Raw genomic sequence first — 72089 nt, 5'->3', positions numbered from 1 at the left:
CCATCTATTACAATTATCTAATAGATATAGTCGATCTAAGGTAACATCTAATACACTATCTTAAAAAATAGTTATACATTGTATCTTGTAAAATGTAATACAATTATCAATAGAGAAATGACCGGTTTAGGGGTACTTGTAATAAAGAAATCTGGAAAAAATGACCGATTTAATGTAACATCTAATACAGGTACCAAAAAAGTGGTAAAATTTAGTAAAATTTTCAATAAATCAGTGGCAGGTTTAATGTTTCATCTAATGCATTTATTTGTAAAATATGGTCGATTTAAGGTTACATCTACTACAATTTTAAAAAAAGTGGTAAGATTTACTGAAAAAAATTGTAAATTTCCCAATAAAGCTGTGGTTGGTTCAAAGTTACATCTTCTACAACTATCTATAAAAATATGTTGAATTCCTTGTAAAATATAGTAAAATAATCAAAAGAGAAAGTGACCGATTAAAGGTTACAATTATCTATGAAAGAAATTGGTTGAATCTTGTAAAGTAAAATAAAATAATCAATTAAGAGAGTGGCCGATTGAATCTGAAACAACTATCTATAAAAAAAAAGGTGGATTTAAGTTAACATCTAATACATAATCTTAAAAAACGGTTGAAAAATGTAATGCATTTATCAATAGAGAAAATGGCCGATTTAAGCTAAAAAAAAACATTTACTGACAAATGTTGTAAAATTCTCAAAAAACGCAATGGTTGGTTCAAGATTACATCTAATACAACTATCAATACAAATGTGTTGAATTCATTTTGAAATATAGTAAACAAATTAATACAGAAAGTGACCGATTTAAGGTTACATCAAATACACTTATCTATAAAAAGGGTAAAGTGTAATATAATTATCAAAAAAGAAATTGACAGATTGAATATTTCATCTAATATAATTATCTGAAAGAAAAATGGCCAATTTAAGGTAATATCTAATACATTATCTTAAAAAGTGGTTGAATCTTGTATAATGTGATATAATAATGAATAAAGAAAGTTTACGATTAAAGGTTACATGCTATAAACTCATCTAGAAAAAAATGACCTATTTAAGGTTACATCTAATACAATTATAAAACAGTGGTTAAATTTATAATTGTATAAAGGCAACAGTAGTTTACCGCTGTTCGAAACTCATAAATCGATAGAGATAAAAACAAATTCGGGTTACAAACTAAAACTGAGGGAAACGCATCAAATATAAGAGCAGAACAACGACACAACAAAAACACAACATGAAAATGTAACACACACAGAAACGAACTATAATATAACAATGGCCATTTTCCTGACTTGGTATAGGACATTTTAACAAAAAAATGGTGGGTTGAACCTGGTTTTGTGGCATGCCAAACCTCCCGCTTTAATGGCAACGTCAAACACAACACCAAAACGACAACATCACATGACAGGACCACAATACAAATAAATGACAGAACCTATAGGACAAAGAAACACACAAATAATAGCTAACAAAAGGTACTAGGCTTAAAATTTTTCACAAATATTTTGAACTGTATTTGCCATACAATTTACATTACCTTGCACAATGGGAATGTTCGGGATGTAATCTTCTGTGGACTCAGAGTTATCATCTGGAATAAAGTTAATGGGATTTAATAATGCAAGTTCACTTGAAACTATGGTAGAGTGAAAAAAAAAATTATCAAAAAATAACTTATGTAAATTTCAATACATGTATATTGTATAAATTCAGTATGAATGAGAACCTATTGTATAGTATTTTATATTATATTATTTTAAAATTATATTATTTCAGAACATTCTGGTGGCTTTACAAAGTGATACAGATGCATGTCAAACACATGTAATTATTAATGTTTTATGGTGTGTATAACTATAAAATAGTATTAATTATTTATAATTCTTGTCTTTTCAACTTACCTAAAATTTACATTTAAAAATCAATGTACATTTATATAATTAATAGTAAGGAAATGCATCTTTACCGAACAGTCGTAAAAAAACAGGCCCCTTATTTTGTTACATAATTTTTTTTCGTTAGAAGTTCCTTAATTATATACCAACGCTCAATATGAGTTTACCTTGATTTGTCTCTTTCTGTGCTGTTTCCTCAAGATTATTATTTGTTTCATCCTCACTGATGGTATTTGTAGGACTGGACACATGTTTCATGACTGTAAAAAACATGAATTCAAATATATTTCCAAAAAAAAAAAATCATCAATAAACATTTAAAAACACAAGCATGTATTAAATGAATGTTTTATATATTGGTTTCATTTTCTTGATCTATTGTATTCTAAGAAATCTATTTGCCTCCATTTTCAAAATGTTGTGTTTGTTTATGTGTCTTACACTGAAATTTATAGGGGTTTTAACTTCTTGTATGGCAGTTTGTATAATAAATTTCGGGATCCTCTGGTTTTGTTAAAATTAAATACAACTGGAAAGGCTGATTTTCATTGACATTGGCTGATGTAGTAATAATTATAAACAGAACAGAAAGTGGAACTTTTTCACATAATTGTAACCAATGTGTTCAATCAGGATCTGTATTTAAGTCAGATTGACATGTATCATTCATTTCATTCAAATTGCAACATATATATATTGTATAACGTACCTGACTTGAGATTTGTTCTTTTGTAGATCAATTTTCCATCTTCCTTTGTTTTGACATGCAATAATGGAAGGACAAGTTCAGATGATGCAGCCTTGTCCAAACTGGTTTGCTATATGTCGTCAATGATAGCTCGTTCTTTTTTCAAAGATGTTGATCTGAAGTTTGCAGTATCAGGACCTTGCATGCGGAATTCAGGCTCATCCACAGAGTCGTGAAAAACTATTTCAGTGCCATTGTAGTGCAACCAAATATTATATCCTGGAAGCAAAAAGTCAGCAATGCGCTCAAGGTGTGACTCGAAAAGTGATGACTTGATACCAAAAATCTCTTTAGGAAAGATGATGTTTTCCCGCTTAGAAAGTAATTTTGATTCTTGACATATAACCGAGTTCTGTTTTGAGAAGGAGCATATGCGGTTTTCAGTTTGCTGGCAGTTAAATCTTAAAATGGTGTTGTCTACGATCCAACCAGGTTTTCGGTTTGTTGTACCTTCCGCGAGACGTCTTAGTGATCCAAAAGTTCGTTCTTCCTGCTCTGCAAGGATAGATTTTGTATTTATAATCCTATAAATCTCAGGCAGATGCACAACCAAGCTATGGAAATGACTGCCGTAAAATTTTCTTGGTGTCATCTTGACTGGAATTCCTATGATTGACTTGGACAAAACAGCGAAAAGGAAAGTTTGATTATACAACCTTAAAATTTGTCTGGGAGTTCTTCTTTCAACAGAGCTGTAAGCTATATTATTAATTTCTACTAGAGAATTAATAAGTTGTGAAATATCTGACGAAATTTTTCCATCCAATTGTAAATTTTCTATGAACTTTGAAAGTTTTATGGCATAAAGTCGCGCGTCAGATCCTTTAATTTGATTTTTGTCTCCGATGGTGTTGTTACAAAATTTTTCCAATTCCAATTTTGTAGACTTTTGTTTAACATGATGTGGCAATTCTTGTATTATGTTTTGGACTACATTTGAAATGTCGTGTAGTGGCTCACACGGGAGTACCTCATAACAGCTGATGTTACTCTCTGTCAAGGATTTTTCCGGATAATGTAGGAGAAGGGCAGGTGGGCGAGATATTCCATGCAGCAAATCTGACATTTCTTCCTGAAGTCTTGCTTTTGTTTTAAGCCTAAAAGTATCAAAACCTCTACATTCAAGTTCTTCAAATAATTCATCTTTAGTTAGATTTTGGAATGGGTTGATATTTCCCTGCTTTATTTTTACCAGACTTTCCCCTTTCAAAAATACTGCACTGCGGTCTTCCAAATCAGAGGGTGTTCGCTTAAAACAGCATTCCAAATTCATGTGCTCTTTACTGTGAACACCGCATAAGCAAGAAAAATTTCCCCCTCTCTGCTGACCTGCCTCAAACTGTCGTGCTGGTCCATCTCCGCTGAAAAATCTCAGTTGAAAAGTATACGGTATTCCATCAAAAATTATTCCTTTCCTCAGTTCCTCTAGATCTTCAGTTCTGGCAGGTGTGTACGATACGTGTTCCGTGTCTTTTGAGCCTGCAAAAAAAAATTAAAAACATTCGCTAGTCGCAAGTTATAAAGAAAATTCAAGAATTACAATTTTCAAAATTACTAAGTTTACATAAAACTTGCAGAACTTTAACATGTCTAACCAAAATTGTATAGACTTTTACAGTGCTTGTTCAAAATATTTATGATATAGTTGGAGTAGGTACAAATACATATATACATGATGTAGGGAAACTGGAAATTAAAGTTCATTTTGTAGGCCTTTATATTTTATTTTTATGAAAATACTAAGTCACTTCACCAAGGATTTTAAGTATGTGCGAAAAATTGTCCAAAAAAAAAAATCATAGTTATTCATGTTATTGCCAGCACATCAATTTGAGTCTGGTCAGCAAATTGGGGGATATTTATGGTTGTGTAGGATATTTAGAAGTCCTTGGTTGTTATAAGTAATTGTTTAGATTTAATAATATGGTTGGGTCCTCTTGACCTCATTTCCATGCTTCACTGGTCATGTTGATTTATTGTGATTGTTTAAATCTCTAATGCCGTAAGTAAAAAGTCTTAATTTATTTGGTATATGGAATGATTTAAAGATGTACATGTATATCAGATTGAGTTCATTGATTTGACCTCGACATCCTTTATAGTTCATCTGGCCGAAAGGGTTACTTTTTACAAAAAAAAAAGTAAACCCTTCATTTATTTCTGCTTTTTTATACGACCGCAAAAAAATTTTGCGGTCGTATATTGGTATGACGTTGGCATTGTCGTCGTCCGAAGACACATTGGTTTTCGCACTCTAACTTTAGTTTAAGTGAATGGATCTCTATGAAATTTTACCATAAGGTTCAATACCACAAAAGGAAGGTTGGGGTTATGGTACCAACAGTTAAGGAATTAGGGGCCAAAAAAAAGCATTTTTGTAACTTCCAGACATAACTTGTGTGTTAGTGTATGGATCTCTCTGACATTGTACCACAAGGTTCCATATCACAAAGGGAATGCTGGGATTGATTTTGGGGGTAATTGCCTCAAATTTTAGGAATTAGGGGCCCTAAAAGGGGCACAAAACAAGCATTTTTCTAGTTTCATGACAATGACTTGTGTGTAAGTGTATGGATCTTTCTGAAATTGTACTACAAGGTTTCATATCACAAAGGGAAAGCTGGAATTGAGTTTGGGGGTAATTGCCCAAAACGTTTAGGAATAAGGGGCCAAAAATAAGCATTTTTCAAGTTTCCAGACAATAACTTGTGTTCAAGTGTATGGATCTCTCTGAAATTGTACTGCAAGGTACCATACCACAAAGGGAAGGCTGGGATTGATTTTGGGGGTAATTGCCCTAAACGTTTAGGAATTTGGGGCCGAAAAGGGGCCAAAAAACAAGCATTTTTCTAGTTTCCAGACAATAACTTGTGTTCAAGTGTATGGATCTCTGAAATTGTACTGCAAGGTACCATACCACTAAGGGAAGGCTTGGATTGAGTTTGGGGGTGATGAATCATAAGGGGGTTCAAAAAATTTGGGGGGAGGGATTTTTTTTTCTTTAAAATTTTCCATTTTAAATTGGTTATTTCTGATTTATATATAAAAGCAAATAATGATGATATGGTTTGAATAGGTAAATTAAATTTTTTTAATTTCTTGGACCACATGAATTCTGTGTCAGAAACCTATGCTGTGTCAAATATTTAATCACAATCCAAATTCAGTGCTGTATCAAGCTTAAATGTTGTGTCCATACTTGTCCCAACTGTTCAGGGTTCGACCTCTGCGGTCGTATCAAGCTGCGCCCAGCGGAGCATTTTATATATCATTAATTATATATACCAAAATTTTACAACACTTTTTGAAAGCTTGGTTATTTTGAAACAGTAGCGAAAATCAAAAATATCAGAATGTTTACTTTCACTGTTTCAGAAATCGTTGTTGATATTACTAAAGTTTATGTGATACATGTACCTGTAGTAGAAGCTTTAAAACATCGTCAGATATTTCAGTTTGTGAACTTTTGTTATAATGTTGCATACAGCTTTTGTTATAATTATTGTTAATATCTTCATACATGTGCAATAACCACTTTTAAGTTTTAGTATGTGCTTATCCTAGGTACTACATGCATGTATATAAATAAAATCACATCAAATTATATTGTGTGTATAATTTACAGGTGAACTTTTGTACAATATTTTATTCATGCATTTAATTTTTAATCATGTTGATGTACATGTATATATGATATAGTTTTGTCCAGCCTGCAACATTTATGTTGCGAAAATGAGACAAAACAATTCTATATTCAAGTGGCGGATTTTTTTTTTTTGAAATGTTTATATCAAGTGACGAAAGCTCCCTGTAATGTTAATTTTTTTCTTATTATGAGTAATAGGATAACTATATTTAGTATGTGTGTACCTTGCAAGGTCGACGTCGTTGACCTTATGCCCACCAGACAGTTTTTAATATTTGACCTCGACCTCATTTCATGGATCAGTGAACAAGGTTCAGTTTTGGTGGTCAAGATACTATAAGCAATAGGCCTTCTATATCTGGTGTATGGAATGATTGTAAGGTGTACATGTCCAACTGGCAGGTGGCATCTGACCTTGACCTCATTTTCATGGTTCAGTGGTCAAATTTAAGTTTTTGAGTTATGGTCTTTTTTCTAAAACTATATGCAATAGGTCAATTATTTTTGGTGTATGGAAATATTTTATGATGTACATGTCAGACTTGCAGGTTTTATTTGACCTTGACCTCATTTTCATGGTTCATTGCTCAGTGTGAAAATTTTGTGATTTGATCTGTTGTTCTTAAACTATAAGCAATAGGTCAACTATATCTGGTGTATGGAATGATTGTAAGGTGTATATGTCTGTCTGGCAGGTATCACCTGGCCTTCACCTAGTTTTAATGGTTCATTGGTAAATGTTAAGTTTTCATGGTTAAGTTTGTTTCTTAGATACTATAAGCAATAGGTCAACTATATTTAATGTATAGACTGATTGTAAGGTGTACATGTCTGTCTGGCATGGTTCATCTGACCTTGACCTCATTTTCATGGTTCATTAGTCAATGTTTAGTTTTCTTTGTTAAGTCTATTTCATAGAAACTATAGGCAATAATCACAATAGGTCAACTATATTTGGTGTATTGAATGATTGTAAGGTGCAAATGTATTTTTGTTTGGTTTATCTGACCTTTACCTCATTTTCTTGGATCATGTTAAGTTTATGTGATACTTGTAGTAAAGCTTTTAAATTTACATTAAGGACTATCAACATAAATCAATGGTTAATAACTTTTTTTGTTAACATGTGCATTAGTTGCCATTACCTGATTGTCCAAAAATGTACAGGTTTGGTCTCTCTACTACAGCTTGAACATCTACAGGCTTCTTCTTCGGATAGGTTTCCCTAAATTCTTCATTGGTCAGGAAGTTTGCATGGTCATAGATGAAGCTGACCATAAAGCTTATATATGTATGGTTAAGGATATATGAATGGTCATGCCAGATTTTAAGGTTAATTTGTCTCTCCATGGTCATTAATCGGTTAATTTCTGATGCTAAAGTGCTGTCTGTTTCAGTGGACTTGGTTGAAGATGAAATTTGTTTTAACCTATTATAGACAGCCTCCTTTGATAGTGATTGGTAGTGCTCGTCACTCCTAGATATTAAGATGCCAGATTTTGTAAGCCTTTGAATTTCTTTCAGCATTATATCTTTGAGGGGAATTTTCCGGCCATATACTTGAATTGATGTTTCTTGAATATTACCTGAAGAATCAATGGTGTTCTTTCGAATTTCCTTTGGGGCAATTTTTAGGCCAATGTCGTAAATTTTTGATTCCAATTTGTGCTGAATGATCGATTTGAGTTTTTTAGCTGTTCTTTTATTTGGAATAGCAAGTTTTCCTCTGAAGACTCGCTTTTTTGACCTCCTAATTCTTTGAAGATGGTCCCTTCCACTTATCCTTAAATGTGGATTAAATCGGTTGACGTCAATATTGTTGTCCTTTGCAAATTGCTTAAGGATTTGCCCCCCCCCCCCCCATTGCCAGCAAGCTTTCCGTTTAACGTAACGTTGTATTTGATAGCCATTCTGGTCCAATTCATGATGGTTGATTTACAATTTTTTACTTCCTCGAGAAATTCCTGTTGATCAAAATTATAATTGGTGTATTTGCCTATGTGTGTCTTCGGCTTTTTACCTGAGGCAAGTTTGGTCTGTAGGTCGTCAACTTGTCTTTCAGCTTGGTCAGTAGTTACATAACAGGTCTGAAGTCGCTCCCTTTCATACTGTAGAAAAGATTTTCCACTGGCAAGCAAATTTTGAATGTCGTCATCATTTTCAGTCATTGATTCTGCTATTTGTTGGGTTGTCTCTCGAATTGATGTCATCATTTTGTTGTTTTTTCAACGACCGATTCTATAGGTGACATGTTCATTAACGTTTTCTTAAAATTAATGTTATATTGGGTTTCAATAATTGGTTCTAAAACTTTAATAACATTTTGAACTGTTTTTCCCCAATTGATGAAGACGGTGACACAATAATCTCATTGATGTTGCTTACAAGGTCTTTACATGGCTGTTCTTATGATGAAGCATGAGAATATGACTTGTGCAGAGATGATATGCTGCCATGGGTGGTCAAACAGGTGGAGCAATCTTGCAATTTGTGGCTTTGCTTTTCATTTTCTGGAAGTTTAAGCCAGCTGAATAGAGAGAAGTTATCAGTGAACCTCATTTTTTCACCAGCTTTGCCATTATGCACAAAATATTTGCTGTTTGTTACATAATTTTGAAGTTTAGGGAGCTGGTTTTTGAATATGTCATATGATGGTATCTGTAGATTTCTGTATTTTGTCATAAAAATGTTGTAGTTTTCATGTCTTTGCTGAATTGATACACTATTTATATAATTTGCTTTTACAAAATTTGAGGTAGTTTTGGAATTATCGTAATTATTAAAAAAAAATCAATCGCTGCACTGTCTTTTGTTGATCTGGCCAAAATAACCTTTGCAAAGTTGCAGTAGTTCATGTTTCTAAGTGTGTCATTGATGGAAATAAAATATAGAAGAGTGGAATATGCATTAACTGTTATTGTGGTAAGTTAGGACAGAATTTAACCAAATTTGACTCCTGTAATCAGTAATGGCTGCTGTGTTCTTGCATGATCCCTAATTGGTGCAAAGGTCCCTTCCTACACAGAAAAAAATATATACCCAAAAACGTCAAAAGATGCAGGGAAAACGGGTGGAAAAAATATACATAATCATTAAAAGATACAAGTGAGATTTACATCATTTTATTGCAATGATAAATGGGGGGATATATTTTCCTCAACTGTATATGGGACATTATACATGTACATGTATGCCAAATTGTTAATTCATACACATTAACACCCTTCAAAAGAAGAAAATAGCATTTCAACATTATTTCACTCAAAGGCACCCAATAAAAATGTTGTCTCTTGTGTGTGAGGGTTTATGCTAGTGTTTATCAGATAATAATAGGGACATCACATTGGCTTATTTTCAGTTAGTTCATAGTTTACTCTCTATTTATAGTAAAGTTATGTCATAAATTATTTATATATGCATACAAAATTTTATTCTTAACACATATGACACTTAAATATAGACGTTTTAGAAATCTTTCAAATAGATGGTCAACTTGTTTAGATTTCACATTCCTTGAAAATTGTTGTAAGAATGTTGACAATTCCAACTCCTCTCCAAGAATAAACTAGACCTAATTATTTCAATTATCACTAGCTCGTAGTCTGTACAAGGGAAGATAACGGGTATTCTCTTCAGGTTTGGTCTTTTCCTCAGTTGTCCGAGATAGTAAATTTAGATTGTAGATACTTTGCCACACTTGCCATGTGGCATTTAATAGTGAGTAATAGCTCATACCAAACAATTAAGCACCCAAGGCCTCATAACAAATGTTTTGGTTGATGCAGTTAAGTAATTTTGTTATACGAGTCAGTCTGAGGTATGAAAACTACTGATATTTGTTTAAGATTCAATATTTTGAATAAAAACAGGACATTTTGGCACTCTCAATTGATGCGAACCAAATATTTTAGTCATTGTGGTCCAATATTTCTGTGATTTGTATTATACAGTCCCTCCTGACCTAAAAGTATAACAGAATTACTGTGCAGCTATATAGATTGACTTGATAAAGTGCAAATATGGTCAGTTTTGGTTGATGCAGACAAATAATTTTGTAATACGAGTCAGTCTGAGGTATTAAAACTACTGATATTTGTTTACGATTAGATATTTTGAATAAAAAGAGGACATGCTGGCACTATAAATTGATGCGAACAAAATTTTTTAGTTATTGTTTTCCAATATTGCTTTCATTTGTATTATACAATCCATACTGATATAAAAATATTACTGATATAGTATGCAACTATAAGATTTACATAAAAAAGAGCAAATAAGGTCATTAATTTAATCATTGATTTTCATATGATGAAGTTATAATCTTTCAATCAGTTTAATTGAGGTCTGGAGCTGGCATGTCAGTAACTGCTAGTAGTCCTTTGTTCATTTATGTATCATTGTCATTTTGTTTAGTTTCTTTTGTTACCTATTCTGACATCGGACTCGCACTTCTTTTAAACTGAGTTTTACTGTGCGTATTGCTATGCGTTTCTTTATTCTATATTGGCTAGAGGTATAGGGTGAAGGTTGAGATCTCACAAAACATGTTTAACCCCGCCGCATTTTTGCGCCTATCCCAAGTCAGGAGCCTCTGGCCTTTGTTAGTCTTGTATGTTTTTAAATTTTAGTTAATTTATATGTTTTGGAGTTTAGGGTGACGTCCATTTTCACTGAACTAGTACACAATTTTATTTAGGGGCCAGCTGAGGACCATCTCCGGGTGCGGGATTTTCTCGCTGCGTTGAAGACCCATTGGTGGCCTTCGGCTGGTGTGTGCTCTTTAGTCGGGTTGTTGTCTCTTTGACATATTCCCCATTCTCAATTTTATCATGAACTTATGTGATTATTGTGATTGATGAATTATTCTGAATGCTGAATTAATAAACAATTATATAGAACTTTTAATCTATGTTACACAAGCCATGTAGGCACGCGGTTAAAGAAAGATACTAGCTAGTTCCCCTAACCTAGCAAGATGAATAACCAGGTCAGGAACGAACAAAGTACTGGCCTTGGTTATACTTGGTGGAGTGACCCATCTTTCCGGTACTTAGGAGGGATACATGTAGGATGCAAACCTGAATACCAAGACAAAAGTCAGCATATCTCCAGATAGGAAACATTGGATTTTCCTGAGTATGCAGAGGTGCGTCAACCTTTTATTTATGATCCTATATGACACCAAATTTTTAAACTTTTACTTAAATTTGTAATTAAAGTTGTCAAGATCTTTAAGTAGGATTTTCCCTCTAAAAAGACTCAACATCTCTAATTTAGTTCATCCTGGTCCCTCCTTAGCTCTAATAGTCCCCCTTTCGAAAAATATGATACAGTTGAAATTATGTATTAATAGATGTAAAGTTAGATATACATAATTTTATTACCAACAGTGCTTGAGAATTGACTTATCATGCTTATTGTATACTATTTTTGGATAGACTTTCTTAAAGCTAATAAAGCTCACATACATTTTGAAAATAATACCTTATAAATTAAAGAAATTTATTAAATGTACCCTTAAATAATATAGAGAGTAATTTAAATGGAAGGCTTTGTACAGATTTTTATATTCTGCTAGATTAAGTATAAAAATACTAAACGGATAAAGAGAATAGATTTTGGAGTAGATAAAAATGGTATTTTTTTACCTGAAATGAAAATGAGTCAATGCAAATTTGAAACAATGCTTATTCTTTTATATTATTGAAAAGTGGTTGTTTTGTTCTGAATTACTGGTTAAAGTACACCAATATCAGTAGTTATTCTGTGTCTGTCAGTTGATCCTGCTGGACAAATATATTCATTACATTAATAGTTATAACTATTAGATCCTTAAATATTGCAGGCTGACGACACAACTACTGATGCACTTTTTAAACCAATTTTACTTCAGATTATACAAATGTACTTTATCAATGATACAAATAGATATATATCATGTGTTCCCTAAATATATTGTATACAGACATCACTCTATTGGCTGTGTTTTTTTATTATGACTTAAACATTTTTAGTGGAGGAGTAACAAAATTAGGGAGTACAAAATTAGGAAGTACAAAATAAACTGGCGTACAGTTGTTAAATAAATGAATAAGAAAAGAAAAGCATAGGAAAGTTAACTTATAAAGAAGAGAAGAAAATTATTAATTCTTATAAGTCATATATATAACAACAAAATTATTTTCATTTACCTGTGTTTAAAGTTATTGCAAATGGCTGATATTTTTGTTGGAGCATATTGTTTTTCTTTAATTGTTTAACTTTTCATACCGATATAACATGTTACTTTTATTATTCTTCCCTTAGTTTATTTATTTTGTATTTACATTGTATCATAGGTCAAATTTATTTGTTCAGTGTATGTTCAATGGTGTTAATATGTCCTTTGATTGAGTTAAGCTATTTCAGTTGATATTTTATAGTGTGTCTTTCTATGTTGTGATGTTACAATATTGTTTCAGAAAAAGGGTGAAGGTTTGGTACCATTAAAACGTTTAAACCCGCTGCATTTGTTTGCATCTGTCCTAAGTCAGGAATCTGATGTTCAGTAGTTGTCGTTTGATGATGTGGTTCATAAGTGTTTCTCGTTTCTCGTTTTTTATATAGATTAGACCGTTGGTTTTCCCGTTTGAATGGTTTTACACTAGTAATTTTTGGGGCCCATTATAGCTTACTGTTCGGTGTGAGCCAAGGCTCCGTGTTGAAGACCGTACTGTGACCTATAATGGTTTACTTTTATAAATTTTGACTTGGATGGAGAGTTGTCTCATTGGCACTCATACCACATCTTCTTATATCTATATACATATTTTTGTAATATTTACAAATAGGTAATACTGGCCTGAAATTGTGTTATTCTTATGACTATTTGAAAGGTAAATAAAAATTCCCCAATTAAAATTAATTAAATATAATAAGGTATAAGGGTTATTTGGTGTCATGTATGATTATGATATTGGTTGCACTTACATTCATGAAGTAACCTACCAATGGTGGAACCATAGAAGTAATCTACCAATGGTGAACCCATAGAAGTAACTAACCTTTTTGCGCTCATGTGGCGTAAAGCAAACACCAATCAATCAATGAACATAACTACCAGAAAGGTTTAATACGGTGCTGTGTATTGTTTTATTGTTGTTGGTGCAAGGCTTCGAATGACACTCGGAATCTGAATGGTATCACCTGACGATTAGCGCACTGTTTTTCTCCTTCCATGCCTAATGGATGCATTGCAGTAGGCCTAATTTTTCTCAGAAGTTTACATTTTTCGTAAATGGGGACGTCTAATTATATGGGTATATGACTTGTTTTATCCATCTAGAGATTGCATTTCTTTTTTTCGTATTGCACTCAAGAATCAAAGTTGGATTTTTTTTGTGTTTTCTTGATATTCCTCAAAAGTATGTTAATCGTGTTTGGTAGATATATATTTGTAATATGCAGTTGAAATATCTACCCTTAAATTGAAAATGGTTTGACACAAGACATCATACATTGTTGTTGGCATGACACGGGTTATTTTCTTCTCATATATTTACTAAACCCCTAACAGGAGGGATTGTGCCTGATATTCATATGATGAAGACATAATCTTTCAATCAGTTTAATTGAGGTCTGGAGCTGACGTGTCAGTAACTGCTAGTAGTCTGTTGTTATTTATGTATTATTGTCATTTTGTTTAATTTCTTTTGTTTCCTATTCTGACATCGGACTCGGACTTCTCTGGAACTGAGTTTTACTGTGCGTACTGTTGTGCGTTTGTTTTTTCTACATTTGCTAGAGGTATAGGGGGAGGGTTGAGATCTCAAAAACATGTTTAACCCCGCCGCATTTTTGCGCCTGTCCCAAGTCATTGGTTAGTCTTGTATCATTTTTAATTTTAGTTTCTTGTGTATAATTTGGAGTTAAGTATGACGTCCATTATCACTGAACTAGTATACATATTTGTTTAGGGGCCAGCTGAAGGACGCCTCCGGGTGCGGGAGTTTCTCGCTGCATTGAAGACCCATTGGTGGCCTTCGGCTGTTGTCTACTCTATGGTCGGGTTGCTGTCTCTTTGACACATTCCCCATTTCCATTCTCAATTTTATAACCATTAAAAAGTAAATTGACCTGAAAGTCAACATACACTGTATAACCATTAAAAAGTAAATTGACCTGAAAGTCAACTAATAAGTCCAAAGTTTCAAGCAGTAAGAGTGGGATGACAAGATTGGTTGAATAATTCCTTCTCACAACGTCCAAGTACATTTCTGCCATTGGTAATAGTTATCAAAGGTACCAGGATTATAATTTAAAACGTCAGACGCACGTTTCGTCTACATAAGACTCATCAGTGACGTTAAGATCAAAATAGTTATAACGCCAAACTAGTACAAATTTGAAGAGCATTGAGGACCCAAAATTCCAAAAAGTTGTGCCAAATACGGCTAAGTAATCTATTCCTGGGATAAGAAAAAATTAAATTTCGAAAGTTTTGTAACAGTTAAGGAGTAGGGCCACAAAGGGTTAAAAACGGCCTTGTCTCAGAAATTGACGAAATTACTGCAGAAGGATCACTAACTAGTATAGTTCATAAAACGATAACCATAGACTTATAACTGTGTTTGTATAATCTTCCAGGGCGTCAGAAAAGACCAAGGTACAATGGTATTTTAGCCATTTGCGCATAACGTTAAAATTGTTTTCATTAACGTTCTAGTAACTTTACAATCATTTTACCACAAGATTTTTTTAACAAAATATTTTTTGAATCTCGTCCTTATCTGTTTTTTTAACTCTATTAACAGAAACTCGATAATATAAAGGTTTAAGCTGCACATAAGCGCTTCAATTAAATTTTGTATAAGTGGCCCGAATACTCGCTTTCTGTATTGATATTCACGAAATAGAAATTGCAGAGACTATGTAAACAAACATAATTCTGTAGCATAAATTAAATTAAAAGTCACAAAGGATTTTAAAACATAAGCAATGAATGTCTTCTATTGGGCAGAAAGACTTTAGATTGAAAGCTGTAAAATATCTTGGCGAGCAAAGTACAGTCGTAAAAAAGTATGAGGATAGTTGATCACACCACATCATCTTATTTGTTTATGGAAAGAAAACCGTGATTCACTTAAACACAGAAAAGTTTATTTTCTAGTAAAGAAGTAAAAGATGAAAACACAGATAAAGATAAACATTGTGTATAGACAGTACATAGCATTACATGTACTTCAATAATCATAGAACACATTATAATTGTACAAAAGTCATCAGACACCAGAACCACACGTGCACTCATAAACATCATTCTCATTCCGGAGGATTACATGCTTACTCTCAAAGCAACATTCAGAATTAAACACTTGAATGAACAATAGTTTCATATAATACTACCATTCATACGTCACTGACCACATTACATAGTACTGCTATCTCTAATTGTACCTAAAGCGCATGAAATATGTAGTCATCTGTAAAAATTGAAATATAATTCTTTCAAATGGTTTAATGAATCCTTTTTATATTTTCCCAGAATTTTTTTACCAGACAAATTTATAATTTAAAGGCAGTATGCTATTTTGCCAACACTAGGTAAGCGGAAGCCAGCATGCCAGTAAAAAGGTTTTTTGTTTACAGATATGCAATTCAAAACTGACTATTATTTCAAAACTAAATTGAATTTAAATATTTTTGATTTTGAAGCTATGTGATTGATTTTTATACGACCGCAAAAAATAAAAATTTTTTGGTCGTATATTGGTATGACGTTGGCGTCGTCGTCGTCTGGCGTCGTCCGGCGTCGTCCGAAGACACATTGGTTTTCGCACTCTAACTTTAGTTTAAGTGAATGGATCTCCATGAAATTTCACCATGAGGTTCAATACCACGAAAGGAAGGTTGGGATTGATTTTGGGGGTTATGGTACCAACAGTTAAGGAATTAGGGGCCAAAAATAAGCATTTTTGTAACTTCCAGACAATAACTTGTGTGTAAGTGTATGGATCTCTCTGACATTGTACCACAAGGTTCCATATCACATAGGGAAGGCTGTAATTGATTTTGGGGGTAATTGCCTCAAAATTTTAGGAATTAGGGGGCAAAAAACAAGCATTTTTCTAGTTTCATGACAATAACTTGTGTGTAAGTGTTTGGATATTTCTGAAATTGTACTACAAGGTTCCATATCACAAAGGGAAAGCTGGAATTGAGTTTGGGGGTAATTGCCCGAAACGTTTAGGAATTGGGGGCCAAAAAGGGGCCAAAAATAAGCATTTTTCTAGTTTCCAGACAATAACTTGTGTTCAAGTGTATGGATCTCTCTGAAATTGTACTGCAAGGTACCATACCACAAAGGGAAGGCTGGGATTGAGTTTGAGGGTGATGAATCATAAGGGGGTTCATAAATTGGGGGGGGGGGGGGGGGGGGGGTTTCTTTTTTTCCTTTTTTTTTCTTTTAAAATTTTCCATTTTAAGTTGGTTATTTCTGATTAATATTTAAAAGCAAATAATAATGATATGGTAGGAGATACACACCAAACAGGATGTGTAAATTATTATATAATAAGTATTGTGCAATAGCAAGAAATTTTCAATTGCACAGTATTGCACAATAGCAAAAAATCTTCAATTGCACAGTATTGCGCAATAGCAAGAAATCTTCAATTGCACAGTATTGCGCAATAGTAAGAAATATCTAATAGCACAATATTGCGCAATAGCAAGAAATTGTCAATTGTACAGTACTGCGCAATAGCAAGAAATATTCAATTGCACAGTATTGTGCAAAAGAAGATACTTCGTATAAATTGCTTATTTCTTGATCAATTTCAATGGGGTTTTATTCTTGAATTCTTGGGGTTCTTTAATATGCTGAATCTAATCGTGTATTAAGTTTTTGGATTTTGGGCCCCGTTTTTAAATTGGTCCACATTGAGGTCCAAAGGGTCCAAAATTTAACTTTGTTTGATTTCATCAAAAATTGAATTATTGGGGTTCTTTGATATGCCGAATCTAACCGTGTATTTAGATTCTTAATTTTTTGGTTACGTTTTCAAATTGGTCTACATTAAGGTCCAAAGGGTCCAAAATTAGACTTAGTTTGATTTTAACAAAAATTGAATTTTTAGGGTTCTTTGATATGCTGAATCCAAACATGTATTTAGATTTTTGATTATGGGCCCAGTTTTCAAGTTGGTCCAAATCGGGGTCCAAAATTAAACTTTGTTTGATTTCAACAAAAATTGAATATATGGGGTTCTTTGATATGCTGAATCTAACCATGTATTTAGATTTTTGATTTTTGGGCCCCGTTATCAACTTTGTCCACATTGAGGTCAAAAGGGTCCAAAATTAAACTTTGTTTGATTTCATCAAAAATTGAATTCTTGGGGTTCTTTGATATGCTGAATCTAACCATGTATTTAGATTTTGGATATTGGACCATAATAGGTGAATGTCCAATTTAAAATTTGTAAGTTCTTAGACCACATTCATTCTGTGTCAGAAACCTATGCTGTGTCAAATATTTAATCACAATCCAAATTCAGAGCTGTATCAAGCTTGAATGTTGTGTCCATACTTGCCCCAACTGTTCAGGGTTCGACCTCTGCGGTCGTATCAAGCTGCGCCCTGCGGAGCATTTTATTTTAGACTGTATAAAGTTTTTATCAAATCAATATGCTATGAGATTTTTTTCTTTCATTTTTTTTTACAGCATAGTTTAAAAATCTGAGATTTTATTCTTATGCATACATGTAGCATAAGACTGATTTTAGAATTAATTTCAACTACATGTTTTGATATGATTTCATTGCTACAAATGGATGCTCAATAGTTTTTATTTTTATTCCTTTTTACAAATTCTTATTTTCACTTGAACCCATAAATGTTTTTAAACGATTATATGTATCTCAAATATTGTGACATTTACCTTATTCAACTATATGTCCAATAATAATTTTATTTTAAGTTGACAATGCACATTTTCGTAGTATTTTTCACAAGTAAATATTAAAATTCACTCTTTAGAAAGAACTGGCAAAATAACAAATTCACTATATTGCCGGCGCCGGCAAAAATAGTCATCGTTATCGAAGTATGCTATTTTGCTTGTTTTAATTAAGATATTTTAATCAAAGACGACAAAATAGTACATTTTCTATTTTGCCGGCGGCGGCAAAATAGCCACTGCCTAGTTTTAAAAACTCAAAAATTTTACAGAATACTCATTCTCAGTTGTCCATTGTGGACGATTTCATTTAGCGATTTAGCTATATTCAGTTAAATCTATCCGACTTTTGCATGTTTCTATCAATTACGTTTTAAAAGAATAAATACTTTTATTATTTTATGATTCGTGTTCTCGTTAAAGGGGCATAAACTATTAGATATAGAAAAAAAAAGATTTTTGTTCAATCATTAATGAAAGTGAAATAGTGAAATAATAATTCGCTTTTAGCAGCCATTTTGGTTCAGTTTTGTCAAAATAAGCAAAGCATTGAAGACCCATTGGTGGCCTTCGGCTGTTGTCTGCTCTATGGTCGGGTTGTTGTCTCTTTGACACATTCCCCATTTCCATTCTCAATTTTAAAGAAACATCGCTAATGAATTATTCACTTGCAAGTTGATAATTCGACCTCATTAAATCCGTATTCATGTGAAGTTCAATTGAACCCCTTAGCTAGAGATGGGTTACGCATGAACTAGGCGTGTTCAGGTGTTAAAAGAAAATGAATTTCAACATTGAAAGTGAAACAAGGGTAAACCATTTGGTTGACTGATTCAATCTACAAAAACTCATTCTTATTAGGTAAAAACGATTATTAATATATTGATTAAACCTATAATATCAAATCAAACAGACCTAGAAAAATCCAATTGCATGAGTTTGCTATCTATTTATATCTTTGTTTATGTTTAAATCGGGTAAGATGACCGTCGGCAGTCTTCAGAAGGTCGACTCGATGGTTAATTAGATGGCATCAAGACTAAAGTACACACGAAATGCTGATACATACTATCGAGTCTATGCATCGTAAATTGTTTATTTTATACTTTTTTTTTATTTGGATATATACGTTTTAGTATGTTATAAGTCGAATATGAGAATTTGAGTCAAATCGGTGAACATGCATTTGACAGCTAATGCCCTTTTAAGTTTTAAACTGAAATTCTTTTTAAGGTTTTCACAATTGTCAATTTATTCTTAATTAGCTTTTATCTTGTAATCTAAACTAGTCTTGCTCGTTGTTAAAGTGTTCCGGTATTTCACATACAACTATCATTCTTATCTCGAAAAAAAATCGAGTTTACTTTGTTATCATTTTTATTATCATTTGGTCAAATTAAACAGATTCATGCTTCAATCCGTATGAAAAAAGAAGATGTGATGTTATTGCATAGAAGACAACTTTCAACCAGATACCGAATGACGTGCATGGATTCATTTTTAAAACTTATAGAAATCCATGATTATCAGTTTTTTTTTTTTTTTTTTTTTTTGGCGTTGATTGTAACGATATAAGTGTATGTAAGCTGCGTCCATTCAAGTAATGTATTTTCTATAACAACAATTAATATACAAGATCAATTATTTTCGTCTATATATCAAAAGGAGATGTGGTATGATTGCCAATGAGACAACTCTCCACAATGATTGTTTTCTTTAAAGTCAAATGAAATATGAACTATTTCTCATGGATATATTATATTAACCTGTAAAAATGTTTTAAGTTTTCAAAAAGTTTGCTTAGTTGCAAAAAGTACGATGTAAACAAATAGGTTTCAAAAAGATGAGCAAGAGGAATACTGAGATAAACGTCAATGTGACAGCTACCTATTAATGATAAAATTAATATTCTATTCTTCAACTACACTCTGCTCATTGTCACTTTCATCCATGGCATGTGGGATAAATGCTGTATCTTCAAGAGAAGCTCCTCAATTCTGGACTCCATATGTGATGTCCAGATTATGTCTTGTATACCCTAGATACCAGAGTTTAGAGGCAATGTGCGCAAATTAACATGTTCTCGTCCGGAATATGCATCTAACTTGCCGCTGGACGTTAAACAGTCATCCATCATCATGAGACAAACAATTCATGTAGTAAAATGGTGCGTTTCTTTGATATTCAATATACTTTTTTATTTTTTTTTCCCAAAAAGTGAAATAATAGATGTGTAAATATCCCCTCAAAAGATTTTAATATCTTTAATCATTTATTTAATTATGTTTAAAGTCATTATTGTACTGTAACTTTAGAGGAGATATGATTGATAGTTGTTTGACGAACGTCCAGTGGCAAATACTTCATGCATATTTATGAGGGAGAGCAATTTAGAGAAACTATTTCAAACAGGAAACAAGAAATTGCATGTGTTGCCATTGAACATAAGAGAAAATTCTCCAAAACTACAGATTGAACACGAACCTCGGCCCACCACAAGAAACGAAAAAATTAGAAATACAAAGATATTTCAAAGATAATTTGTTCATAGTAAGCAGCCATTTTTGTTGGTCGCTTGTAACATAGTCTCGCTCAAATTTAAAAAAGACCACCAAAAAGGGACCACATAAACATTGCATAATATTGAAGTGGAAAAGAAGAAAAAAGAGAGGATAATTTCGGATATACTCACAGAACAAGTTCCTTCATCTACTCTAACACCGATCATCAAGCAGGCTGTTCAAGTGGGTGATGTGACGATTCCCAGTGAAGAAAATGAAAACCTCCCACCCTTCAATAGAGTGACTTACACCATCAGTGACCAGACCAAATTTCCGATAATCAAATTTGGACAGATTTACGATTTTATGGTGACAAGACCTACGTATTCAGGGACAACAACTCAAAATTTCAAGGGCCTTGACAAGGCAGTCAAACACTTTAATGCTTGTGACATCCAAGAAGTAGGGATGGCACAGGTAATAAAACCCAAAATATTTAAGATAACAGGCTTGAATTTGACAGGCACACTAAATTAAAATGATATACAGATGTAGCACTAGATAATTAAATGAAAATAAAGACACAAAAACATTATAATTTATATTCATGCCCATGATCATTAAAAAATATAATTTGATAAGAAACTTTATAATTATAGAAACTGTCATTTTTTTGATATATGAATTTTTTGTAATAATTACATTGACTAGATTTTCACTTTGCACAGCTCAATATTATATAGGATTATGTGATTTTTTTTTGTATTTCTGGTTAGGAAACTTACATCATTTTTATAAATGTGGTAGGCAAATAAGGGAGATCATTTTGCAAAAATAATCAAATCAAATAACCACAGCAATTCCTTTAATTTCTATAAAATCTTAAACTTAGAAATTGTTGTGGTTGCCATTTAAAAGCAACCAGATGAGTATTTTTGGCAGAAAGTAACAGTTTAACACAAAACAATTATACTTTGTATATACAATTGTACAGACAAACCTGACTTTTTAAAGGGAAATTAATTCTATTTTTGAAGAAAGAAAATACTATTTATGAACAAATAATTTATACAAAACTTTTTCTTTGTGATTTCAGATCAATGAACAGACAACTTATATCCGAGCAATGTGTCAAGCATCCATGAAGAAACAAAGATACCAGGTGTATATATGCACTTTGAAAACAGATAGTGGGGATTGTATGGTGCAATATGGATACTGTCAGTGTCCTATATGGTAAATATTAGTAAAAAATATTATAATTATTTGAAAAAAAAAAGATTATTCTTAAAATAATTCCACCAATAATTTTGTACTTATGAACAAATAAAAGTTAACCCTTGTTCCACTAACAATTTTTTTAAGAAAAGGGGCTGCCTTATATTTTAGATCTAGGAGTATCATGTTGACAAACTTAAAGCTACGGTGAAACAAAATTTCCATTTGAGTTTTGATTTTCTTTGAATTTTGACCCCCAAGGGTGACTGGGGAATAAAAATATGGTCACCATTGGTCTTCCTCCGACCGGCGGTAAAACCCTCGCTAAAGTGGGGCGTCCGTTTGGCTGTGCGGGATGTACAAGTACGCAGCCACGTCCGGTCAGAATGGGGACGTTAAATCCGATGCCTCGTGTAGAGAGAATGCCACGCTCTCTGCACGTTAAGAACCCTTGTAACAACTCTTTGAGGGGTCCGTAGGTGACCTGTTGCTAGGCAAAATTGCTGTCCTTATCCAATTTACCCTCATTTTCCAGTGGCAGTTTAAATTTCCCCGACCTTCTTCCCGGATGGCCTACATTACAGAACCTACCTATTGTATTTATTGTTAATTTGTTCTCGTCCTGAATATGCATGAAATATTTGCCACTGGACGTTAAGCAACCAACAATCAATCAACCAATCTTTGAATTTTGCCCTCCCCCCATATTTTCTTTATTAGGGCTTTAGAGAAAACTAAATTTAAATCAGATACCAGATTTTACCTTATACACTTTCATTGCAATTTTCTCCTTAGATCTGATATCATTTAGACATCAGGATTTAACCCCTAAATATATAAAAAATAGACTAATGAATAAAAGTATAGTAGAAATCAATGCTCTATTTATTTGTTATGGAATTTGTAACTATAAATAAGGGAAGCAACTCAAGGAAATAAATCTCTTATTACAGAATTGGCAAATAGGCTGAGAAAAGTAATCAAGTCTTATAATTATTGAAATACAGAATCAGGAATGCAATCAGGAAATAACTGACCATCATCATTGATTCTTTTTATTTGTTGAAAACTTTTTGAAAATATACCTTTAAAATCTTATATTCAGTGAACTTTGTGTAACATTTTATTTATCAAAGACTAAGACTTACAGCCTATTACTTGACTAGGGGTTCATCAAAATTTGTTAACCAACAAACACTTTAAAAATTTGTGTAGATTGTGGTGCAATAGATAAAGGCATAACACCATCAAAAATATGAAAATTTTTCACTCTTCCAATACTCCTTTCCACATGAATTCTTAACTTAGCAATTCTTGTGTTTCAAAAACCTGTTCAGTTGTAAACTGAGCAGAAATACCTTTAAAGGGTGGCATATTTGAGTACAATTCTTTTTTTCTAATAAATCTTCCCCCCAAGGGTGACTGGGGAATTGAAGTATGGTCACCATTGGTCTTCCTCCGACCGGCAGTAAAACCCGTGCTAAAGTGGGGCGTCCGTTTGGCTGTGCGGGATGTACAAATTTGCAGCCACGTCCGGTCAGAATGGGGACGTTAAATCCGATGCCTCGTGTAAAGAGAGTGTCACGCTCTTTGCACGTTAAGAACCTTTGCAACAACTCTTTAAGGGGTCCGTAGGTGACCTGTTGCAAGGCTAAATTTCTGTCCCTATCCAATATACCCTCATTTCCCGTGGCAGTCTAAATTTCTCCGACCTTAATCCCTTAATCTATTACAGAACCTACCTATTGTATTTATTGTGAACTTGTTCTCGTCCTGAATATGCATGAAATATTTGCCACTGGACGTTAAGCAACCAACAATCAATCAATCTAATAAATCTTTTATAGTAAAGCCTTTGTCAGCCATTACAGAGTAATTCTCATCCAATGAATCTAGTATACCAGATTCAAGAGTTATCTGCCTGTCAGAAACTCTACCACCCCAACCTTCTGAAACAAAAGATATAACGCCAGATGGAGTGATTCCAACTAAAATTTTACAGTATTATGATTTTTATAAATAGAATATGTAAGGCTTTGATTAACAAGACTAGCAGAACGTTGTAAAAAAATTTCTGTACAGTCTATAATAACCCTCGTTTTGGGATATCTGGACTTAAAACCATCTGGCATGGTACGGTCAACTATTTCTCTGCTTGGAAATGGGTTAATGACTTTTAGCTCTTCATACAATAATAATAGCCACGAAGAAAAATATTTAGAAAATGTTGATTCCGAAATTTTGAACCGTTCTGCTATATCTCGAACAAAAAGTCCTAATCTAAGTCTCATTAAGACTGCGAAAAACTGATCGATCAAATCAATGCAGCTGGTTGATGCTCGTTGTCTATCTTGCTTTTGACAGGTCTTTGAACCAGTCCAGTACTGCATCTTTTCTGCCTTCGGTTTCAGATAACTGAAATAGTAATTGATTGATTGATTGTTGGTTGCTTAACGTCCAGTGGCAAATATTTCATGCATATTCAGGACGAGAACAAATTAACAATAGATACAATAGGTAGGTTCTGTAAGAGGGGCGTCCTGGATTAAGGTCGGAAAAATTTAGACTGCCACGGGAAATGAGGGTATATTGGATAGGGACAGAAATTTAGCCTTGCAACAGGTCACCTACGGACCCCTCAAAGAGTTGTTGCAAGGGTTCTTAACGTGCAAAGAGCGTGGCACTCTCTTTACACGAGGCATCGGATTTAACGTCCCCATTCTGACCGGACGTGGCTGCAAATTTGTACATCCCGCACAGCCATACGGACGCCCCACTTTAGCAAGGGTTTTACTGCCGGACGGAGGAAGATCAATGGTGACCATACTTCGATTCCCCAGTCACCCTTGGGGGGAAATAGTAATTGACCATATCTTACTGCATTTAAGGAAAATTCTGTTCGAAAGATAGTATCTTACAATTTTTCTATGAGTATCAGTACTACTACTAATTGAGTAAAAGGATTTAACATGAGTGAAAAACAAATACTTGAGCAACAAACAGTGACTTGTAAACATTGATTTTGTTTGTGGAAATATTAAAACTTTACTTAATACATTTTGCTATATATGTTGATATATATTTATATAAAAAAAATAGCACCTCAGTTTGTGATCATTCATCCTGTCGGTACTTTATACTTGTACATGTATGATTGATCTCCAACTGTTAATTAACTATATACAATTTATTGGTTTCATGTGTACTGATTGATACTTAGTGTGGGAGAATATGATCAAAGTGATGTAACTGTATTTTAGTACATGTATTAGTTCTCTTATTTCAGTGCTTTGTGTCTTTTTTTTTTTTCGTTTAGCCAATTGCAAGTTTTCATGGTCAGAAGATATTTACTCAATGTTAACTTCATGTGATACTTGTATTAATTAAACGTTAATATTACAGAGTTTCAACAAAATTATTAGTGATAAGTAAAACAAGGACACATTTGAGTGAGTGCAGTTTTGTGTTTAGATTATTGTGAAAAAATTTAAATAATTAAGATCTTACTTGAAGAGCCACATGAACACTACAAACTTAGGTAGACCTGTGTAGAACCTGGTCTTTTGGTCATTGTCTGCTATTTTATGTATAGTCCATTTGTGGTGTTGCAGTGCAGCTCTCAATTCTTCGTTTTCTTTCCTCCGCAACATATTTTCCTCTAATAAGGGATCTGTATCACACTGAGACCCTGAATTTCAAAATTGGCATTTCAGCAACTTTTAAAAAATAATATAGATACAGTTTTCAATTTATAAGAATATCATACTGAAAGAAGAAAGTAATTGAAGAGAATAAAGATGAAAAAATTAATTGTATCTCAATATTCAATGTGTGTGTATATATATATAAATAAAAAAAAAATATATATATATATACCAAATATTTTACAGTTACTAGGTCAAAAGAACAACTTTTTATCGTCCACTATAGAAACGAAGACTGTATTCAGATCTCTCAAAAATTAATGTTGTCTCAATTAAGAAAGAATTTATCTGAATTATTGATACACATATATTGCTTTGGTCTCTATTAATCTTTTTTTGACAAAGTTATAATTAATTATACTTTCATAAATGTATGCCTCGTGTAAATAGAGTGCCACGCTCTTTGCACGTTAAGAACCCTTGCAACAACTCTTTGAGGGGTCCGTAGGTGACCTGTTGCAAGGCTAAATTTCTGTCCCTATCCAATATACTCTCATTTCCCGTGGCAGTATATATTTCTCCGACCTCAATCCCAGACGCCTCTACTACAGAACCTACCTATTGTATTTGTTGTTAATTTGTTCTCGTCCTGAATATGCATGAAATATTTGCCACTGGACGTTAAGCAACCAACAATCAATCAATCAATCATAAATGTAATTAATTTTATTGAAAGAAAGCAATTTCTTCGTCCATGTTTTAAGGCCAAGCGAAAGAATCTTAGGAATATTAGGTTACATCAAGACAATAAAAAAGGAGAAAAAAATTATAATTTAAGGTATATTCATGGTATACCAACATCTTTGATTTTGCAATCGCAGTACACATTCTGTCTGGTTCTTTCAGCTTCTTTGCCTTAATCTGCAAATTATGAGAAAGATTTGCAGATTTACTGCTTAACTGGTATCATTTGTTTTAGGAAAAATAATTGATTTATTGCATTATTAGAAATGATTAAACAAATATCATGACTTGTAGCTTGAAAATATCACAGTGACTCATACTTTTCATTATATTTATGAAAAAGCATACTCAAATCTTTATTTTGGCAAAGTATTAGAAAATTCTTTCTGATGAAATATATACTTATGTTCCACCTTAATAGTTATTCTTACTTTTGACTAAATAACAGATAATTGTCGAGCCTGCGACTTTTGTCGCAGAAAGCTTGAAGATCTTGGGAAACAAATTTGTTAAACATATCAGCAGCTATCTGTAAAAGTAATGGATGATCCTTGTTGTCTTCTGTTAGAAAAAATGTATGTGTGTGCTTATTTCCTTGTGTCATTCATTACGTTCTTTCTGACTTTGGACAACTGATCAACTTTGTCTCATTTAAAGCCCATGTTATCCGTCCATGTTTATGACAAAACCTTCAGATACATTTTGATCTTTGTTAACATCATTAAAACTCTTTACCAAAAATCGCGAAGAGGAAACCTGGTCAATGTCATCCGGTGTTAAATTCTCAGAATATACACACCTACGCATACAGTGCTGCTCAACTTTGGTCTATTGTGTAAGAAATTGGGAACCGAGTCATCATACTGTTTGTGCTGGTCAGAAGCTCCTACATTCATTCTCTTGTATTTACAACATTTAAAAATTATAATAAAAAGAAAATAAATCAAACATATCTTCAGTGTGAAACTTTACGAGGAAAAGTTTTTTTTTATTTGCATATGAAGTCTGCTTGCAATATTTATGAAATCACTTTAAGTTATTAAATACTTTGTGTAATGTTATAAATATATTGGACTATATGCAATCACATGGTTGTTTTCATTCCTTACAAGTGACCGATCAAAATTAAATATCAGTGACTTGTTTAATCACATTGAAAAAGTAGATTATGTACAACTTCAAATCCTGTTGAAATCAATGTACCATAAATGTATAACATCTAATAAATACATAATGAAATTATAATCATGTAAGTGATGAAATTGAATGTCATTTAGGGTAGTCTAAACATATTTTTTCATCAATATAACCGAAAAAGTATGCATTACAGCTGATATAAGTTTACTTCACATTACTTTCTGGCATGAATTTCTTTACAAGAATATTGAACAGCTGGCTCATGGAACTAACCTGCTTCTTGTCAAGGTGTACAGATTTTCTATTCCATTGTTGGTATTGACTGAAACGTTAAATATGTACTGTCGATATGCTCTAACCCAGCGCTAAAAATGAAATTGAAGTACAATTTGTATATTTTCATTTCGATTTGTTTTGTTCAATATAAATAATAGATGCAATTTAATTCAAGCAGTGACACATATTTTAAATGTTTTTGAAGGGGAAAATAAATTTTATGATTTAAGTTCCCATCGTCCTCACTGGTTCACTGTTTCGTATTTTTTCTTTGAAATCTTCTGATATCATCTCAACTTCTTGTTGTTCCCTAGTATTTAAGCACATTAACAAAAAATATTGGTAAAAATAATTAAAGCATGGTCATTCAATATACCTGGTAATATTTCAGCCAAATTTTCTTAAACCACTTCTGTGTGTTATTCTCCTGCCATTATGAACTTGACTGTAAATACATATTTTGTCTAAAATTATTCACTGCTTTTAAAAAAAGTAAAAATTGATTCTAAACTTTTTTTAAATTTAAATGCTTGATTGTACTTATATCTGAATGCATATAGATCCATACTAAATTATTCCATTTTCTTCAAGGATGCAGTAACCTCGCGTGTCCCAAAGTTCAGTCTTTCTGTAAGTCTAGTTTTAAATTTTCTTCAAGTCCGTTAACTGTACAATTTTTCACTTGTGCAAAAGCTTCAAATATCTAGTCAGCTTAAACATCTGGCGTAGTACTGGACCGCAACTGGAGAGTTTCATGAGATTGATGTTCGGCACATAACGTTTTTATACATGACATTGGATGGTGGTAGGAGAGGTCCCCCTCTGCTTATATTTATATGATAGTATACATTAATCTGGGTGGATTTTCAAGAGCCATGTATCACCCAATTATTCAAGATTTTTTAAGTCGTAATGAAGTATAACTTGGTCTGCTTTGTTTCATGTGGAATGTTAAATAAGGATGTTTTCCATTTTTTTCATTAGTTCAAGACATTTCGTGAGACATCCTTTGATTTTAACAGTTTTACTTGTGATATTTTCCCTTGATGTTTTTTTTTTTTTTTTTGGTATGATTCCTGTTTCAGGTTGGTGTTGCAATTGTGTAATTTCAGTCACAATTTGGAAAAGTGCGAATCACTGACAGAATGTGCTTGCATGGTAAGTGATTCTTCTGAAAGTCCATAAAAGAACATTCTTGTTTTTTCCCTAGATTGATGGTATATTCACACTATGAATAATAAACTCCCAATTTCCAACAGCCGACGCTCTTTGCACGTTAAGAACCCTTGCAACAACTCTTTGAGGGGTCCGTAGGTGACCTGTTGTAAGGATAAATTTCTGTCCCTATCCAATATACCCTCATTTCCCGTGGCAGTCTAAATTTCTGCGACCTTAATCCCGGAAGCCCCTATTACAGAACCTACCTATTGTATTTATTGTTAACTTGTTCTCGTCCTGAATATGCATGAAATATTTGCCACTGGACGTTAAGCAACCAACAATCAATCAATCCAACAGCCGAAACCTTTTTCAATGGAATTTAAAAAAAACTGATGGTGGCAATTTCGTTTAGTGGTTTACAAATTAAGTAGGACGGTTGTGTGAGAATTTTATAATGAAATCTGCACATGTCCTGTAGCCTTCCAGACTTTTTTTTATTTTCTGTATACACAGAGTGAAGCATTAGATAAAATTACAACATTCAATGTAAACTATTTTTAAGTATATTTCTATAGCACTGTAAAACAGATATATCAAGCCTTCATATTTCATAAGTTTTACTTACACCAATGAAGGTGTATCTAATTTACAGTATAGATATAATTGTTCATGAACATGCTGGCTTTCAATAAATTAGGATGGTGTCATCCAGAAATTTAACCTCATTCTGTAGAAAAAGCATGATTTAATATAATGGTTTAGAAAATGTTGAATGAATATAGTGCTAAAGTTCACCTCACAATGTTCAAAAATAAAAGATTGTTTAAGAAAATACGCCGAAATGAAAAATGTTTGTAAACGCACAAACAGCTTTTTAAATGTATTGGATTAGCTACTAAAATGTAATCCAATAGATAAGCATATAAACACAACCTTTCATAGCTCGCTGGTAAAAGTCTGTGAATAATTATGGACAGCAAACTAGACAGAAAAGATTCACTTGTCTCTGCTAAATTGTCTTTTTGCAACCTAAGATACTGCCTTTCCAGTCCATTAGAACTGTTGACTCTGATGTTAAACATATTTAATTTGAAATATGGACAGCAAACACGACAGAAAAGAATCACTTGTCTCTGCTAAATTGTCTTTTTGCAACCTAAGATGATGCCTTTCCAGTCCATTAGTAGTGTTGACTCTGATGTTAAACATATTTACTTTGAAATATCTAACCTAACTCCTTTTTTCTTAGGTTTACTTCTTGCATTTTGCTTTCTTTTTCAACATCACATTTTTCCTCGAACAACTAGATGTTAACGTAGTTGTCCATGACTAGCATTTTACTTATTTGTGGTAGAGCATACATATTCTCTTGATTCACAATGCCTGGCTGAATGGAATACCACGGGAGCAGTGTTAAGGATTTCAACTTTTAGGAGAAAGGAATTGACGTTTGTCCGTTTTATTTGCATGAATGTCCGTTATAATGGTTCCGTTCTGGATGTAACTCGTAGTATCAAGGCAATGTATTTCCTCCATAGATGTTTCGTATGTAAATCTAATTAAATGGTGGAAAGAATTAATGTTCATGAAGATGGTCTTGTGAATCTGTCCATTTAAAATCAATAGCGTCAATACATCGAAACCATGATAATGCCTGGAATGGAGCACTTACCAAGAGGCGTTTTTTCAAGTTGGCCCTTAAATATGTTGGCATATGACGTGGCTATGTTTGTGTCCATACTTGTGCCCTCTATCTGGAGATAGTGTTTGTTATTGAAAGGGAAGTCGTTGTTGTCCAGCACTAATTTCAGATGTGTAACAAGACTCTTCATACACTGCTATTTTTTCTTCTGGTGGAATGTTGGTATATAAAGAAAACACGTCCATGGATGCAAGTATAGTTTTGTTTGGTAGAGGATTGAGGCTTTCACTTTGCTTTAGATAATCAGTCGTATCCTCTAGTTCTTTAACATGAGGTCCGAAGTTTTGGTACAATGTAAACAAGTTCGGATATCTTTTCGCTGAAAAAAACTGGTCGACCTGGATTGTCAGTTTTGTGTATTTTAGGCAACACATATAATCCAGCCTTTGCTTTGTTCTCAAGAGGTCGAAAATAGTCAAATGTGTCATTATCGATATGCTTTTGGTTGTACATCTCTTAAAGTATGATGTTGATCCTTCTGTTGGATACCAGTATGTTGTAAATTGCTTATACAAAATATAGTTTGACAGTTTGATTCCCCTCTGCTATGTAATCTGTTTTATTATTTTACCTCCAGGTCTTCTTTATCATCAGGTTTTTTTTTATAATATCCTCTTGTTCTTTAAACGCTTCCAATGCGATACTTTCTGACTTGGATAAATTATTATTTTAATCAAAGAGCTTGTAACTGTTATTTTTTGCTTAAAATCTTTCCACAATGATAATTTAGCTTTTCAATACATATTAATGAGTGTCGTAAAATTCCATTTAAATGTTCTATGTATCTGTCATACAGAGTTTTATCTCGACTTTCATTCAGAGCTGCTAATCGTTCCATTTTGTAGTTAAACTGAAAACTTGCATATTCGTATAGCAAATATTCTGGTAAATCTTCGTGATAATGTTGTTTTTCCATCCATTATAAAGTCGAGTTCTTTTGATGTATCAGGATGACAGAGAGGTTTAGATCCTGTGGCTTTCTGTTTTCAGGTTCATCTTGACAGACTGTAACTGGCTCCTCTTCTGTCACATTTGTATTCATAGTAATGTCTTCTTTTAAACAGGTAGGGGTACAATATTTGGAATATACACAAGGGAAGGAAAAAGGGGGAACATTCATAAAATATTTTATCTCTTTTTTTGGAACTCTGATGTGGTGACTCCATGATTCTGCTCTACTCGGAACAGCGTGAACATTGAACTGCAGTGGACGTGAGTGATAGGGGAATGGACCTCAACACAGCTCACTCATCATCCACATCTCAACGTTGTATTGGATATCATCACACAATGCTGGCAGCCTCTTGGGCAACCGGCATGCATTGCAAGATCAAGACATGTAAGCATAATAACACAATGAAACACTATTGCATCTTCAATTCTAATCATTTAATTATACCCCACGCAACGAGTTGCTGAGGGTATAATGTTTTTGACCCGTCCGTCTGTCTGTCCGTCCGTCAGTCCGTCAGTCCTGTTTCTTGTCATCGCAACTCCTCTCAAACCACACAACAGAATTTCACGAAACCTTTTTAGATAATAAGGACATACTATGTAGTTGTGCATATCGACAGGAAATTACGATTTAATTTTTTTTCTAGGAGTTACGCCCCTTTGAACTTATTTACTTTAATGTACTACTGCAACAGTTTGTCATCGCAACTCCTCTCAAACCACACAATAGAATTTCATGAAACCTTTTCAGATAATAAGGACATACTACGTAGATGTGCATATCGACAGGAAATTACGATTCAATTTTTTTTCTAGGAGTTACGCCCCTTTGAACTTATTTGCTTCAATAAACCTCTGCAACAGTTTGTCATCGCAACTCCTCTGAAACCACACAACATAATTTCATGAAACTTTGTAGATAATAAGGACATACTACGTAGATGTGCATATCGACAGGAAATTATGATTCAATTTTTTTTCTAGGAGTTACGCCCCTTTGAACTTATTTACTTTAATGTACTACTGCAATAGTTTGTCATCTCAACTTGTTTTAGATTTTAATGATGCAATTGGAAGCCAGAGTCAATTCGCCAATATATAGGACAACAGGCAAAAATTTATTTACGCCCAATCCAAAATGATCTTGAAACTTCACCTTCCACACCAGAGCCAAATGATGATACATACTCTGGAATGTGTGAATTTTGTGACAACAAAATGAATGTTAGAATGCTGAGAGATCATTTGAAAATATGTTCTGCACGGCCAAACTCAGAATCAGATGAACTTCCTGATCTTGCACCATCTCACAGACATTCTTCAACTACAGAACCATCCACATCTGCAACCTCTCAAAGTCAGACCTTAGCATCAATCACACCTGATCTTCAGTCAACATTGAATGACAATATGACTGAACAGCCCCAAGTTGTGGAAGTCTTGGAACCAATTTCTCCAGGTATGATTGCATGTATGAAAATGATGTCACTGATTTGAAAATTAAAATATGTCCTGATATTCTATAATATGGTATCAACTATATTCAGAAATATGCAATAGGAAAAATTAGGAGTTTCCTATTTTAAATACCAAACAACTGTTCCAATTTATTGTTATACCACCGCAAAAAATTTGCGTTTGTATATTGCTATCACGTCGTCGTCGTCCGTAGACATATTGGTTTCCGGACAATAACTTTAGTTTAAGTGTATGGATCTCTATGAAAATTAACCAAAAGGTTCAATACCATGAAAGGAAGGTTGGGATTGTTTTTTGGGGTAATGGTACCAATCGTTTAGGAATAAGGGGCCAAAAAGAAGCATTTTTCTAGTTTCCGGACAACAACTTGTGAATAAGTTTTTTTTTATTGCTCTGAAATTGTACCACAAGGTTCAATACCACAAGTAGAAGGTTTGGATTGATTTTTGGGGTATTTGCCAAAATCGTTCAGGAAGGAGGGGCCAAAAACAAAATTTTTTCTAGTTTTTAGACAATAACTTGTGTTAAAGTGTGGATATCTCTTAAATTGTACCACATTTTTCAAAAATAAAATTTCATCAAAAAAAATTTGCGGGGGTGGGGTGTAAAAAAAAAATAAATTTCGGGGCAATTTTTTTTTTCTTCAAGATTTAAGAAATAACCATTTTTTTCCCAAAAAAAATCAGGGGTCAATTTTTTTTCGGGGGGGGGGGGGATTTCTTTTTGTTTTTTTTAAATTTTAGGTTTTTCTCACAATTTCTTTTGCTATTTCTTTGAATAAAGTCTAAAAATAGATTTACTCAGTATTGCGCAACAGCACAGAGTGTATTACACAACAGCATGAAATCTTCAATTGAAAATAAATTCAAATCATTTAACCAAGATCACGTTCTTTGACTACATTTATTCTGTGACAGAAACCTATAATGTGTCAAATATTTAATTAAAATCCAAAATCAGACCTGTATCAATCTTGAATATTGTGTCCATTTTTGCCCAAACTGTTCAGGATTGGAACTCTGCGTTCAGATCCAGCTGCGCTCGGCAAAGCACATTTTTAAGGTTTAAATTACTACTTATTGACATTATTTTTATAGGTATGCATTCTATTTAATCATCCCCCCGGTGGATCGCTATCCTTGCCGTGGTCGGGGGGCTTGCGTGTCTCAGTGACCCCAAGAGCTATGCCAGTTGGAGCTTCGTCTCCTGGTAGGGTTACCCATGCTGGACAGGTCGAAGGGTAGAGACCAGACTAAAGTGATCCGAACATCGTATGAGTTGCCCGATGTTTTAAATAAAATAGGCTCTCCAACCCGTTGGCCGTGGGTTGCTACCCGTGTCGGTGGTTGACGAGATCCTTGCGGATGAGGGCTGTAGCCAGACTTCTTACGGTCAGAAAAATACCCGGACGGACGAGACTATAGTTCAATAAGCTGCTTTGGCTCCAATATCATCTAAACGGGAGGTCGGATGGACCCGGTTCGATCAAATCGGCTGGTCATGTCGAGCCCTTCAGTTAATCCTCAACAATAAGCTTTCTTGTAACAATTTTCATTATATACACATGTGTTTTAAATTAAGCTATTTATATTTCGGATAACTGAAGAAGGCGATGGCTCATGGGTCAATCAAGTGGTACGCTTTCTATTTCGCTTGATGGATACGCTCTGCTTGAGTATACTATTCTTGGAACATCTGGTGCTTTCCGCAGTGGATCTTGGGTGCTAATTTTGGGGACCAGCTACGTTATACATGTTATACTTGGAGCTCGTTTTCAGCATTAGCACTTGACCCCGGCTCGCCACGGAAACACAGCATCGCCCTTGTAGGCACTCCGAGGTGGGTGGATGACAAGAATGGTGAATCTTTCTCATTTCCTATGGCACAACAAAACCAACCCTCTAAATCAGCTTTAATACATAAAAAAAGAAAATGTGATGATTCAGTGCCCTGTCAGGAAGATGACAGTTGGCCCAGATTTATTGTAATAAAAGGAACAGATGAAAAACCAATTTCCAAAATATCTCCCTTTGTGATTCACAAACAAATTCAAAGCGTTGCTGGTACTGTAAAAAAAGTTTCAAAAATGAGATCAGGCAATTTGTTGGTTGAATGTTCCAACAAAAGTCAGTCAACAAATTTGCTTACACTGACAACAATTACAAACTTTCCTGTTTCTGCCTCTCCTCACAACAGTTTGAACAGCTGTAAGGGGATCATTCGAGACAGAAGTCAATACCTTGGTGACCTTACCGTGGAAGAAATCTGTGAGGAACTTTCAAGCCAAGGTGTAACTGATGTTGTTAGATTTCAAATAAAAAAGAATGGAAATATAATCAAATTAAATACATATCTTTTGACATTTAGAACTCCAACTCCTCCTCCATCTATTACTTTAGGTTGCTTCGGAATCAGAGTTGACAGGTTTATCCCTAACCCAATTCGATGCTTCACTTGTCAAAAGTTTGGTCATGGAAGCAAACAATGTCGTGGTACGCAGAGATGCTTCAAGTGTTCTGACGAAGGACACGAGGGAACAACCTGTAGCTCTGAATCTTCTAAATGCGTAAACTGTGGTGAATCCCATTTTTCATCATCTAGGGACTGCCCTGTTTACCTTAAAGAAAAAAATATTATCAAAATTAAAACAGAAAGAAACATCAGTTACCCAGAAGCTAAACAGATAGCTTCTGTTTCGAATGATCTCCTTGTTTCGAACAGACCATCGTACGCCAGCAAAGTTGTCCGCTCATTCAGTCACGAGCATACACAAACTCGCATGACCTGGCCAATTGATGCTGAGACATTTACAATGCTGCCTGTTGAAACAGAACCTAACGATAAAATATTAGTTCCAAGAAAACCAACACCTTCTAAAACCAGTACTCAGTCAACTCAATCTTCCTTACAGAGCTCAATGTCATCATCTAAAAATAATGAAAAAAAGAAATCAAATAAAAAAGATACAGTTAAATCAGACAGTTGGGGCGGTGAATCTGTCTGGGATCTTCCCAGTGACATAGATGATTCTTCCATCTCCAATAGTCCTCCTTCATCTGCATCTAATAAAACTAGTTTATCTTCTGCATCTAGTACAAAGTCTTCTAAAGCCCCGTCTCCTCTTCGTTCTCCAGAACAGAAGGATGTCCCAAAGAAGCCAGCAAATACATCCTCTCAGAAGTCTTCTGATTCGAGGTCGCGGGGTAGGGGTCGAGGCGGAGTAAAACCAGCTGCGCATGGTCCTGGAGATCGACGACTCTCCTCACACAACAGATTTTCAACACTTAACGACGAATCAGAAATGGAAATCGAAAGTGTTCCGCCACCCGAAAGTTTACAATCTCAGGGTGAGCGAAATAAGAATGCTGGCAAACTCGATAGCATTCGCCCGTCTATTAACAAATCATGACTAATATCATCCAATGGAATTGCCGAGGTCTTAAAATAAATCTTCTCGAGTTAACGCTTCTAGTTCAGTCATTTTTACCTACTGCATTTTGTCTTCAAGAAACTCATTTAAAAGAAAGTGACAATGTATCTTTAAAAGGATACAACATGTATAGCACATTTTCTAAGGTAGATGAACGTGCTGCAGGCGGATCATCCATTTTTGTGAAGGACAACGTCATTCATAGCACAGTCCAACTCACCACGGATCTGCAGGCAGTTGCAATTCGTTTATCATTAGATAAAACAATTACATTATGTTCTATATATATTCCACCCAATTCAATTATAGATAAAGCTAAACTCAAAAACCTCACTGATCAATTACCCTCACCATTTATACTTATGGGCGACTTCAATGCACACAACCCCTTGTGGGGAAGCAAGTCTCATAATATCAAAGGTAAGATCATTGAGGACTTTGTCTCTCAAGAAGGATTATGCATTTTTAATAATGGATCTAATACTTATCTTCATCCTGGAAACGGGTCTTATTCTGCTATTGATATCACTATTTGCGATCCCTCTCTTCTTCTGGATTATTCATGGCGTGTTCATGATGATCTATGTGGAAGTGATCACTTTCCAATAGTACTTGAACATCTTTTTACTTCTGCCCAACAGAGAGTACCACGTTTGAAACTTGACAAGGCGGATTGGTCCTTGTTTGAGAATCTCTGTCAAGCGGAACTTCAGTCAAAGATGTTTGAGACTGTACAAGATCCAATTTTAACTTTTAATACAGTTTTAACGTCAATTGCTGACAGAACTATTCCTAAGACCTCGGCAAATCCGAAACATCCCAGCAAACCATGGTTTGATGATGCTTGTGATCAAGCAATAGGTGACCGTAAAAAATCTGAAAGACGGTTCAACCAACAACCAACGACAGAAAACTTGAGTAATTTCCGTGTTTTTCGCGCTAAGGCACGGCGGACTTGCAGGCAAGCACGACGAACGTCTTGGAAGAAATTTGTCTCGGAGATAACATCTCGCACTCCGATGACAAAAGTATGGAACATGATACAAAAGATAAAAGGTAAAAATTCTAAAGCCACAGTTAAACATTTAAAAAATGGCAATGATTTATTAACATCTGAAAAGGATATTGCCAACAAGCTTGGTGAAACTTTTGCGAAATCTTCTTCTTCTAACAACTACAGGGAAGATTTTAAAAAAGTTAAAAAACAAAAAGAAAAAATTAAATTAAACTTTAAATCAAAAAATGGTGAAAATTATAATAAACTCTTTTCTCTTGAAGAACTTAAAACATCTCTATCAAAAGCCCATGATACAGCTTGTGGGCCTGATAATATTCACTACCAACTGTTAAAACACTTGCCAGATTCCTCGCTGGAAGCTCTTTTGCAGCTTATGAATAACATCTGGGAATCTGGTGATTTACCATCAATCTGGAAGCTTGCAACCGTCGTGCCTATTCCAAAACCAAGTAAAGATCACACGGATCCTATTAATTATCGGCCAATTGCTCTTACCAGTTGTGTCTGTAAAACACTAGAACGGATGGTTAATGATCGCCTTGTTTGGTTCCTGGAATCCAATGGGCTTTTAGCCAATATCCAGTGTGGATTCCGCCAAGGTCGTAGTACTCTTGACCATCTTGTTCGATTCGAATCATTTGTCCGTAATGGTTTTGCGAAAAATGAACATGTAGTGTCGGTCTTTTTCGATCTAGAAAAAGCCTATGATACTACATGGAAGTATGGTATTTTAAAAGATCTGTTTGATATGGGGTTGAAAGGCAATATGCCAAATTTTATTTCGAATTTTTTATCTAACAGACAATTTAATGTTAGAGTAAATTCAACCATGTCTGATCTGTATGATCAAGAGATGGGTGTCCCTCAGGGCAGTATTTTATCTGTTACATTATTTAGTCTTAAAATCAACAGCCTTGTTGAAGTTTTAAAAAGTAATATTGAAGGTTCATTGTATGTTGATGACTTTTTAATATGTTATAGAGGCAAAAATATGAATAACATAGAAAGACAATTACAGTTATGTCTTGGAAGAATTGAAAAATGGGCCTCGGAAAATGGGTTTAAATTTTCCACTTCAAAAACGGTCGGGATGCATTTTTGTAACAAAAGGAAATTGCATCTTGATCCAGAACTCACTTTGTACGGCAACCCAATTAAAATGGTTGATGAAACCAAATTTCTTGGGTTAATTTTCGATAAAAAGTTAACCTTTCTACCCCATATCAAAATGTTAAAATCGAAATGTTTAAAAGCATTAGATATTTTAAAAGTTGTCGGCAGCACCGACTGGGGTGCTGATCGCTACATTTTACTTAATTTATATAGATCTCTAGTTAGATCTAAACTAGATTATGGCTCTATAGTGTATGGCTCTGCAAGGAAGTCCTACATACAGATTCTCGATGCTGTGCATCATCAGGGTTTGCGTCTCTGTCTTGGCGCATTTAAAACCTCACCAGTTGAGAGTCTGTATGTAGAGGCTGATGAGCACTCACTCTCTAACAGACGTTTGAAGCTTGGACTTCAATATGCTGTCAAACTAAAAGCCTACTCAGATAATCCTGCCTACAGCTGTGTTTTTAATCCAATTTATGAAGATATTTTTGCAAAACATGAAAATAAAATTCCCCCGTTAGGTATACGTTTAAAACCACATTTAGCTTCTTTTGATTTAAAATCTGTTGCTCAAGTTGAAACTTGCAAATGTCCTCCATGGGAACTTCCCAAACCAAAAATGATATTTGATCTCCGTGAACACAATAAAAATAAAACAAATCCTCTTTTAATTCAGCAACACTATGCTGAAATCAAAGCCAATTATTCAGATTTTTCAACTGTCTATACTGATGGATCAAAAGATGGTGACAGAGTTGCATCTGCTGCTGTCTTCAGGGACAGAGCTGCAACTCTCCGTTTGCCATCTGATGCATCGATCTTTACTGCTGAAGCAGAAGCAATAATTTTGGCTTTGAAATTTATTGCTTCTTCAGATAAATCCAAATTTATTATATGTTCTGATTCACTTTCATGCTTACAAGCTATACAAAATACTAAAATTAAAAACCCAACAATTCTCAAAATTTTATATGTAATGAGGAATTTAAAAATTCTTCTTAAAGAAATATTATTTCTATGGGTGCCGAGTCATGTTGGAATCCTTGGAAACACAGCTGTAGACCTTGAGGCAAAGAATGCCCTGGGTGACCCTTTATCTAACTGTGATATACCATATACCGATTTTAAATCTAATATTAGAGAATATGTTTTTAATATATTGAAAAATGAATGGAGTAAAAAAGATGGTAATAAATTACATGAAATTAAACCTAATTTATGTAAACCTTTCAATAATTTTATGTGCAGAAAAGATCAGTGTGTTATTTCTAGATGTCGTATTGGTCATACTAGAATAACACACGAATATCTTTTAAAAAATGAAGTAGAACCACAATGTATACCTTGCAACTGCAAGTATACTATTAAACATGTTTTAATCAATTGTATTGACTTTGCTGATATTCGTAAGAAGCATTTCAATGTCAATAATATGTATGATTTATTTAATAATGTTTCATTTACAAATATTGTTTCATTTTTAAAAGAAGTTGGAATATATTCTAAAATATAAAAATGTTATTATATTTAAAACGATTTAAAAATTTTATCACGTTATCTTAATGTTCATTTTTATTTGTAAATAATCAATTTGCTTTAATCTAGAATTTTAGTTTATTGAAGGACCTTTTGTCTGATTTTAAGAATATGCTTTAAATTGTAAAAAATATTCGAATTAGCTCTCGCCGCGATATAGCCTTGTTGTGCTAATGCGGCGTAAAGCAACCAACAATCAATCAATCAATCTATTTAATCATAACTTTTAGAATAAATTGTTGTAAAAAACTTGGCTGTTCTAATTATGGCCGTTGTTAATATTAGTGAATACACTAAAACTGAATATATGTAAAATGTGTAAGACTGAATGATTCGATAATGCCTAATTCTTCGTATTCGGCCTAAAAAAACTTTCATTTGTTAATAAAAAATAAAAATTATTGCATTTTTATATAGTAACACCACTGACCCTTCAGTAACTCTAATGACAGACACAAAAGAATAACCATTGACAACAAATTTCAAATTGTACTTTTATAAAGTACTGAACACAAAACAAAGAACACTAAGCAAAAGAAAAAGAAAAAAAAATAATTCTTAGGCTAAAAAATCCCTAATTATATAACATAACATCAATAACTAAAAATGTCAATAGTGTTACTAAATAGTGTCATTGGTGTTACCAGCATACACCAGGTTGTGAAAACTTGGTATAGGTAATAAATTTTATGGATAAAACATTGTTAAATAAGTATTTATTTCATAAATAATATGATGTTTCGGTTGTTAAAAGCAGGTTGGGATCCCGTTAACATGTTTAACCCCGCCACATTATTTATGTATGTGCCTGTCCCAAGTCAGGAGCCTGTAATTCAGTGGTTGTCGTTTGTTACTGTGTTATATATTTGTTTTTCGTTCATTTATTTGTACATTAATTAGGCCGTTAGTTTTGTCGTTTGAATTGTTTACATTTGTCATTTCGGGGTCTTTTATAGCTGACTATGCGGTATGGGCTTTGCTCATTGTTGAAGGCCGTACGGTGACCTATAGTTGTTAATTTCTGTGTCATTTGGTCTCTTGTTAAGAGTTGTCTCATTGGCAATTACACCAAATCTTCTTTTTTATATGAAAGAAACACAAAAAAATACTGATTGTCTTAACATATTCAGTGGTGTTACTAAACTGGTCAATGGTGTTACTTTATTAAAGTTGTCTCACCATTGACAGTAACACCAATGACGTACAGGTGTATTTTTAGATTTAGTTGCAAAATAAGTGCTCCATTCCCCTATTTTATATGTTTGTCAATGGTGCATGTTTCTATAATCAATAACTTTTCTTATCAAAGTTTAGGAAATCTTTCAGAAAATGATTTTTATACTGGTACATTTTTTTTTTGTATTGTGGACAATACTGGTATTCCAGTATTGTGGTTGCAAACTACAAGTGATCCAATTAGTATTGTCTGTTGTAGAAAATAAACTCTGCAATAACAATATAACAATTATATTAATATTAAAATATGACACAAACATTCATCTGTTTAATATTTATCAGATTGCTGGGTCGGTGCAATTGTATACTGGGCGCATATTTTTTTCACTATCCTATCAGCTGTGCAGAAAAATTCAAGTGCTGGGCAGGAACTTTATATAATGCATGTACTTTTTAATAAACAACTCTGTCATGTCTGTGGTTCCATTTACTACTTGCTTCCTTTAAATTTCTAACATTAAAAAAGAAGTATTTCATGTATTTTCAAAATATAAACAAGCTTTTGAGGATTATCCAAAGAGGGGATATGCAACCTGGTATAGTAGCTCACAGATTTCTTTGTTTTTAAGGAGTAAGAGATGGAGAGCAAGAAAACACAGTTAAAACAAACATGGAAAATATCATTACCAGCATTGTGTCAGAATGTGTGTCCCACTGTACAGAGACAGGAATGAAAGATCCTGTGGACATCCTGAGATTCTTTCAGAGCAAGATGGTATATGGCAGAGATCTTGATATCCAGGATGAGTCATCCACAATTGAAGGGGAGACTAACTTCATTTTAGTTGATAGGTCAGACATACTTCAGTCTGCCTTTGAGGATATTGAGGCCATCACTGATCTCAGACTGACTTTAAAAGTTCAGTTTCTTGGAGAGGTAACAGTCTGTAGTCATAAAAAGTAATACATGTACAACTAGTTTACCATTGACAAACATCTTGGAAATTCGATAAAATTATAGCTACTGTGTGTCTTTTTTCAAAATGGAACTTTTTTCGGACACCAGTATCAAACATTCCTTCAGTCCCTGGAAGCAATAAAAATACGATTTCTTGGGACCTGGAACCGGTACATTGCATGATTGCGTAACGTACAAACTTTTGGTTCCGTTAATAGGTCTGCACACCTGTCTTTGGAAAATGACTTTTAACCAGACATTCATGGATTTATGATGGTGTCTGTACTACTGTATTGTCTGTACAAGAAATAACCAAAATACTCGGTAGGGGGACGGTAGCATACAATTTCTACGGGTCCCTAGAACCGGTACAAATGATTTTTTTTACATTCCAGGAAGCAGTACATTTATAAAAATTAATACTTGCCTTGCATGCTACAAATTTTAAAAGTAAAAATTCGTAAGGGTTCCGCGGAACCCAGTGTCTCGCCTACTTTTGCTGTTAATCGCAGGCTCAACAAAAATGATGAAAAAAAATAATAAAAATATTCCTCTCTATACTATGTTTTGATTGTAAGTAGCTTCTGTCCAAGTTAAAATTTTAAAAACTTGAACCACAGAATTTACTTCTGGATACTTTCTTATGATCATAAACAAGCTTTTTTCCAAGTTTGGTAGAAATCCAGGTTAGTTTAAGAAAGTTATTAAAATTTCAAAAACTTTAACCACAGAGTGAATGTAATGTTTCCTGGCAGAAAAATTAAGTCCATTTATAAGTAAAATAAGGAAAAAATGGAATTTTATTTTTTACAAAATTTACTTCTAGATATTATCTTATGATCACAAACAAGCTTCTTACCAAGTTTGGTAGAAATCCAGGATAGTTTAAGAAAGTTATTAAAATTTCAAAAACTTTAACCACAGAGTGAATGTAATGTTTCCTGGCAGAAAAACTAAGTCCATTTATAAGTAAATATTTGTGGACGCCGCCGACGACAACGACGACGACGACGACGACGACGACGCCGACGGAATGTAGGATCGCTATGTCTCGCTTTTTCGACAAAAGTCGAAGGCTCGACAAAAACCAAGTCAGAATAAGTACAGAAATAACAATAAGCGTTTTCATCTTATTTTTATTTATGCAACTGCATACTAAATACCATTGATCTAGCATATGCAGTAATGCTAAATACAGATTTGCGGAAACTTGCAGCATGCTATTGCTAAAATTCAGAGTCACTTGGCTGCTATTGCTAAAATTCAGAGTCACTTGGCAGCCATAGACATACATTAAGTATGGGATAGTGGTGTACTTATGCAATTGCATATCGAATGTTATTGACCACTTGCAAAAATTCTGAAACTTGATTGCCATCTCCATGTAGCCATAAATCACATCACCAATTAATAACCAAGTTTCATTACGATCCACCACATCTGACATAATATATATTTCAGATTGCTGTTGATTTGGGAGGTCCAAGAAAAGAGTTTTTTGCCTTGATATTAAGGGAAATAAAAGAAAAGTACATTACTATTTTTTTGCTGTAACTCAAATTTACATCTACTGCAAAAATAAATATATTAGGCCAGAAACTTAAATAAATAAACACTCCACGAAATGATGATGTTGAAGCATTTCTAATCATTTACATGATCTAATTACAACATTTTCCTAATGTTCATAAGATAAACACAATAAAATATGAAATTTGAAGACTTTGTCATAATGAAGGTAGAGCTACTGTCAACCTTTAAACAAACATTTTAGTATGACAATAAACAGAAGAAAGATTGTCGTCTTTAGACTCATAACAACAGAACAAGTTGTTTGATCTGATCAATAAATGGAAGCATGTCAATTATGGATTTTATAAAATGATACACTTATCTTATTTATATTCATGCATAAATAAATGACAGTTGCACAAAACAGACTAAAAAGTGCAACAGCTCAAATGCATGTCTGACATAAAACCATTGTAAACATTTAAGTATATGTAGATAGAGTTGTCGTCAAATCAGGTAAAATTTCTATCATGACCTTCAACTATGGAATGGTGCAAACTATCTGAACAAAAGTTATCCAAAAATGACAGAACTTCTTCACAGCCATCATTTATACTACCATGAAAAAATACAAAAACAAATCTCATATCATCATACATGTTCATTATGTCTATAATCCTCTTTTAAGGAAAACACTGATTTACACTATGGAAAAACAGGCTTGATAAATGTATGCATATATCTGAAGAAGCAAGAAAATGTGTTTCTGCTTCACTCGCTCGGCATATATTTGTCATGAACCCCAATATTAAAACATTAATATACTAGATATGAATACAAATACAAAGAGCTGATCATGTAATTGTTAAGCTGAAGCCTTGCAAATTGTTAACACTTTCCCCATTTTCATTTTTATACCCCCGCGTTTTAAAGTGGAGGTATATAGTGATGGGAAAGTCCGTCCTTCCCTGTGTCCGTCCTGCACACTATGTTTCATTTTGTATCCCCTACTCCTCCTTAACCACTTATCAGAACGAAATGCCATTGTGCACCTCCTATTTTGTTTTTGTTGAAAATCATTTTTGGGGTTTCTATTTGAAAAACATGGGACTATTGCCATGAAATAGGGGTATCCATGTTGTATCCTTCTAAACCACTGATTATAATTTAATGAAACTTTCCCCGATTTTTTTATGATATAATGCCATTGTGCACCTATTTTGTTTTTGTTCAAAATCATTTTTGGGATTTCCATTTAAAAAACATGGACTTTTCAATTGACAAAACCTTGGGGGTATCCATGTTGTATCACTAACTCCTCCTAAATCACTTATTATAATTTAATGAAACTTTCTCAAGATTTTTTATGATATAATGCTATAATGCACCTCCTATTTTGTTTTTGTTCAAGGCTATATTTTTTTAGTTTTTATTTCAAAAACATGGACTTTACCATTGCCATATAACTGGGGTACTCATTTTGTATCAACAACTTCTCCTAAACTGCTAATCATTATTTAATGAAACTTTTGGAGATTCTTAATCATATAATACCATTGTGCACCTCCTATTTGGTTTCTGGTCAAATTGATTTTTAGAGTTTCCAATACCAAAACATCAACTTTGCAAGGAACAGCAGTATAATTTTGTGAGCTCTGATCACAGTACCTCTAGTTTATTCTATGTTAAATAATAATGATACCCCTCATAAAAAGTATACAGCTAACAGGAAGTTATTCAGTGATGAAACTGAAAACATATGGCTCACTCATATTAACCTTTATACCACATTTCAGAAAGCTAAGTTCCATAAAAAATGCACCAAAATTAATCAACTAACATATATGTTAAATAATATGCAAGTGTTCATTTCACATGTTGAGTCATGAATCTTAAAATTTTACATGGTATAGAACACATTTCTATCATTGATACTAAATTCCAGAAAGATCTTGTATGTACTTCTGGAGAAAAATAGAACGGAAATTTTCAACTATGTATAAAAGAGTTTAGTGTTTGGAAGTTGTTGAGTGATGAATCTGAAAACACAACACATGGTATAGCCCACTCATATAAAAAAAAATATTTATGAGACAGACATGCTGAAAGAAAACAGTTTGGTCCCCTTTTATAAAGGGAATACATATTTTTATGAATTTAGAAATATACTAACTGCGGTAATTGACCTGTGCATGAAGTCTTTCGATACGCTGACAGTTGGTGTATCTAGCTGTATCCAGTCTGCAGGAGAGACGTGTGTACTGGCTGGCGTGGTCAACGTGTTATATTGGTTACTTACTGGTGTCCTAGTGTTATATTGGTTACTTGCTGGTGGGGTCATTGTGGTATATTGGTTACTTGCTGGTGGGGTCATAGTGGTATATTGGTTACTTGCTGGTGTGGCCATAGTGGTATATTGCAATTGGTAAGTTTGCGACGAAGATGGAGTGGCATTTTGAGGCGAGTTCCTCGAAGTTGACAGTGCTGGTAGTTCTATATGACTGTCTTGACTGTCAGAACAAGATTGGACCTCAAATTTAGGTATCTGCAATAAAAAAAAAATTAATATCAATACTACATATATTTGAAAAATAATACTACATGCACCTTTAAATTCTGAAGTCCAGTTTCACTAATTACAATTAAGGCAAAATATGAACTGTGTGCCACATTTTTAGGCTTTTAGGTTTCCAGAAGCCTCCAGTAATATTTGTAACCTATTTTGAACACAGACTGTTTCCAAGTTGAACAATTTCTTCCATGTATGGTAATTTAGTCAACCAAGAACATGTATCCACACTACACAGATTCCACAATTGCACTTTCATTATCCATGTTCAGTAAACCATGGAATTGGGGTCAAAACCCTAATTTGGCATACAAATTAAAAAGATCGCATCATAATGAATATTTGTACTTTTAATTAGTTTTAATTCTATGTCACTCACTTTCTTTTTGGAAACATGATAAACAAATTGTGTAAAATTGTATTTAAAGGGCAATAACTCCTTAAGAGATCCCTCAACAACTTTGGTGAATGTGTCACTTTAACTCCTTGTCAGATTTCTCTTCATGCTTTAGTTTTTGAGACATAAGCCAAAAACTGCACTTTACCCATATGTTCTATTTTTTGCCATGGCAGCCATGTTTTTAGAAGAAACAGAAAATAAAACATAAACTTAATTCTAAATACCCTAAGAATTATTCAGCTAAAGTTTGGTTAGAATTATTTCAATACTTTCAGAGGAGATTTTTAAAATAGTTTACGAGGGATGAAAATGGAGCCAAGTAGAAATGGCTAAAGCTTACATTTCATTTAAGGAAACATGAGCTAAAAATACATTTTTTTCAGTGGTCTAAAAGTCGACGCTAGGGGCCGTATTGATCTCATAGTAGGGTATGAATGATTTGTTCATTGTTGAAGACCCTACATTGACAGACAAGTTGAACAGGAATAAAAGCCCTGTATATTGATAATTTGTATTTTTTCTATGCATTTTGTATGAACATTTACTAAATATCCCTTTATTTTCTTAAAATGTTGATGTATGAGATTCTGCTTAATATGCGACAAAACATTTTCATCACACATGAAAATATATTACAATGCAACATAAAGTGATCCATAATTTGGTTTACCCATACCTTTTCTTTTGTGTGTAAATATAAGTGAGGTTTATCTTTACCATATTCTACCAACTGTGTGAAGGCTGCCTCTTCGCCCTTATAGTTACCCAGGAAATACTCCATCCTGTGTAGTTTTCCTTTAAAGTTTTTCCCATTCGGAAAAAAAATATGCACCATCTCCTGGAGGACGTGGCTTTGGGTCAAACATTTATTCATCTGAACTGGTCTTGGTCCAATGTTGAACTGTTTGGTACTGTTTTTCATGAGAATGTAATTATTTATTGAATAAGAAAAGTGCTGCCATCCAATAATTACAGCCTTAGTTCTACTCCCTGAGGTTGTTTTCTTCTGTAAAAATGGAATAAAATTAATTTTTTAAAACTTTTTTGAATAGTTGAAACTTGATTAACTTTTTATATTATAATATGAGCATATAAACATTTTTTATATTATAATATGAACAAGAAGTTGCACACAATATTGTGCTAAGCATACCTCCCCTTTAACTCAGAAGAATGGCTGAACATATTGAAAAAATTACAAAGTATCAGGAAACATGAAGTTGGTAATGAAAACATTTGAAAAATTCTCACATTTTACAACTCATGACTGTTAAGCTGGTGGCCAAGTATGAAGTCATTCCACGCATTCATATTGGAGAAGTTTTGGACAAAAAATTTTGAAGTTCATGTTCATATTGAATTTTGTTTTAAAGCATCGGCAAACAGGAAAGTTTTATCTGAACTAGATGTGTCAAAGCGACACAAATGGCCCTGTCCCAAAAAGTTGAAAAATCTGCAATTTCAATATAAACACATGTGGACACAAACATGATGGTAGTCTCACATATAAAAAATCAGCTCAAAATCTGGAGGCGTATAGAAAAAAAGAAACTTAAACTTGATCTATAACTCATCCTGGTTAACTCACATACCAAATATCAGCCCAATATCTGAAGGTGTTTCCAAAAAAAGTCTGTACAACTGTGATTTTCAACAATTTCTCAAAGTCCAAAGCCTGTAATTTCGGCAAAAATTAGTGAAGCGGAAAGATACTGAAACTTGATCTGTAACTCATCATGGTTAACTCACATACCAAAAATCAGCCCAATATCTGAAGGCGTATAGTAAAAAACTGTATAATGGTTTATTGCCGAATGACGGAATTATGGAATTTCAGAATAACGGAATATCAGAATTACGGAATTTTGGAATTTTGGGACAAGGGTCAAACTATATGGCACCGACAACTTTGTTGTTTGATGAAAAATGTTGAAATTCATTTTACAAATTGAAATGTTTTCAAATTTAATTGTCAAACAGGATTCAAAGTTGGTATCTGAAAAATCTGAAAACATTATAACTCATTGTTAAGCTGGTGGCCAAGTATGAAGTCATTTAGCACATTCATATTGGAGAACTCCTAATGACAGAAATATTTGTCAGACGCAGGCAACAATTATGTTAAAATCAAACTATAAATGTATAAAAAGTTAACTGACCCAGACATCGAATGCTCTTTAGACCTTTTAGGTCAGCTGAGCTGAGAAGCATCATATAGCATGATTGCAAATGATTTTCAATTGAAAGAAAGTAGGTATTATGCAGAAAGACTAATGTTGTTATTGTTTGAGTATCCACCTGTAAAAATCAGATAAATAAATAATATCAATATCTAATGCACTCATCTTCAATTTTAGACACTGCTACATTAAAAAAAGAGGCTCTCAAGTGTCATGAATCCCTCACCCTATTTTTTTTTGCCTAAATCTTTCATCAATAATTATTTTGGCTTTTCAATTTGTATAAATGTTCTTCGAATCTGTCATATCTTCTTCAAAAGCAAAAAAAAAACCATGCATTTCCCCCTATGTTCTATTTTAGCCATAAGGGCTATGTTTCTTGACATACAAAGAAATAAAATATAAAACTTATATAACTAGATATTATGAGTCTCATTCAGCCTAAGTTTGGCCGTACATTAATTCAGCAGTTTCAATGGAGATTTTTTAAAGTAAGCCAACATGATAAATAAATTGTGAAAAAAGTCCTTAAAGGGCAACAACTCCTCAGTGCTCAATTGACAATTTTGGTCATTTGACTTGTTTGTAGATCTTACTTGGCTGAACAATTTTGCTGTTTACAGTTTATCTGTATGTACAATAATTTTCAAGATAATCACCAAAAACCGAAAATTTCTTTAAATCATAAATTCAGGGCCAATAACTGAAAAACTGGTTACCCAATTGGCTGAAAATTTCAGGGCATGTAGACCTTGACCTAATTAATACTTAAACTTCTTGTCTTATTTGACTTAAATGCTGGAGTTTTTGAAATATAAGCTAAAAACTGCATTTTACTCTGTGTTCTATTTTTAGCCAAGATGGCCGTTGTTTGAAAAAATAGAAAATAAAACACAAACTTTATTTAAGACACCCTAATGGACATTCAGATTAAGTTTGGTTTAATTTGGTTCGGTAGATCAGAGGAGTATTTTTTAATTTTTTTTTAAATATTATGAAATCATTGTGTAAAATTGTCATTAAAGGACAATAACTCCTTAAGGGGTCAATTGAAAATTTTGGTCATCTTAACTTATTTGTAGATCTTACTTTGCTGAACATTTTTGCTGTTTACAAACTTTTATCTTTATCTATAATAATAATCAAGATAATGACCAGAAACTGCAAAATTTACATAAAATTACCAAGTAAGTGGCAGCAACCCAATAATAAGTTGTTCAATTCATCTGAAAATTTCAGGGTTGATAAATCTTGACCTACTGAAAATTGTACCCCATGTCAGATTTGCTCTAAGGGCTTTATAAGCTAAAATCTGCATTTTACCCCATATGTTCTATTTTTAGCAATGGCGGCCATGTTTTTTGACGAAATGGAATATAAAACATTAACTTTAATCTAGATACCCTTAGGATCATTCAGCTTAAGTTTGGTTGGAATTTGTTTAGTAGTTTCAAAGGAGAAGATCTTTGAAATAGTTTAAGACTGAAGACAACGGAGGCCAAGTGATGGCAAAAGTTCACCTTTCCTTTCAGGAAAGGTGAGCTAAAAAGTTGATTCCTTTGGGAAAATATACATTTATTTTTTCATTTTTTTATATCAATTGTTGTTCACAATTTAACAGATGATTTTGTCTGCTTAACAAAAGCAGAGCAAATGTTCATATTTGTACTATCTGATTAGGCATTATCATTATATCCCCCTTCTGGGCACCTTTACCAAATAATTCTCTACCTCAATACCTATTATTTCTACCTCCGACTCTAAAGTTTGGGGATGTAACAGCAGCAGGTTGACTTGAGGATGAAGATCAGCAATGAAAGTGCTGTTCCTTTGCTTTTTTATTTTTCTTGTTCATGTAACTGATTTTGTGTCATGACAATGGGTTCCCTTAACTGTTTTTTTCTCAAAAGTATATAATGAAATTTAAGTAAGAGCTCAACATGTGCAAGGGATTCCCTTTTACCAAAATATTTGATTATAGCTCATGTTCCTTTGCATGCACACACCAAACAAGTGACAGAGAAGAGTGAATATATAGTTAACTTTAAATACGTTTTGACATGGTTGGAGAGTTATCTTATTGGCACTCATACTACATCTTCTTATTTATATAGATGACAGTGGTCACTCAGTGGTAGAAGTAGAAGTTGATCATGAGGATAGAAATTTTTGTGCAATCTAAACTAATATTTACTACAACACCAACTTCTTCTTATGGAAGCTCAGTGCCTTAGAACGATTTGCAATTTGATTGCAATCTTACAAACAGTTGAATATGAAAAAAACTGACCTTATCACAAAGTTTAATATTAAAACTGTTCATTGTTTTTAATTAAACAGACCATGACTGAGGGGTGGTGCTGAATAATCTCTTTGGAAATGAGATATTTCAATACTTATATAACTTTTTATGCTTTTCTTTGATTGATTGATTGATTGTTGGTTGCTTAACGTCCAGTGGCAAATATTTCATGCATATTCAGGACGAGAACAAGTTCACAATAAATACAATAGGTAGGTTGTGTAATAATAGATTAAGGGATCATGGTCGGAGAAATTTAGACTGCCACGGGAAATGAGGGTATATTGGATAGGGACAGAAATTTAGCCTTGCAACAGGTCACCTACGGACCCCTCAAAGAGTTGTTGCAAGGGTTCTTAACGTGCAAAGAGCGTGGCACTCTCTTTACACGAGGCATCGGATTTAACGTCCCCATTCTGACCGGACGTGGCTGCAAATTTGTACATCCCGCACAGCCAAACGGACGCCCCACTTTAGCACGGGTTTTACTGCCGGTCGGAGGAAGACCAATGGTGACCATACTTCTATTCCCCAGTCACCCTTGGGGGTGCTTTTCTTTGAAAGAATTCTTACTTACTTTCATCACTAGGTGTGGTGCTACTCTGTGGTGTATCTTTTTGCCAGGTTTGTCCGGGACAGAGTATCATTAAATTAGTATTCTCTGGTATGAGTGAAAAATATGCTGCATCAACCTCAGTCCCATCTTCCTCAAGAACCACACAACAACGGCTTCAACTTCAAACTTTGCACAGCCTACATGTATAAATAATTCAATTAAGGTACATATGAGGTACAAAGCACATCTGCTTATTTATACAAATAAACAAGTCGTCAAAATATTGAATCTTAAACAAGTATTGTAGTGTTGAGACCATGAAGATAAATATGGCATTGCCTAATAAAATTTTTATCAAGTTTTGCATCGAAAAATATATTTTCTTTTTTGTGATCATTTGAATTTGAGAAGAAATGATAAGTATTTAAAAACACAAGTTTACTATAATCAGCTGAATTATAGTTTCATTCAATATAAAATATACCATGTTACATTTATACATTTTAACCAAAAAAATGTATTGCACCAATCTCAACAACAAAATGAACAGTTTTAAAGCTACTATATTAGAACACATTTAAAAATAGTTCTCAATACTTCTCATGTCAGTAATACAAATATAAACAAATGAAATGTTAACTGAACATTTGGTTGTTTCTTTAGGGTAGCTAATTAAAATCCAATTGGCAAATGACAATAGTTTGGTGAATTTACTAGCTAGTTTTGACTTTTAAAAATAAAAGTACATAGTTCACATGTGGCAAGATGAACACAGGAGATTGCAAGAGATTGAAACTATTTTCCATACAATTAGCATTTACAAGGGGCATAACTCTTTTTTTAAAAGTTGATCAGCACCAATATTTACTATCTAGTCAAAGACATTGCTGATGTTTACCTATAGAAAAAGTTTCATATAATACTGTTAAGAATTGTACCTGTGTGAGCTCTAACAACTATTTTCAATACAATTAACATTTCCAAGAGGCATAACTCTTTCAAAAAAGATGATCTGCACCCATATACTAACTTGTCTAAGACATTGTTTTTACATTTATAAACCTATAATATAAGTTTCGTAAAATTTTGGCAAGACTCATACCCGTGAGAGCTCTAACAATGCCTTTTTCCATATAATTGATATTATCAAAGGGAATAACTCTTTAAGAAAAACTTGATTCTCACACCCATTTTCGAACTTGTTGATACATAACTTATATAAACCTATGACATAAGTTTCATAAAATTCTTCCAAGAATTGTACATGCGAGAGGGCTAACAAGGCCATTTTCCATAGAATAAATATTTCTAAGGAGCATGACTTTTTTAAAAAGTTGATCTGCATTCATTTTAGAACTTGTTTGAGACATTATTGCTTTTCACCTATAAAATAAGTTAATCCTAGCAAACCCCTGAGAACTCCTACAAGGCTATTTTCCATATAATTAATATTTCAAAGGGGCATTACTCTTTTAGAGAAAGTTGATCGCCACACATTTTCAAACTTGTCCGAGACATTACTAATACATTGTAATATAAAAACCTATAAAATAAGTTTCATAAAATTCTGGTAAAATTGTACATGTGAGAGTGCTAACAAGACCGAACAGACAGACAGACACCCAGTATTTCTATGTCCCCAACAAGGCACCTCACAGGGGACAATAAAATGACAGTACTAATACATTTTCAGTATGATTGACAAAGTCTGCAATAATCAAGAAACAATCAAGCTCAAAGGTGGAGTCTGATATGAAACCCTTTGAACTTTGCCAATCATAATAACCAAATTACCTTGTCTTTCAATTACATGCAAGCAACTAAATACACAAATTTGTTTATAAATATCTTGAAAGAAAACTATTAAAAATTTTGACATAAGTGCCAGGGCAATTGTTGTTTTGTGTGTATTCTTTTTGGGGCATAATAATAGTTAAAGTAACAATTGTCAATATTGTAAAACATAAACATTAAATAGACTTATTAAGAAGGGATATAGTTACGATACTGTTGTCAGGTCATTAAAGATTGCATATTTTGGTGTTAATATTGATTCACTTATAGGGTCTTTGCATCGGAACTATTAAAACACATTTATAAAAAAAAGGTTGATCAGGCAAATTGACACGGGTTATGTTTTTCTCATATATGTTATGATGGTATGATACTTAACCCCTAACGGGAAGGATTGTGTCTGATATTCATATGATGAAATCATAATCTTTCAATCAGTTTAATTGAAGTCTGGAGCTGGCATGTCAGTTAATTGCAAGTAGTCTGTTGTTATTTATGTATTGTTGTCATTTTGTTTTTTTTTTCTTTGTTACATCTTCTGACATCAGACTCGGACTTCTCTTGGACTGAATTGTAATGTGCGTATTGTTATGCGTTTACTTTTCTACATTGGCTAGAGGTATAGGGGGAGTGTTGAGATCTCATAAACATGTTTAACCCCGCCACATTTTTGCGCCTGTCCCAAGTCAGGAGCCTCTGGCCTTTGTTAGTCTTGTATTATTTAATTTTAGTTTCTTGTGTACAATTTGGAGTTAAGTATGGCGTTCATTATCACTGTACTAGTATATATTTGTTTAGGGGCCAGCTGAAGGACGCCTCCGGATGCGGGAATTTCTCGCTACATTGAAGACCTGTTGGTGACCTTCTGCTGTTGTTTTTTCTATGGTCGGGTTGTTGTCTGTTTGACACATTCCCCATTTCTATCCTCAATTTTATGTACAAATGTTTGTTAGACTTGGGGAACTGTATGTGTGGATTACAACCCCTTTCTACAATATTTACTGCTGGATACAGAACAGGTTTGATAATACTAAGTAAGCTTCAGTTGTAGATTTTCTCCTCCAATGGTTTTTGTTCCAATCAGAGTTGAATAATAATGTTTGCAGTGTACAACATAAAAATAACAATAAAGTCTTTCACTTACTGAAAATAGGGGGAGGGGGTACCTTGAATGTGTGTGTTTCATTAGATTCAATTTTGGTGTAAAGAAAGATAACAACCTCTAAAAGTAAAAAAAATCTAAAATTGCTGTTGGTGTAGAACACTGGAAATAAGACACGTGTATCTTATGTTGCAAATTTAATAAAAGCTTTGATAACAAATCAGAATATTTTAAATAAGTATGTATTAAATTACATGTATACAATAAATATTAATACAGCATAGAAAATAAAATTCTAACTTACATGTATTTAGAAACTCCTCATAACCTGTAGTGGAACAGACAATACCTTTTCGCTGCTCTCTGGTGTTGTTACAGGCTTTAAGTGGTCTTACCACAAGCTGGGCTGCCATTCTTCTCTCCTAAAAAGTAACACTTGTAATCAGAGAAAATATAATTTGAAAAAGTTACAATGCCAATAACTATTGCAATAGCAGATCATTTTAAGGGTTTTGTTGTTTATTTGTTGGATCTTTTAACTGCACGCATTATTCGAAAAAAAATGAAGAACAGAAATAAAAGCCCCGTTAATTAATTATTTGTATTTTTCTATCTATTTTTGCAATTTTGTCCTATATGTACACATTTACTCCATATCCCTTTATTTTATATTAATAAATATCCTGGGGATTCACTTTTTTCCTGGACTTTCCTTTTCCAAATTTGCAGAATCTGCTCCTGTACAGTGGTGGATCACAAATTTTTTGAAAAAGGGGTGGGGTTCTGTAAACAGTTTGATATTAACTTTTAGGGGGTCCCAGAACAAAATCCCTTTGATTTTTTTTATTTAACCCAGCCTCTGCTGTACTACCAGCTCTATATACTTGCATGTGCAGCTTATATAAATGTTGCAATATTAAAGTGAAAATATTTCTAGAATATCGATAAAAACCAATAGAGAGCTTTAAAACTTTTGATTGCTCTCATGTCATGTTTATACTAATTTCCCTGCGCCTCTCTCCAGTTGCCACTGATGCCATATTTATAACTGCATGTATTCCTGGCCCAGCAACCTAAATATTCCGGCACACAACATTCGATTTTAAGAGGGGGAGGGGCTGGTCTTTTCATGTGGCCAGATTAATCCTTCCCCTCATATATGTTCAATGTACACAATTGGTGAGCTGTGAGCATTCTTTAAAAAATAAGGTTTATTTCAAATTCAAATTTTATATATTAAACAGTTAAACAGTTTTTAAAAAATTTCTATCAGTTTTCTTGAAAAATTTGCCTTTAAGATGTTTAATCAGCTATGCTATTTTAGATACGAGTATAAATTTGGATTTTAGAGAGAGAAAAAGTTATTAGCAAAATGTGGGTCGGTTTATATAGGCGGATCCAAAGGAGGGGGGGGGGGACTTTCGTAGGAAAAATTTGGTTGCTTATATAGGGAATCACTGAAGCGTGACTGGAGTGCCCCTCCCCCTTTTAAGGTCAGTCAGCGCCCCCCCCCCCCCCCCCTCATAATGCTGGATTTCATGTTTCAAGCACGATTTTTGTGCTCCGAGCACTAAGCAAAGTTTTATGATTTCAAGCCCAGGCGTGATTCATGGAAAAGGATAAAGATAGCTACCTCGATAAGTAGCCTGATGACGCCTGATGATCGCTAACAGATAAATATTACAAGAGACGTATCTACGTCAGTCTCTGATATTACACACCTTTGACATTTTTACAATATTAACTTTTAGTCACAGGCCCGTTAAAAAATTATAGTTAATTACCTCATCACTGTTACAGTCGGTCTCCATTTTTGTATCCATTCTTGCTCAGAGATCTTGTCGCTATAATTTCGCGCTCAATATGAAAATTATGTTTACTTTGCACTTGTAAACCAACGATATTTGCTTAACAAGTTTAATTGTGTGAAGTTGACTTATTCATAAAAACAATACAAATGAACTTATACTATGTAAGAAAGGCGAGAAACAACACGACAAGTGACCACGATTAACTCGGAAATTATACTTTTCTAAAGCAAGAAAGAAACGTTCAATTTAGCAAGTGTACAAACGGCAAAGTTTACTAGGACACAATAATATTTTGTACACTTTTTGGTCTGTGGTCTTGTTCAGAAGAACTCAACAAGTCAACTTGTCGTAAGTCTACAAATTGAATTATTAATTAAACAAGTAAACTTGTTTAAGTGTACAAGTTCAATAACAATGCAACTTTACCCCTTGATTTTGTCGTCAAGTTTTGTTGACAACTGATCAACTGGTGACTAATATACGTTTCCATAGAAAACAAATAAATCATGGTCGGACGGTAAATAAATAAATGTCGTACACAGTGCGCAACATCACACAGGTAGACAGAAAAAAAATGTCGTTGTCATTACTTCGTCTCACATTTAGTTAATTAGAGCTATATCAATTGTGTGTCGTTTCTCTCCAAATTAGTCATCAAGGTAGTTTAAAACTTCCATAGTCGTGTGTCGTTTTTCTCCAAATTAGCCATCAATGTAGTTTAAAACTTCCAAAGTCGTATCTCACAAACATGTGTAATTAAGAATATAAGTTGAGAATTGTAAGAAGTAAAATGCAACTCTGAGTCGTTCTTGGTATGTGTATGTCTATAAGAAGGTAAGGGTGTCAGTCAACTTACTATATCAGCAAAAATTGTTTATGGATCTTGTCATGCTGATCTTTTTTCTAGTTATTAATTTTTATATCCTATATACTATCAAAACGCCAAAAAAGTAAAAATCGTCATATAACAACCTATGGTGGTTTACTTTTATAAATTGTGACTTGAATGGAGAGTTGTCTTATTGGCACTCATACCACATCTTCTTATATCTACATAAAGTTTAGTTCGGGCATGTACTTTTTCTTTGGAGGGCTATTCCACTAGACTTGTACCTTCAATTTTTAACAATGCCAACTGCTTTGAAAACAGAGTGTATGAAGATGGTCCCCTTACAGCTTTCTTCTTACTGTAGGCTTGTGCCACTCAACCTCTCCTATCCTTTGCTCTTCTATTCCCAATATAAAGATTTAATTAAATAATCATTGTAGTTAAGTATCATTTATTTTTATTTACAATGAAACCTTATAAACCTTTTGCACTGAAGGTTTTGATCATTTCAGTTTTCACAGGTTCAAAATCCATCCAAACTATAATAACTGGACTCAAGGCAAAGTCTGGTTTAGACAGGTTTCCGGTGTATTCATGATTGAGTTAAGACGGAGGTTTCAGTTCAATTAACAATACTCTTTATTTTTTATTAATTTTGCATTTTTTCCTGTTTACTATGAACAGACCATATACATTAACCTCTATATCATATATATGACGGAATGATAGTAAATAATAGATACAATGAACACTATTTATCATCATGATCATGTTTATAGTATATGTGTGTTCATAGTAGACAGAAAAAGCAAAACTAATTGTCCTGTCCCCCAAGTACTTATGAAAATTATGTGTAATTTTAAACAGTACTTTAAACATAAATCTTGTCTATGACTTGACAGTCCATTCATGATGGAAACAATATCTGGACGCCTTAATTTCGTTTTCCTCCCAAAATAACCAATACAGAATAATCATTAGCAAGGACGACAATGAAATGCGACTATGCATGGTACCTATAGGACACAAAGGCATGATGAATAATTTATTGTCATGACTGTGGAAGGAAGAGAAGGGACACACAATGATGTCATCAGAAGATATTGTGTCCTCTAGAATTATTAACATTTACAACCCTATTAGTCATGTTAGTATTAAGACAAAACATGGTCAAGATCAAATTAACATTCTGAATGTGAAAAGTTACTTGCTGTTGTGAGGAGAAAAGTGCACGCAATCATACATGTGTCTATAAGTACTCCATATGGTGATAAATACTGAATGCCTAGCCTAGACACCAATAATCCACTTTACCTCCTTTTTTTCTGTTGAAAGACTAGTCTGAACCCCTAACGCTTTTATCTTTTCATTTTCCTTTGTAGACCTTAATCCATCATTTCAGGCTTCTTCCATTACAGTTAGGGTTTCCTCATCAATTATTTCTCTACTTCTCTTCTAGCATAAAAAAAAAAATTGAATTAAAAGTATAAATGAATTTATGTCCCGTTTTTTCTTGTTTCTAGTAAAATTACCATGTATTTCTAAAAAGCTTTTAAAATATTTACTTTCTCAAGTTTAACGTTCGTTTTCTTCTACAGGAATTTAAAATAAGGTCTGAAACAAGTTCTGACATTAAGTACAAGGACCACACGCTTTGCCTTTGGTCTGAAAGCACCGCGTGGTCATATATTTTTAAAGCTATACTTAAAATATAATTTGCAGCCTCTGAATCCATTTATCTGGTACTTGTATAAAGATTATATGTGTATGTGTACTTCTTTACCTAAACGTCTCACATCTTTCCTCATTAATTCACAATTATTATTGAACCATTCTTGTTTTCTCCTGCGTTTCTTGTTTAATTTAAATTTAACACAAGATGTAGCAGTATCAATAATAATATCTGTAAATTGTTTTTTCATTTGATTTATATCTGTAATACCTCCTGTATCAACATATGCCATACAATTGGCTAACTTGCTTATCATTTGTATATGTTAAATGACAATTACTGTCCCAAATAAAATTACCTGGTAAAAATTCCGTATCATTTTATTCATTGTCATGATTGACTATTGGGACATTAAATTTAAAAGACATTCTTAATATTCAATGACCAGATGTTTCCACTGGAGGTAGTACATTAAAATAAGAAATGTAATGGAAAATATTTTCTGACACAATAATATAATCAATAACACTTCAACCTCCTCTAGCATCAAAATATGTACAATTTCCCACAGAATCTCCCAAAAATCTGCCATTAAGAATTCTTAGCTTGGTTTCAATGCAAGTTTCCAATAGAAGTTTTCCCTGTGAGTTTATTGTTTTGTCACAGTTTTTTCTTTCTATTTTCTTATCACAAGTATATGTTTCAGGGAGAATGTTATTATCAGCCCTATTAAATAAAGTATCATTTATAATGTGATCAGCTTGTTCACCTGTTCTGCAATTAAAATCACCAGACAAAATAATTTTTCCATGATTGGAGTATTCTGCAATATCTTTATTAATATTATCAAAAATTTCCCCACTGTCTAAATTGGGATTCTGGAGCTTAATATATAATACTGATAAATAAATATCAAAATCAAATCCTGATTAAAAAGGTGTCAATATTCCATAGTCTTTTTTGCTTCCAAGAGTTATTCCTCTTTCTATATTCATAGTGTAATATAAAAAAAGTATTCCCCCTGATCTCCTGCCTTTCTTTACTCCCTTTTTCTTAGTTCCAGGTAAGTGAAAAATTTGAAACCTAGCAGATTAATGGGTGAGTCAGTTTGGGTCCATGTTTCTACTAGTCCTAAAATGTCATTACTATCAACAAATTCTAAAAATTTATCAATATTAAAGCCTGTAATATTCCAACATGCAAACTTCAACATGTTGTTTATAGTTGTCAACACTTTGGAAAATGTCCAAAAATAGAATAAAATAAAAATTAAATAATTTCATTTAACATGAGTAATTTTTAACCTTGTGTCTAAAAAACTGTCTTTTGTCACCTAAAAATAAAGTGCATAAAAAATTGTGTACCAAAAACCTTAAAACATTTCTTTCACTTTTATTAATTCAAAATTAAATTAAATTTCTGTGATTTTTCTTTTTTTCTTTCTAAATGATGTTTAATTTACCCAGGGGTGTGGAAATGCTATGCCCGACTCGCCCGACTCGTACATTTGATCACCCGGACAAGTGACCTTTTTTGTCCGAGTTGACCGTGGACAAGTAAAAAATAATACTTGACAAAGTTAAATTCATACAAAAATATATAATTATTTTCAAAACTTATAAAGAAGTTTAATTTTATGTAAAAGAAACCAATGATAAACAAGTAAAACACATATATTTAAGTCAAAGCATCAATGTTCATGACGATAAATATTAAATAACACCAGAAAAAGATCAAGTATGCGAACCCGGGTCTCGTAAATATTGCGTTGTCTTTGTCCATTGAACCGGGATCGTCGACTAGGTTTTTATCCATCCTTAAACGGAAGTGTCATTTACCTTTTGTAATAAGATGGATAAATACTAAATAAAACTACCGGGCAATCCAGACAAAGTTGACGAGTCGAATAAAAAACGTAAAACGCAGGCGGAGAAGGACAAAGAGTATGAAAAAATACGAAAGCGAGAATTTCAAACATCTAGGTTAGCAGAGTTCCCCTGGCTCTCTACGAAAGAAAATACGGAAAATAAATTGCATTTTTGTATAATATGTAGAAAACATCCAACACTTGCCGATCAAAAGTCAACTTTATTTGTTGGGAAAGTGGTAGATAGAAGGGACACATTAACTGCCCATCAATTTTCAGCAAAACACCAAGCATGTCAGTTGAGAGAAACAAATAAAATAAAACAGGTTTCTGGGGAAATGGACAAAGCTTTGGCTAAGGTCAATCAGTCATACAGCATATGCAGTTATCAAAAACAATCGACCATTTTCTGACTACAGTTTTATATGTGACATTAAAAAAAAGGTATGCAACTAGGCAAGGACCATCTTGGACTGTGTTGATTTCTTGAATGCAATGTCTGGAGTTCTTTCAGACAAAACATAAGAACATATGACGTTGGCAAGATTCATATCCATTATGTCAGACGGAAGCACTGACTCATCAGTAACGGAAAAAGAAAGTGTTCTTATCAGATATGTCCACCCTGAGACACACGAACCAGTAACTACACTTACTAGTATAGAAAATCTAGAAAGTGCAACTGCAGATGGTGTATATGCTGCAATAAAGTCAGGTGTGTTAAAGTGTGGCATAACTTTGGGTAATAATGAGGTTGAAGGTCAACAAAAAATTGTCTGTGTTAATATGGATGGTGCAGCTGTCAATATGGGGGCTAAAAATGGTGTTGCCAAACAGATTAATGACCAGGTTAACAACAAAGTTATGCACTGTGTTGCCCATAAACTGGAACTTGGGATTTTGGATGCGGTTAAGGATGTTGTATATTTGAAAAAAAATTGAAGATGAATTGAAACGTATCTGTAAATTTTATTCCTTAAGTCCAAAACGAAGAGTTGAGCTTTAAAACTTAGCCAAAATTTTTTATGAAGACTTGTAGATGCATACAGAAATAAAAGCTGTCAGATAGGTGTTGATGCATACAGAAATAAAAGCTGTCAGATGGGTAAGCTCAAAAAGCACGGCTCTTAAAGCTTTTTGTCAAGATTAACATATTACAGCCTCACACATGGAGGAAAAAAAATAAATCTAAACGTGCTTATGAAGTTGGGCAGACAAATGCTATACTTGGTAACCTAACATAGGTTAAATTTGTAAAATATATTCATCTCATACTTGATGTTTTGGGTGCAATATCAGCAACTTCAAAGTTGTTTCAGGTTAAGGATTTAATGATTTTTGAAGTAAGGCAGCTATGGATACTCTAATTTCCAAGATCCATGCTACGAGACAGGAACCTGGTGAAACTCTTTCTGTATTTTATGAAAAAAAAATGATGTTGAAACTAAAATGTAAAAATTCTCAATGAAGCTGTGGTTGGTTCAAGGTTACATATACTACAACTATCTCTAAAAATTGGTTGATTTCATTGTAAAATATTGTAAAATTATAAATAAAGCAGAGCAGGTTTTGCTGTTACATCTTATACAATTATCTATGAAATATGGTCGATTTAATATAACATCTTATACTTTTATCAAAAAAGGTGGTCAAATTTAATGAAAAAATGTTGTAAAATTCTCAATATAGCTGAAGTTGGTTCAAGGTTACATCTACTGCAACTATCTTTACAAATTGGTTTAATTCATTATAAAATAAAGTAAAATAATCCATAGAGAAAGTAGTCGATTCAAGGTTACATCTTATACAATTATCTATAAAAAGATGTTGAATCTTATAAATTGTTATACAATTATCAATAAAGAAAGTGACCGATTTAAGGTGACATCTAATAAAATTATCTGAAAAAAGTGGCTGATTTTTGGCAATATCTAAAACATTATCTTAAAAATTGGTTGAATCTTGTAAAATGTAACGCGATAACCAATAAAAAAAGTGGCCGATTTAAGTTTACATCTAATACAGTTACCTGGTAAACATGACTGATTAAAGGTAACATCTAATTTAATTATCAGAAAAGTGGTCAAATTTACTGTAAAATGTAGAAACATCGTCAATAAGGCAGTGGCAGGTTCGTTGTTACATTTTATACAATTAATTATCTATAAAATATGGTCGATCAAATGTTAGATCTAATACTATTATCAAAAAAGAGGTGAAATATACTGAAAAATGTAAAAATTCTCAAATAAGCTGTGGTTGGTTCAAGGTTACATATATTACAACTATCTCTAAAAATTGGTTGATTTCATTGTAAAATATTGTAAAATTATAAAAAAAAAACAGGACAGGTTTCGCTGTTACATCTGATACAATTATCTATGAAATATGGTCGATTTAATATTACATCTTATATATTTATCAAAAATGTGGTCAAATTGAATTTGAAAATGTAGTAAATTTCTCAATATAGAGGTTGATTTCTTTTCAGTAACATTTTCTATATTTGATTGTTTTAACATCAGTTTAGCGGTATTTGATAGAGTTTCTGTTGCTGAGGTTAAGACTGCGGCAGATTCCCTAAAGAGTACCTCACTGTTTAGATTAAGTTCGTTACCTGGCGTATGAATACGCGTATCATTTACGATATGACACGTTGACGGGTGATATAATCCTACTTCTTGATCAGTCGTATTTGTAGAGTTCTGCAACTCATTAACGGGAGGCTGATTGGATGTTTCGGGAATTGTTATAGACGTAGTTTTTGGTTTATTAGCCAAATATAATTGACGAAGCATTTCTACCTTCCACGTTGCATTGGCCCCGATACCCATCTCTTTTAGTTTTTCCAGATAAGTTTCTTTTGGCCATTTTCTACTGTTTTCACTATTTTGCCTACGTGGCCTCTTTCTACCACTCATATTGTTTTAGTTAAAGTACTTACGTACGAATAATAGAAATATATGTGTAGAAATTTATCCTCTGTATCACGTTATAAATAACTATCTCAGGTTTCGAAAGTTCATCAATAGTTCATGAAATGTGTGTGTAAAACTGTTTGAAACTAAAACAACACATAAATGTTAAGATAAATCATTATTGATAAGGTATGTCACTTTAGAATCGGATTTTATATCAGCACCCGCTTGGTATAGACGAATTAGTTGATTAATTATGTTAATAATATTAACAACAAAGAATGGCGATTCCTTCAACGTAAACAATGTGATTTATAAATAGTTCTCACGTGCTAAAAATAATTGAATGTAGATAAAGCAATGGGGAATTGTCTTTTGTATAAACCTGAATTATATACATAATTCTCATATAGTATAAGTATGAGCAGTTTAAGTCTTGTATAGTAATCACCCCATTGCAACATACACAATGCTGTCATCCAACCAATGACCTTTTGATAGCCGATTGACTAACACTTGATATAACTGTTAAAGCAAAAATCGCCATGGTTTAATAATTCAAATGTTTTTACAGATTGATTTGAAATGTAAATTAATAAAAGTTATCTAAAAAGTAAGGCTTCTTCGACAAATACTCTCAGATTTCTTCAAGGAAATGATTAACTGCCATTAACCATTCACAAGAAAGTATACAATAGCTGACCATTCTTCTTGCTGCATGTCATGCTTTAAAACATGCACTTGAATGTCAGATCCTTTACAATTTAATTAAATAGTAAAAAAAGATTCATATCCAGGATGATTGTTTTTCTCGCAAAGATGAAACCAGTGGTTCTGTATAATCGATTTAACATTTGTTCTTGGAAAACAAATTAATCCACTGGGACATCCTTGGAAGTCAACAAGTGGACATTGTTTTGGCGAAAATTGTACATGCGTTTGTGCAGTATAATTTGAGATTTATATCCTTGTATATATCAAAAGATTGCATGAATCTTGATTTGTATTTTCTTTTATATCGGATGACTAAATTGAAACTGAATAACATGTTGCACCTCTGACATCAATAGTAAATTGTAATACATAAAAGCTAATCTATATTAACCATGAACTTGGATAACATAGAAGATATATTTTTGATTTTGATTATTTTTCCATGTTATTGTTACTTTTTAAACAGCTACTAGTATGAATAATGCATAAGATCATGGCCATATTTGCATTTTCTTTAGCAGTTATTTTCCAGTTTTATATGAATATTAATTAACTAGAAGCAGTTTAGTATGAATATTCATGAACTGAAAGCAGTTTTTAGTACCTAATTTAATTATTTCGCAACAATAACTGCCATTGAACTGCCTAAAGCAGCTAAGGAACTGCTTTGAACTGCCAGAATAACTGTGAAGGTTTAGAAAAAATTGCTTTTTTGTATATGAAGTAGCGGGTTAATTTTGGAAGGTTAAGAACTGCCAAGCAACAGAAACTGCTGAATATGTGAACTGGGAAGGCTACAAAACTGCCAAGAAACTGCCTTACACTTTTACTTGGGATTGATTAATTAAATAACTGTTCACTGAAAAACATGTGAAGGTGATGCAGGTTCAGATAAATAATTGTTGTATCTTACAGACCTACCTTCTTCCTGGTTAATAGGTAAATCCTGGACTTCTGTGTAGAACGTCTTACTCCGTACTCAAAGATATAAGTAAAGTTTGATGTGTCTTCCCCATGGCTATAATTGAGCTTAGTAAACATGGACGACAATCTTCTAAAGTTTCTTCCATTATCGAAGTAAAGATTCTCCATCATTTTAAGAGTTTCATCATAACTTGAATTTAATCGAATAGTCAAGTCAGATCTTGGCAATTGTTGTGTTGTACTACTTCTGACTTGCTTGAACTTTCTGTCTGCGTAATCATAATGCATTCATCCTGTAGATAATGAAGACAATGTTTAGTTTGTTTAGGTGATGGAAGAATGGAGTTCTGGTCACTGCCCACAGTTCTGCTCCTTCACATTCATAGAATAGGATACAAACTAGAAATTCGACTATAGTAACCATGGATAACAGGATGATGGATAAAAAACAACAATCTTGAGAAAGCCTGTTTTCTAAAAGCTTTAGGACAAAAGCTAGACAAAAACATGAAAATGGTAAAGTAAGTCACTGATGCCCACATATAGGTTGAATCTCTGATGAGCAAGTATAAATCTTGCTATATGAATATATGCTGTACGATTATTCTATGGAATTATGTAAAACACTACAAAGCAAGACTTGGTATTTCATTTATGTTTAACCTAGATCATTTGCAGCATAAAAATAGCACACTTGTATTTATACCCCATTCACATGTACATCATTCTCTGGAATTCTTTCGTTTATGCCATTATCATCCACATTTTGCTTTCTTTTTTGGACGCTTTCTCAATCTTTTAATTTTCACCAGCCTACAAGTCAGGAATTGAACTTCTAGATAAATAAACTCACCACAGATACCAGGATTAAATTTTGTATTTACACCGGACGCAAAAGATTCATCAGATTGTTGAATGTTGATTTATATCATTATATAAACTCCCTTTTTACTTAAATTCTTTGAGAGATTTATGGTGGGGTTCATTTAGGAGCTTGGACAAATGTACTACAATAATAATAATTCTGTTTATACATTAAAGTAAAATCAAATACTTACTGCCCATTATGTCATTAGATAAATATTATATTATAAACTGTAAAACTAATAGCAAACTGTACATTATGTCATTGGATACATATTATTAACTGTCAAACTCGTAGCAAAATCAATTCATTAACTTACACTAATGTAAAGAAAACTGATTTTTTTCAAATGCATCTTCTGAGTATTCCAATAAATTACCATGTTCTTTAGTATCATCAATCTGCAGATATTGAATTTTTAAAAATGTCGTCAAATGTACTGTAAAATGTAGTAAACTCATCATAAAGCAGCAGCAGGTTTTGTTGTTACATCTAATACAATTATCTATAAAATTTGGTAGATTTATGGAAACAACTTATACAACTACCAATAAAATGTTAAAACATTCTCAATAAAGCTGTGGTTGGTTCTAGATTCGTCTATACAACTATCAATGTGTTGAATTGACTTTAAAATATAGTAAAATAATCAATAAAGAAAGTGATCGAATTAAGGTTACATCTTATATAGCTATCTATACAAAGTGGTTGAATCTTATAAAGTGTAATATAATTATCACTAAAGAAAGTAGCCGACTGAATATGTCATCTGATATAATTATCCATAGGACAAGGTCGATTTAATCCAACCTCAACGGAATTGCATTCGGGATGCTAAAAGAGGGACGAAAGGGACAGTCAATCTCATAAATCGAAAATTAACTGACAACGCCAGGGCTAAAAATGAATAAGACAAACAGACAAACAATAGTACACATGACACAACATAGAAATTTAAAGAATAAGCAACACTAACCCCACCAAAACTAGGGGTGATCTCAGGTGCTCCGGAAGGGTAAGCAGATCCTGCTCCACATGTGGCACCTATCGTGTTGCTCATGGTATAACAAATCCGGTAAATAGCCTAATTAGGTAGGTCACATTCATGAAAGGGAAGGGGACTGCAGTTAAGGCGTAAGAAGCATATCCGATATCATTTGTGAAACGGTTATACCATAACGGTCAACCAACTCGTGATGGCGTCTGCAAAATTTACGAAGGGATGATTTCAACTTTACCATTTGGAACTCTTGATTTAATAGTTTCCTTGTGAGTAGCAACCATCTATCAAGAAAATCATGATAGGAAATGCAAGCACGGGAATAAAATAGTTTTAGTTACTGTGTCATATACCTCAAATAAACATCTTTCCGTATGAACTAGCCTTCTATTTACACTGACAACTATAGATTAATTTGATAAGGAAGAAATGTGTCCTAAGCATCCATTATACAGCCCTGAAACATTTCGGTTTAAAATCACGGGTGCCCCAACTTTTACTGATAACACTTTACAGGCTGCACTTTTACGCATAAGGTCAACTATTCTTGTGTCCAAAGATCTAAAATAAATATGGAGGATCTGAAATTAGTTCATCCAATTTTTCTTGGTTCATAAATTAAACATCGAAATTTGTACCGAACAAATATTGAATATCTTTATTTGGAATATTTTTCAATGGTCTATCAAGACATTTTAGAATTGCCTCAGTTTCTTCTGTTGGATTTCCATCACAATAATTATTGATTGCCCTGATCAACTGAAGCTCATTCTGGCGAACGACCTGAAAGGAATACAAAAAAACATACTGTTTAACAAACTTTCTTTGCAGGTAAAACACAAATTTTCTAAGGCACTGACCAAAAATAATTTGTAAAAGAGACATGGGGCTTTTCCACTAAACATTAAAAGCGTAAATAAATTTGGAATGTGTCCATGGGACACAGATGTTCCCCCCTTCTTTTTGCATAGCATATGAAGTTATAAAGTCAAAGTGAAAACTAACAATCACTTTTATCAAATATTTACTTTTAATTAATCTGAACCGTTCCATTAGTTTAAGTTCCAAAGTTGACCTACGTCTAAGTATAATTGTTCGGTTGTTCTCGTGTTGTTTTTAAAATTGCTTCAACTTTGGACTTTTTGGTGTCCCTTTCTTGAATATGTATCGATTTCTCTTTCTCACTGACACTGAGGTCAGACACACTTTTATATTCTTGAATAAATTGCCTTATTTTTCGAACACCGTTACTAATACTGTGTCTGAATCTCTAGTGGTTTCTTTAATGGAACCATTTCATGTTTCTATGTACAATTATTGAAAAAGTAAGTGGAAATTAATTGTGTTTGATTATTTCTAATGATATGTAAAACGATCAGGTTTCTTTATTGTTCTTGTTGATATTCGCCTCTGATTCTTGTTTAAACAGATAATATAAAAAAAGATGAAAACTGTTTACAATATTTTTTGAACTTCCTAGAAATAATTTTAAATGTGTCTTAATGTGGTTAATAAGTAGATATTCTGAAAGTACCCTTTCAAATCTTCTCTAAAAATTTACCTTTTGGTGTGGACCATCTATCAACTCTAATGTCGCGTCTACCCCCCTACCTACCTATTTAGGAAATTTCAATTTTGGCTCAGCTAAAAGTCGCCTCTGTATTCGGTCGTCTTTTCTGCCACACACAAGTTTGTCTCTTAACATGTCCTCTAATGTCATATTAAAATTACAATGTTCCGAAATATTCCTCAATTCGGCTACATACAAACTAATCGACTCGTTTGGATTTCTATCTCTAGTATTAAATTTATACCTCTGTACAGTTTCTGATGGCTTAAGATTTTGGTCATCCCTAAATAACTTTACCAGTTCATCAAACGTTTTTTTCTCCTGGTTTCTCTGGTGCACATACATTTCTCATCAGCTTATAAGTTTTCTTCCCACAAGCACTTAGTAGTATTGCTCGTTTCTTCTCGACATTGTCTATATTATTAGCTGTAAAATAGAATTCTAATCTTTCTGTGTACTGAATCCAGTCTTCAGAATGTTCATCAAATTCTTCTATTCTGTCGTAATTTGAAGGCATAACAACTGCTGCTGGTGCCTCATCACCCATTGTAAATGTTTATTAAATCCAATAAATATAAAAGTTTATCCTCGTCGCCAAAATATGTGGTATCTTAACTATACACACATAGAAAAACACAAAGTTCCTAAGCTATAATTTATTAATCCTAAACGGTCGAACTACAAAATAATAATTTCACACTTAATTACGTTTCCACATGTTAGCATCAATGTATATGTTTACAGATCATAAAGTCATAATGTTCAATTATCACAATAGAATAATCACATATTGACATATTTATAAGACAGATTTTTTTGTTTGATTTGTTCACACATCGTTGTCAATATAATGGAATTGTATGCTACTGTCATACAAAAAAATAAAATCACAAAATTACTGAACTCCGATGAAAATTCAAATCGGAAAGTCTCTAAACAAATGACAAAGTAGAAGGGCCGGTAATCGTTTCCAAGTTTGAACTGGTCCATGGATAGATTCCAATGCTCGTCCACACCTCGTAGCCCGAAAAGTCTACTGATGTGGAAATTTCAAAAAGTTATTGTCACTGACTTCCATCGTCAATCTAATTAACCCCCAAGGGTGACTGGGGAATAGAAGTATGGTCACCATTGGTCTTCTTCCGACCGGCAGTAAAACCATTGCTAAAGTGGGGCGTCCGTTTGGCTGTGCGGGATGTACAAATTTGCAGCCACGTCCGGTCAGAATGGGGACGTTAAATCCGATGTCTCGTGTAGAGAGAGTGCCACGCTCTTTGCACGTTAAGAACCCTTGCAACAACTCTTTGAGGGGTACGTAGGTGACCTGTTGCCAGGCTAAATTTCTGTCCCTATCCAATATACCCTCATTTCCCGTGGCAGTCTAAATTTCTCCGACCTTAATCCCGGACGCCCCCTTTACAGAACCTACCTATTGTATTTATTGTTAATTTATTCCCGTCCTGAATATGCATGAAATATTTGCCACTGGACGTTAAGCAACCAACAATCAATCAATCAATCAATCTAATTAAAATATAGATCTCAGATTTCGTTATACTACATACGAGGATCTAACAAGTACCCTTGATTGTGACCTTATATAACGTAATATTTGACCCCAGAAAGTATGTATATCGACCAATCAGAATGCTCCTTACAAACACAACCTAGGAAGATGTTGAAGATGGCGACGTAGAAATGGAAAAACAACAAAGAAAATGCATTAACTGAAATTTTGCCTTAGTACAAAGTGAAAGAATTGAAATTTCAGAAGAGACAAATTTTGGAAATCAGATTGCATGGTCAGGCTTCCAACATGCTTCAAACGGGCTATGGAAAGAGTTTACATACCAGATATCTGCTACCCGATAATCAAGTCTGCATTCAAAGGTAAATTCTCGAAAATAGAGTATTAAAGGTTGACATTTTTCTATCATTGGGCAACTTCTCGAGTGTTTATTAAAAAAATCTTTGTGGAGGATTCACAGTGTACTTTAAAAAAACATGTGGATCTCCTGTAGTTGGTGATCGCAATACTGGTATACCAGTATTGTCCACAATACTGGTATAAAAATTTTGTACCAGTATTGTAACTTTTTTTTTAAAAACAGCAATACTGGTACATTACTGATATACCAGTATTGTTGTTGTATTGCACTATACTTTAAGGTGTATAATGAAAAATGAATTTTAAGCAAAGTTAGATATTGAAGATCAAAGGGAGATTAAATGAACTCAAAAAGATTATAGAGGATAATTATGAAATCAATTAACAACCAGTTAAAAATAATTACTATACTTGTACAAATAAACAAAAGATTATTGTAATTAAATCATCTTGTTCAAACAACTGTTAATTATATAAATAATTGCTAATAATTTTATCATATTTCTATATTTTATTTAATTCAATTTAGATAAAATAAAATAAAAGCTTTATTATCTGAGTTATTATTTAATAAATTCAAGCAAATTATTACACTATAACACTGTAAATTCAGCATTTACATGTATGCCATCGTATATTTTTTACAGATATTTTAATACATGTATACTAAGATTCTAAGCATTTGTTTGTCTTTATTTTCTTATCAATCTTTCACAATAAACATGATAAAAGATATCAATCCATTAAACATAAAAAGTTGCTTAATAGGGGAACCTGATTATAATCAAATTAACTACTTTTACTAGTTTGTCTACATGAATGTTAAGAATAGTTAAAGCAGTTGATTCAGAACCATGGGCAATACAATTTGTAGCAGATATATCTACTGGTACAAATACTCAAATAATAATACTAGACAAGCACTCCTACAGTAAGAGAGCCGTACAGGTGCTTTCTAAACAAGCTTGTAATCTACATGTAGTAAGCGTAAGATTGATTGATTGATTGTTGGTTGCTTAACGTCCAGTGGCAAATATTTCATGCATATTCAGGACGAGAACAAGTTCACAATAAATACAATAGGTAGGTTCTGTAATAGATTAAGGGATTAAGGTCGGAGAAATTTAGACTGCCACGGGAAATGAGGGTATATTGGATAGGGACAGAAATTTAGCCTGGCAACAGGTCACCTACGGACCCCTCAAAGAGTTGTTGCAAGGGTTCTTAACGTGCAAAGAGCGTGGCACTCTCTTTACACGAGGCATCGGATTTAACGTCCCCATTCTGACCGGACGTGGCTGCAAATTTGTACATCCCGCACAG

General features: G+C 33.3%; 1 protein-coding gene and 1 long non-coding RNA gene across 2 annotated transcripts in view; both read left to right on the top strand.

Moving 5' to 3' along the window:
- The first annotated feature begins 32650 nt into the window (after positions 1-32650).
- Positions 32651-43847, top strand: LOC127703908 (uncharacterized). The gene is made up of 3 exons (XM_052207962.1): positions 32651-33039; positions 41965-42272; positions 43755-43847. The coding sequence occupies exons 1-3, from the start codon at positions 32775-32777 to the stop codon at positions 43845-43847; spliced, it is 666 nt and encodes a 221-aa protein (XP_052063922.1). The 5' UTR covers positions 32651-32774.
- A 26707-nt stretch (positions 43848-70554) lies between these two features.
- LOC127703907 (uncharacterized) overlaps positions 70555-72089 on the top strand; it is a 4365-nt gene continuing 2830 nt past the window's right edge. The window contains exon 1 of the long non-coding RNA XR_007983122.1: positions 70555-70768. This is a non-coding gene — a long non-coding RNA (uncharacterized LOC127703907). The remainder of the gene's footprint in view (positions 70769-72089) is intronic.

This window comes from Mytilus californianus, unplaced genomic scaffold (assembly GCF_021869535.1).
Source record: "Mytilus californianus isolate M0D057914Y unplaced genomic scaffold, xbMytCali1.0.p SCAF_55, whole genome shotgun sequence".
In the NCBI taxonomy this organism is placed as follows: Eukaryota; Metazoa; Mollusca; class Bivalvia; order Mytilida; family Mytilidae; genus Mytilus; species Mytilus californianus.
The sequence above is the reverse complement of the archived record's forward strand: the minus strand, read 5'-3'. Positions and strand labels throughout refer to the sequence as shown.

Excerpts from the sequence above, each read along its gene's own strand:
- LOC127703908 (XM_052207962.1), top strand. The coding sequence starts at position 32,775 with ATGTGTGAATTTTGTGACAACAAAATGAATGTTAGAATGCTGAGAGAT. Across the intron at positions 33,040-41,964 it reads CTTGGAACCAATTTCTCCAG|GAGTAAGAGATGGAGAGCAA; the intron begins GTATGATTGCAT and ends TTTGTTTTTAAG. Across the intron at positions 42,273-43,754 it reads AAGTTCAGTTTCTTGGAGAG|ATTGCTGTTGATTTGGGAGG; the intron begins GTAACAGTCTGT and ends TATATATTTCAG.